Genomic DNA, 72,089 nt, shown 5'->3' on the forward strand with positions numbered 1-72,089 from the left:
GCAGTAAATCTGCTCACAAGCATGGGATATTTGAATTCTTTTTAGTTATATACAATATGTGTGTGAGTGTTTCTTTCTTATTTTAGATGATAGATTTGATCTTAAATAATGTTTTGCCTTGTGCCAATGTTAAAAGAAAAGCAAAAGAATATGCGTGCACACACACACATACACACACACATGATCTTCAAATGTGGGGTCTCACGAAGACAATGACAAGTGATCATGACCTTTGGCAATTTGCTGTACTTGAGAAGACTTGTCAAGCTGAGTGAAAACGTAGTTGTGACTAGTGTCAGTGACACGACATGTAAAAGCACCCATGCCAGTGACATGTGAAGACATCAGTGCTGATGACACGCAAAAGGCACCTACTACACTCTTGGAATGGTTGGTGTCAAGAAGAGCATCCAGCCATAAAAACCAAGCCAAAGTGAGACTGGATCTTGGTGCAGTTCTATAGCTTGCCAATTCCAGTTAAACCATCTAACCCATGCGAGTATGGAAAGTGGATGTTAAATGAAGAAGATTATAATGATACACACACACACACACACACACACACACACACTTATGTATGTATATGTATATAAATATACAGGGTTATTCAAAAAGAATGAAACGATTTCATTATGCAATATTTTTATAAGAAACAGCAATAGAGAACTCCAGCTAAGTCACAAGTATTTACTCACAATCAACTTTTATTTCCTGTCTTACAAGTGTTCAATGTGGCCACCATCTTCAGCACGGGTACCATCAATGCAATAAGAGAATTCCTCCTAGGCGCATATCTGCTTGGCCTGTGAGATCCCCAGACCTCACCATATGTGATTTTTTGTTGTGGGGACATGTAAAAGATCATGTTTATGTTCCACCACTACCCACTAACTTTGATGACCTTAAACATCGAATAGCAACAGCGATCAACTCAGTGGATCATGATATACTGATAGGCATCTGGGAGGAATTCACTTATCGCATTGGTGGTGCCCGTGCGGCAGGTGGTGGCCACATTGAACACTTGTAAGACAGGAAATAAAAGTTGATTGTGAGTAAATACTTGTGACTTAGCTGGAGTTTTCTATTGCTTTTCCTTATCAAAATATTGTAATGAAATCAGTTCATTCATTTTGAATAACCCTGTATATACCTCAAGGGTATGCTTTCCATCCCTCAACAGTATGCCCTGGTACTTGCCACCATCTCTCTCTTGCACTTTTTCTGTCTCCCACTCTCTCTCCCCTTCTGCTGCTCTTCCCTCAGGTTGGGCAACCATGTGTCTCCTTTACAGCACACCTGTTTCTGTCCTCATTTCTCTCTCTCTCTCTCTCTCTCTCTCTCTCTCTCTCTCTCTCTCTCTCTCGCTGGCCGGGTGACCATGTACCTCTCCAACAGCAAGACACCTGTTTCTATCTCTCTGTCTCACTATAACCCTTTATCAGCTGACACAAAATCCCCTCTTCCAATGCCCCCTTCCCCTCTCAAAGGATCTTTGTCTTGCAAGTTACTTGGTGACCCTGCCAGTGTTGGTGCCACTTAAAAAGCATCTAGTCCACACTGTAAAGTGGTTGGCATTTGGAAGGGCATCCAGCTGTAAAAACCATGCCAAACTGACCTCGCCTGTGCTTGTGCCACATAAAAAGCACTCAGTCTACTCTGGTGGGTGGATGGTGTTAGGAAGGGCGCCCAGCTGTGAAAACCCTGCCAAAACAGACACAGAAGTCTGATGCAAGCTCCTGCCTGGCCAGCTCCTCTCAAACCATCCAACGATGCCAGAACAGAAGGCAGATGTTATATATATATATATATATATATATATATATATATGTATGCACACACATACAGATATATATATTTATATATATAGCTCTTCTTTGTATTTTGTTTACAAAATTCTTTAAGTGAATGTGTGTGTTGAAACAAATTTTGTTGTGTCTAGGGAGACTGACTGTTTAACCAACAAGTTAAACAAATGATCAATTAATTAAACCAACTGATCAATAATAAAGGAGTGGAATTGAACCAGCGCATGTGCTATTAATATTGGTTTAATGACTTTCCCTAGACACAACAAAATATAAATATATATAGTGTTCTGTTACATTATCAGTAGGATCAATACAAAAATTATTCTATTTAAAAAGCATTTGCATTTAAATCCTCTGAATATTAGATAAGAGAGCGAGTCAGAAAGTAAATCAGTTTTTATTTGTATTACTTTCTGACTCACCCTTGTAAAAATGTGTGTGCATAGATACATGGAATATTTTATAAATATGCTTGTTCAAATATCATAATACCATGAAACTATTAGTAGTTCTTTTGGTTGAGCATTTAATTTTATATATATATATATATATATATATGTATGTATGTACTTATATATATTTTTATACCAAAATTAGGCAAAAATATTGTATCTGTTAACAAACGTAGCAAAATGCTCACAAGTGAGTTTTTGTATTTATATTGATTTAAATGAGAGCTCAAAACTGATCCATTGAAAATACTTTATTATAATAATGATAATGACCTATGACCATTTCGATGCAATATCCAGATTGATTCATGCATATTATAAAATATGGGATACTGCATCTCCTCAGGGCCTTATTATTAGTAGCAGGCAGACAATAAAAACAGATAACATTCATATACAACATTCATAGTTGACCTATGTTGACCTATGTTTTCATATTTTATAATATGCATGAATCAATCTGGATATTGCATCGAAATGATCATTGGTCATTATCATTATTATAATAAAGTATTTTCAATGGATCAGTTTTGAGCTCTCATTTAAATCGATATATATATATATATATATATATATATATATATATATAAACATGACAATATTGGGCTTAGTAAATTAATTTGATATCTAAAGGATCATAATAAACGATTTGATCTGGAATGGAATATTCTATCTAAACCATTTCCGTATGATAAAGGTAAATTTTTCTGTCTGCTTTGTAATGATGAAATGTATTTCATACTGATCTCAGAGAATCCTCTTGTAAACACATTTAAAGAATGTGTTTATCATTGCAAACATTGGCAAAAACATACCTTTATTTCCTAGAAGTGATTTCTTCCATTCTATAAAATTTGACCTTTAACTGTCTTCCTACATTTCACTTCCACTAAATATATCTACTTCCAAGACATTAAGCTGTATTCCTATTCACTTATCATTCTATATCTCCCCACTATTAGTTTTCTGCTAATTTCTTTCTTTCTCCTCCTTCTCTTTCTATAAACTGCCTTTGACGTTATATCTATTAATATTTTTTTTTAAATACTTGCTAACATTCCCTTCGACATATACGCAGTCATCACATTCTGTTAAAATGTCTTACTGATGTGTTTGGTTTCTTTCTTTCCCTGATGAGAAGATTGCATTGCTTTACATCATTTTATTCCTTCTGGAATAATACCACTGTTTTCTTTGAAACATATGTTGGAAGTAAAAAGATTTGATTGACACCTGCGTTTAACTCCATTTATTTATTTATCTATATTATAGAAAATCAATTCACCAAAACCTGAATTTCTACCTTTATAAGTAGGCTGTTACATCCTTGGTACTTGTATGAATTGTTACTACCCTGGTAACTATTTATTTTTTTTTTCCTTGTTATTTGTAAACATTGAAAAAATGCACATACATTTATATATATATATTTATATATATATATATATATATATATATATATATATATATATATATATATATATATATATATATATATACACGCATACATATATATATATATATTTATACACACAAACACACCCACACACATATAAATGTATACATACATTTCTCATTCTGTTCTACTGTGTGATATCTAGAGCAGTTGTCTTCTATAGTGCTAGATTAACCAAAAACCTTGTGAGTAGTTTTTGTAGAGGGGGTCTGACAGTAGCCCATTGTGTGTGTGTGTGTGTGTACATATGTCTTAAGCTGCCTATTAAGTTTGATGACACTGTTGTCTTCTTTGGTGAGCTGAAAGATAACTGTTCAGTCCAATTCTGAATCCACAAATTCTGCTTCAGGTAGGGCAAGGAAAATCTCTATGTTGTGTTGTTTGGTTTTGGGATCCATGCCAATGTTGTTGTTTTGCCATGTGCTGATAGCATCGATGATGCTCAAATACTTTGATTTCTTTCATTGCAAATGCTGTGCTAAGTCTTTCTGCTTTGGATGAGATCTCAAAGCTAGGAGAAAGGAATGTTGCAAACTTGAAGAATTTGCTTCAACTGATCTCTGTATCACTTTTTGGCAGGGGCATTATGAAGATGACCTCCAGCTTCAGAGGAGATCATGTTGTGATCTGTCCAACATTCAATGCAACACATTGCTCTGGTGTACTGAACATCTTTGACATGTCTTGGTCAAATGATAATATAGTCCAGTAAGTGCCAAGTGCTAGATCTTGAGTGTCTCCATAAAGTTTTATACTTAGCTTGTTGGAATAGAGAATTGGTGATGACCAGTCAATGATCTGAACAAAGTGTGAGTAATCAAAGACCATTTAAATTTTGTTTTCCAATGCAAAGCTTCCCTAAGACCATGACTAAGAATCCCGATCAACTTGGGTGTTGAAATCACCAAAGAGAATAGTGATGAAAAGATTGGAGTGATGAATAGATTGGAGTGATGAAAAGATTGGAGTGATGAATAGATTGGAGTGATGAATAGATTGGAGTGATGAAAAGATTGGAGTGATGAATAGATTGGAGTGATGAAAAGATTGGAGTGATGAATAGATTGGAGTGATGAATAGATTGGAGTGATGAAAAGATTGGAGTGATGAATAGATTGGAGTGATGAAAAGATTGGAGTGATGAATAGATTGGAGAGATGAAAAGATTGGAGTGATGAATAGATTGGAAAACACTGTCCAGTTTTTCATAAAATGCATCTTTACTCTTTGACTAAGTCAAGGGGTGGAGCATAGCAACTAATTACTGTTAACTAAAAATAATCACATGAATTTACTACATCTCAATAAATTGTTTTAAAACGGTTTTACCAATCATTTTTTAGTTGGGAAATGTTGAGTCACACAAAGTTGTTGCATTTGATGACAACAACCACAATGATGAAAAACATGAAAATATACTTCTGAGAAATGCATCTAGATGAACCTATGCCTGTAGAAAATATGTCCCCAACAGACAAGGCAAAACAAATAAAAAACACAGTCAAACAAACTAGCCTCGAATACATTAAGGAGAAATGGAAGCAAAGGCCACTGCATGGCAAATACTCGATTAGAATTAGAGACTCTGATGTAGATCAAGTCCTTACTCATCAGTGGCTGTCTGAAAGATTTCCGACCTGTGGGCTTATGCCATCACGTGTGGGACGAGTCCGCTTGTCGGCCGAGTCCGCCTGTCGGCCGAGTCTATTCTGCAACTTGCTACACCACCGTCCCTCAACAGGGAAGGCAAAGCAGTGTTCATCATAACTGGTGGCTATGGTGAAAGAACGTGTGTGGTGGACCCGAGCAAAAGGATTAGAGATGAAAACCTACCTCTCTGGCCAATCACTCATCAACTTTTTCAAGTATCACTTGAAAAGGAAAGTGAGAATAGAGAGGCAGGTTTTGTCTCATGAAAGTTTCATTAAAAGGTGGGTGAATGTAGCAAAGATGGTGCATGCGAGTGACGATACCTCTTTGAGCATGATCCTGTAAATCGGGTACCGTGGTCTTTTCCATAGGCTTTTCTCCCTATTTTACACTATTGACATTTTCTGTGATATACGATACCTTTTCTTTTTTTTTTTGCCCCTACCGATCCCTTTTGATCCGATTTTTTTTATTTTTATATTTTTAAAGAAAAGCTCTACAGTTGTATTTGTCCCTTCTGTGTGCAGCCCTGTGTGGCTAATAAAAGAAAGTTATCTAGCTATCTATCTATCTATATGTCTGTCTGACAATCTATGTATGTATGTATGTATCTATCTATCTATCTATCTATCAGCCTGTCTATCTACCTATATTTCTATCTATCCATCTCCATTGTCATAGAGCCTCACCCCCCCCCCCACCCCACCCCACCCCAAAAAAAAACAATGTTCTCTTCTAAACAAAACTCCCAAAAAACATCTGTTTTATATAAATGAACTAGCTGTTTGTACATTCACAAAATTTTACTTGAGAAACGAACAGTGTTAATGATAATGAAGAAATAAAAAGATTTTTTCCAAAGTTCTGACGACTTTTTTTCTCAGTATTCAATTTCTGTACATTACACCTAACACTGTATACATACACACACACACACACATATATATATATAAATCAGGGTTTGATTAAGACCCTTAGAAGCCCTAAGCACTTAAAAGATTTTGGTGCCCCCTGCACCATGTATATGTAATTTAAAGTATAAACAATAATAAACCATAAAATATATATATTTTTTCAAAATGAATCAAATCTAACAGTAAGAGAGAAAATAATGTTTATTTTTTTGTATACTTCCACTTTATTTAAGAGGGGATAGGGCAAAATGTGTAAGTGGTATAGAATGAGTAATTTGTGATTTCTTATTTTCTTCCTACCTGTTTGAAACCATTATATTGCAAGTACTGCATCAGCATTTTGTACTGTTGCATCAGCTGATATACATGTGTATACACACACACACACACACACACACACACACATACTTACATACATACAAGCACAGATGCATGCATATATACATACATGTGGCTGTGTGGTAAGAAGCTTACTTCCCAACCACATGGTTTTGGGTTCAGTCCCACTGCATAGCACCTTGGGCAAGTGTCTTCTACTATAGCCTTGGGCCGATCAAAGCCTTGCAAGTAGATTTGGTAGACGGAAACTAAAAGAAACCCATTGTATGTATGTGTGTGTGTGTGTATATATATATATTCATGTGTGTGTGTCTTTGTGTCTGTGTTTGTTCCCCCACCATCACTTGACAACCAATGTCGACATATTTATGTCCCTGTAACTTAGCGGTTTGGCAAAAGAGACCAGTAGAATAAGTACAAGGCTTACAAAAAGAATAAGTCTTGGGGTTGATTTCTTTGACTAAACCCCGTTAAGACAGTGATGCTCCAGCATGGCCACGGTCAAATGACTGAAACAAGTAAAAGAATAACAGAAAAGAAACTGATGTGGATTCTCCAGATTCAATCCATTAGTGGCACAGTGAAAACTTGTAAGACTTTCCAAAAATTTTAGATTTAAAGGTGAATAGATGCACACACTTGGGTATATGCATCGACAGTTCAACCCACACACCAACTCTACATATTTACAAACACCGGGCCTTGCCACTTTGTTAGCAACTAGCTTGGACGGACTCTCTTTAAGAACTTAATTAAAACTTAAAGAAAATTCATACATATGTGCGTGCGTGCATATACACACATGAGATACACACACCCCAAAAAAATGGAGTAAGGTAGAAACAAAGAGAGAATTAGTAAAAGGGAGAGCAACAAAGAAGAAAAAAACAAAGAGAGTAAGAGAGAAAAAGGGAGAAAAAACAGAGAGAGAGAGAGAGAAACAGAGAGAGAGAGAGAGAGAGAGAGAGAGAGAGCGGGTAAGTAATTGTCTGCTAACGAACTAATTCTCGTTCTCTCTCGTCCGACGGACATGTTGCCATTGACAGCAACTTCATAATCCTAGTTTTGTTATTGTTTCTTTTCCGAACGGGCCTCATTCTAATTCTTAAATCACAACAAATATGGGTAACAAACAAACCGCTCTGAATCATGATGATCTAGAAGCTTATCAGGTATAAATTTATATGTATAAATACATCGAACTAATTCTCAAATCTTTAATATAAGTCAGCTGCGTACACAGTGACATAATTTACGGAAATGATTCAACTTAAAATCGTTTTAAGCCACAATTTCATGTGTCAAATAAGATATTTTTATATTAATTTCGATGAGTTCATATTATATTATATATAGTTTACACTTCAGCGACTGTTTTCATGTTTATGATATTATCTATGATAGTATTTTCTCTAAATTAAGGTGTGAATAATGTCAGGACTATGAGACATTCCGGAAATTAATTTCAGCTTGTCATATTAAGCTAAAGAAATAAAAATAAATCATGTACGGAAGTGATTCTTCTTTTAATTGCGTATAAAATACTGTTGGTTTATTATTAACCTTTCCTGCTAATATTTTTATTGTTTGCTGAGGTCGCTGTCGTATATTTTGTTTAACAATCATCATTGTAATTTTTCTATTCTGTTTTTGAGTTTGTTGGTCAGTTCTAATCGAGCAGTCCCATAACATGCAGGTAGTCGACCGAACCAGTATGGTTGTCTATATGCTTGTGTGTGTATCTTTGGACCACCACCTTCAAGCCAAATTGACGGAACGATTTTTTTTTTAAACATACCTATGGATGTGTATTTGTGAACATAAATATTTATATTTATCTTCTGGGCATACATATATACAGATACACATACACAAACATGTATATGTGAATGAATTGTATGCTGCTATTGACTAAGGTAGAAAGAAAAAGTGAAGGTGAGGAGGATTTCGGGTTGTTTCTCTCCCTTCAGTGATCGCATGTTTGTTTATTTACTCTTTTACTCTTTTACTTGTTTCAGTCATTTGACTGCGGCCATGCTGGAGCACCGCCTTTAGTCGAGCAAATCGACCCCAGAACTTATTCTTTGTAAGCCTACTACTTATTCTATCGGTCTATTTTGCCGAACCGCTAAGTTACGGGGATGCAAACACACCACTATCGCTTATCAAGCGATGTTGGGGGGACAAACACATATACATGCATACGACGGGCTTCTTTCAGTTTCCGTCTACCAAATCCACTTGCAAGGCTTTGGTCGGCCCTAGGCTATAGTAGAAGACACTCGCTCAAGGTGCCACGCAGTGGGACTGAACCCGGAGTGGTTGGTAAGCAAGCTACTTACCACACAGCCACTCCTGCGCCTACACACATCTTTCTCTTTTTTCCTTTTTTTTCCCCCTTTGCTCAGTTTTCTGTACTGCTCGGATCCTCGGCTTCCCCAATCCAGTGGGTCATCGCCTCATCAGTATTGCAACTCCATCCCCCACCCATTTTCGAGATGTCAATCAATTTTTCGCCCCCACCCCAGGGGGCGCCGACATCCTCCTGGTCGAACGGTGCTTTCCACACCCCATTCCTACAGGAAGCTACCTGCAGCACATGTGCCACCACCGCTAATAGGTAGAAGAGAGGCATGAACTGTTCAGGATATGGCTGTTTAAATCATCTCTCTTGAGTCAGCCTGGCATGACAGGGCTTGAATGTGCACACAGTGTGGAGATGCAGCAGCTGCCTCAGCCATGTGGCAGCGACTATCCACCACATCCTCAGATCAGACTGCATGCCTACCTGATGTCTAACCCTCACTGGTCAACATCACCCGGCTTGGGAGGCTTCATTAGATCCCTCTTAAGGTCCTGAAAACAGCCTAGATGCTACTGGTTGATACCCTTGCATCCTTAATTGACAAAACCCTAGAATCTGGTTGACCTAGCGAATGGGATTGGCCGTTTTATTTTGCTCTGCTTGCTCTTGGTCTCTCCCACTGTCACCAATCGAGGTAGCCTGTCGACAATGGCCTTATTCAGGGCCAACATCTTGTTCTTTTGGAAGGCGCCCATACCTAATATGTGCAAATAAGCTGCACTCTGCTCATTCATGCACCTGCAGGCCCCCACCTCCAACACTGGCTCAAAGTGTTTACACAATTGGGTAAACACCAAACTTATCGAGGGCAATGTCTCAGCTGTTGTCAGAGTAGTCACCTCTGATGACACCATCCTCTAGCCTACTGAAGAGGTCCTGGCTGTCCCCCCAACTGAAATGTCCTGAGTCACCTGCAGACCTCAGACCCATACCCTCACCTGACTTTCAGGCACCTTATGTGGCCTCCAAGAAAGATATCCTCTCTGCTCTGAGGTCTTTCCCTGCCAGTAGCAGCAGAGGTGTTGACGGTCTCTGGCCCAGCCACCTCAAAGACTTGCTATCCCCACTTACTGCCAAAGCCAGGCACCACCTGCTGAGCACAATTACAACTCTCATTAACAGATTCATTCATGGTGACTCTTATCCTTGAGGCCTCTTCTTTTCAGCCCTCTTAATCACTCTCAGGAAGGAGGACGGGGGAAGGTATGAGGGAGTCACTCATGCCACTTGAATAATTGTCCTGACCTAACATCAGGTGCTTTCAAGCACCTCATTGTCAAGCTTGACATGAAAAATGCTTTCAACTGTTTGTATCGTGACCACTTGCTCAAGGCCTGCCTCAGCCATGCTCCATCTGCCTACCGACTGGCTTACCTGTCGTAGAGGGCCCAGAGCATGCTCCTCACCTCAAACCATCTTTGAATCGTGTTCAACATAGTGTTCTTTTAATTTTGAGGGTGGACAGCATTGCTTGGAGCATCACAGCTCCTTTCAACATCTGATACCTGGATGATGTAATGAAGGTGGGCCAGCAGAGAAGTGTCTGCCACAATCTCTGATCAGTGGTTCTCACTCCAACAAGAATTGGCCTTGAAATAAACTCTTCCAAATTGGAGGTCATGAACATCAACTATGATGTAGAGGGCTTTGCAGCCTCTGTCTCAGATGTATATTCACTACTTTACCAGGTACAGGTGACCTTGAAAGAGGACATCCTTATACTCAGTTCAACTATCCTGAGCTTTACCAGCTTGAAAGACTGATTAACAGACTGAATGTTAAGGAACTGCTTTGCCATGCCAAAGTTATTGTAAACCCTCCACTGTGCCCCTTGCTATAGTCACATATCCTCTCAGATCTCAATGCCTGTATCTAACAGGTCACTGAAGAGATATGCAACATTCAGTTTGACAACACTGGATGGCAACAGACCACCATACACCTACCATATATAGCAGCTTCAGCCTTCGATCTCCAGTCTCACTGTCCCTGTCAAGTTTTCTCTCATTGGTGACTTCTTGCCATATCCTTATCAACAGGGTTCTCCACAACATAACTGAACCTACTGTGATTATGGAGCATGAGCTGGCCTATGCACCATGGAGCCAGTTCAGCCTGTGCCTTGCTGGCGTCCATATCCCCTTCCTCTCTGTGGATATTCGGTCCTCTCAAAAGAAACGGGACATCATCCAATGTAGTATGACCTCCAAGAAGTTAGAGCACTGACTTGACCAACACCATCTGGCATGTTTCCACTCAGACTCCAAGCCTCACGGTGAAGCATGGCTTAGTGCAGTGCCATCACTTGTGACTGACACTCCACTTGATAGCAACTGTCTGTGCATTGGCATTTCTCTGAGGCTTGGCCTCCAGATCTGTGAGCCTCACAGATGCCACTGTGGATCCACTGTGAATTCTTCCAGCCTTCACCCATTGTCACGCTATCATAGTACTGGTCACCTTCCACACCATACTGTCTTTAACGAAATCATAAAGCATTACCTAGATACTACAGGTGTCCCTGCCAAGCTCGAGTCAGCAGGACTAGACCAAGGAGATGGTAAATGGCCTGATAGTATGAGAATTTCCCCATTTTGTGACAGTTGGTCCCTCATCTAGAATGCCACATGCTGTGACTCCTTCTTCAGCAGCAACTTGGTGTGTTCAGCTACTAACCCAGGCTTTGCTACTCATCAGGCTGAGAAAGTAAACTGTCAAAGTATCAGTCACTCTTTAACAGATTTATGGTTGAGCCTGTGGCAGTGCAGCCCTCTAGCATTCTCACCCCTACCCCCAACTATATCCCTGCTCACTGCCATCAGAGCAGAAATAGCTCTCTGCAAGTGCAAGCCCCATGAGTCAGAGTGGCTGTTCCAGCTCATCTCCTCCGCCATCATCAGGGACAATGCCTTCTCCATTTTGTCTGCTAGGTCCATGAATTAGTCTGAATTACAGGAAATCAAGAGAATATGAGAATTTTATAGCTTACTACATGAACAATAAACTTATACAATCTAAAAAAGAAAAAGAAAAACAATTACTTCAAAGCTTTGTTGATGTTCAAAGAAAAGACACATTTCCATTGTATGAAACACAGGAATATTAAAATATATCCTTATGAGACAAGGAACTTTGAAGGACAGCTATTACAGAACTTTGGCCAATCCTCTTCCCAAGCTGTCAAAAGACCATCGCAAACTTAACATCATAGTGAAACCAATACATACAGATATGGGTGCATATATCTATTTACTCATATGATTAAATCTATTTAAAGCAATAACCACCCTTCCTTTTTTTTTTTTCATATCTGATTACATGATGCAACATGTTTTAACTGTATTAAAAACGTATTCAGGTAATTTCAGAATACTGTGTTTTGACTAAATTGCTCTGTATTTCCTTTGTAAACAAATGAACAGATTTTGATTTTTGGTAACTCAAACTACTAAGAGCTTCTTAAGTATCTTGAAAAACTGAAAACTTATCTTTAATTCTTACTGTGCATGTTGCACACACAGAAATACCACCAATAAAATTCCCAGAAATCTGTAGAAACATTGATTATAACTTTTACAAGATATAGGTACAGCAAAAAAAAAAAAAAATTATTAGTGTTTCAGACAAATAACATTTACTAAACTATGTAAGTAGATATTTTCAATAAAGTATTATATTACTAAAAGAAAATGAGATGACAAAGCTATAAAAGATTATCTTATGAACTTCATTAGCTAACAGCTGTTTCTGCTATAAGATGCAGTGGACTCATTGTTGAGTGCTTGAGTAATACCTTATAGCTTCATTGGAGCCTCATGCAATCAACTATGAGCCCATTGCATCTTATTTCCGAAACAGTTGTAAGTTAATGAAGCTCGTAAGATAATCATTCATTCCTTTGTCATCTCATTTTCTTATCACTCTGTACTCGACTAATGCTTCATTCTGAAGAATATTGAGTTCTGTACCAGGTTATCAGTTTTGCAATGCCTAAGCAAAATATTAAAATGTATTATATGATTAAACTAAGATGAGATATTGTTACAGTGAAGAAATGTCTTCTGCAAAGAAAACCAAGAAAAAAACCCATGACTAATCAGCATTTGCAGTAATTTCCTCTTCGTGAGATTATGTAAGATATTTAGTCCATTTCAGAAGATTAGAATTGAAGAAAATTGTCAATACCAATAAGCTAGTCTTTTGAAATATCCCAAGAAATTGTTGAGGAATTACTTGAAATGAAATATATTATTAGGTGTTTGAGCTGGCAGAATCATTAGAGTGTCAGAAAATTTCTTTGCAATATTTCTTTCAGCTCTTGATGTTCTCATCATCATCATCATCATCGTTTAACGTCCGCTTTCCATGCTAGCATGGGTTGGACGATTTGACTGAGGACTGGTGAAACCGGATGGCAACACCAGGCTCCAGTCTGATTTGGCAGAGTTTCTACAGCTGGATGCCCTTCCTAACGCCAACCACTCAGAGAGTGTAGTGGGTGCTTTTACGTGTCACCCGCACGAAAACGGCCACGCTCGAAATGGTGTCTTTTATGTGCCACCCGCACAAGCCAGTCCAGGGGCACTGGCAACGATCTCGCTCGAAAATCCTACAGGAGCCAGTCAGGCGGTACTGGCAACGGCCACGCTCAAAATGGTGCATCTCATGTGCCACCCGCACAAGAACCAGTCCAGGGGCACTGGCAACGATCTTACTTGGCTTGCCGGGTCTTCTCACGCACAGCCCATTTCCAAAGGTCTCGGTCCGTAGTCATCGCCTCGGTGAGGCCCAATGTACGAAGGTCTTGCCTCACCACCTCAGCCCAGGTCTTCCTGGGCCTACCTCTTCCACGGGTTCCCTCAACTGTTAGGGTGTGGCACTTTTTCACGCAGCTATCCTCCTCCATTCTCACCACATGTCCATACCAGCGCAATCGTCTCTCTTGCACGCCACAACTGATGCTTCTAATGTTCAGCTTTTCTCTCAAGATACTTACACTCTGACGGGTATTCACATTGACATTACACATCCAACGGAGCATACTGGCTTCATTCCTTGCGAGCTTACGTATGTCCTCAGCAGTTACAGCCCATGTTTCACTGCCATGTAGCATGGTTGTTCGTACGCATGCGTCATACAGTCTGCCTTTTACTCTGAGTGAGAGTCCCTTTGTCGCCAGCAGGGGTAAGAGCTCTCTAAACTTTGCCCAGGCTATTCTTATTCTAGCAGCTACACTTTCAGCGCACCCACCCCCACTACTAACTTGGTCGCCCAGATAGCGGAAGCTATCGACTACCTCTAGTTTTTCACCCTGGAATGAGATAGAAGTTGTTTCCTGTTTGTTTGCAGTCTTTATTGCACCTGAACATCTGCCACAAACAAAAACTAACTTGCTAGTTAACCTGCCTTTGATGTTGCTGCACCTCTTATGTGTCCATAGCTTGCACCGGGTACATCTTATAGAGTTACTACCTACTCCTTTTCTACATACTGAGCAGGGCCATCTACCTGAAGGGGTTTGTGTTTTATCTACCTTCCTACTTATTAGGATTTTGGTTTTAGCTAGGTTGACTCTAAGGCCCTTCAATTCTAGACCTTGCTTCCACACCTGAAACTTCTCCTCTAGTTCTGATAGTGACTCCGCAATTAGGGCAAGGTCATCAGCATAGAGGAGCTCCCAGGGGCAACCTGTCTTGAACTCCTCTGTGATTGCCTGGAGGACTATGGTAAATAATAGGGGGCTGAGGACGGAACCTTGGTGGACCCCTACCTCTACCCGGAATTCATTGCTGTACTCATTTCCAACCCTCACCTTACTGGCCGCATCTCTGTACATGGCTCGCACAGCTCTCACTAGCCATTCTTCTATCCCAAGTTTCCTCATTGACCACCAGATAAGGGATCGGGGGACCCTGTCAAAGGCTTTCTCCATGTCAACGAAAGCCAGGTACAGAGGTTTATCCTTGGCTAGGTATTTCTCTTGCAACTGTCTCACTAGAAATAAGGCATCAGTAGTGCTTTTACCTGGCACGAACCCAAACTGCATCTCATCTAAATTGATTCGCTCCCTAATTAGTTGGGCTATGACCCTCTCTGTAACTTTCATAACCTGATCTAACAGCTTGCGTTCAAAATTCCACTGAGGTCAACTTTGCCTTTCATCCTTTTGAAGGGCAATAAAATAAGTACTAGTTGAGCATCTACTTTTCCTCTCCATTCAAAATGACTGACCTAGTGCCAAAATTAAGAAAAATTATTATAGTAGGCAGAAATGATAGAGCACTTCTCTGTATGTTCATTAATCTCATTTAATTTCAGTCTCCCATTTTTGTAATTGTTTTTTTTTTATCTTTAGTTTAAAGCTTATGATCCAATATGGCTTGTTCCAAAACAATTGTTAATGGAAATTGATTATATTCCCATGTTTTAGAATTGAGAAATACATTTTTCATTGTTGAGAATTTGACAGGGTTGAATCAGTTCTGGAACATTACAAAATATGTAAAATTTGTAAGTTATCATTTGCATTGTAGTTGACGGAATATTGAAATAATCTAGACACAAACATTAGAGAAGATACTAGAGGATATTAAATGCCAAATATATACTCTCTTGTGAAGGTGTGTGGCTCAGTAGTTAGAGAATCAGGCTTACTCACAATCATGAGGTTGTGAGTTTGATTCCCAGACTGGGCTGTGTGTTGTGTTCTAGAGCAAGACACTTTATTTCATGTTGCTCCAGTTCATTCAGCTGTAGAAATGAGTTGTGACATCACTGGTGCCAAGCTGTATCGGCCTTTGTCTTTCCCTTGGTATGTATAAACAACCTTGCCCAGACTTGTGTCTCAGAGGGGAACTTTCTAGGTGCATCCCATGTCCATTCATGACCAAAGGGGATCTTTACTCTATTGCTCTCTTAATAAATTTGATGGATGTATATAGCAGAGTAACCTAATTGCTAGTTCATCATCGTTTAATGTCCGCCTTCCATGCTAGCATGGGTTGGACGATTTGACTGAGGACTGGCGAACCAGATGGCTGCACCAGTCTCCAATCTGATTTGACAGTGTTTCTACAGCTGGATGCCCTTCCTAACGCCAACCACTCCGAGAGTGTAGTGGGTGCTTTTATGTGCCACTGGCACAAAGGCCAGTCAGGCAGTACCGGCAATGGCCACGCTCAAAATGGTGTATTTTACATGCCACCTGCACAGGAGCCAGTCCAGCGGCACTGGCAACGATCTCGCTCAAATTTATGTTTTTTAGTCAATTCTACATATCTTTACAGTTGATGTCATAAAAATTTAGAAATGTTGAGAATATGAAATAATTCTTTTATGGAACAGTGAAACTCAAAGCAACCTTCAACTTTTACTATCCAAAAGGTTTTTTGACCCAATAATTACACACTTTTGTTTGCAGCTTTACCTGCTTTGAGTTTCACCATTCCATAAAAGAATTATCATTATAGTTATTTTATTGAAATGATGAAGAGAGTATCAACTAATGTCTGGAAAACGAATAGTTCTACAAAATTCTTCAAGTAAAGAAAATCTTAGTAACGTTTGACATCATTTTTCAACAGCATGAAAAGTTAAATTATATTTCCTTTGCTGAAAAAAGGCTGATCACCTGCAAAACTATGAGGTCACTGTCACCATTTATCCTCAAGTTAATAAACACCACAAGTGTTTTTTTTTTTTTGCTTTTTTAATGTATACTTATAAAGTATAAACATTAATGTGTGTATGCATGTATCTTTTAAAAGAATAACGTGTTCATTACAACAACAAAAAAACCCAAAGAAACAAAATTATATTCTGATAACAAAGATTTATATTTATTAATTCTTGAAAATGCTTCTTATTTTAATTATTCTAGTGACTTCAATTTTGAATTCTGCATATGTGTAACTGATAAATTTGCTTTCAAAAACAATGTTTAATATGAATTGTTGAATTTTCGTTTAATGCTTGTTTACCTCATCTTCTAGGAACTGACATTTTTCACACGACAAGATATTTTAAAGTAAGTAACTGTTATTTGTTTCAAGAACATCAAATTGTATTATTACCTTTCATTTTGGTTTTAGAACAAAATAACTAATTAGGTTCTCTTTTACTCTTTTACTTGTTTCAGTCATTTTACTGTGGCCATGCTGGAGCACCGGCTTTAGTCGAGCAAATCGACCCCAGGACTTATTTTTTGTAAGCCTAGTACTTATTCTATCGGTCTCTTTTGCCGAACTGCTAAGTTACTGGGACGTAAACACACCAACATCGGTTGTCAAACGATGTTGGGGGGACAAACACAGACACACAAACATACACACACACAGACATATATATATATATATATATATATACAACGGGCTTCTTTCAGTTTTCATCTACCAAATCCACTCACAAGGCTTTGGTCGGCCCGAGGCTATAGTAGAAGACACTTGCCCAAGGTGCCACACAGTGGGACTGAACCCGGAACCATGTGGTTGATAAGCAAGCTACTTACCACACAGCCACTCCTGCGCCTTCGTATATTTTATAGTAGTTTAGATTATATTAGTTGAACTATATTCAAAATACTTGTTGGTCTATATACTTCAAATACTCTTTGGAATCATGATCATCATCATCATCCTTTAATGTTTGTTTTTCATGGTAGCATGGGTTGGACAGTTTGATCAGAGCTGGCAAGCCAGAGAGCTGCACCAGATTCCAATGTAATAATACTTAAGAAACCCTAAATGAATTATATCTCATGCACCTTAACAGTTGAAATTATATATATAAATAGTATTGATTTTTTTTTTATTAGATATTGAGACAACCTTTATAGAGTAAAATGACCACAAGCAGGATTCTAACTAAGAACACAGAACTGAGTTTAACTTCTAAGCATTTAAACTGGCATTTGAGGAAGTTTATTCCCTGTACATTCTTAGTGTTTATTGTACTAGCACATCTACCACATACAAAGACTACTTTCTCTGTTAACTTTCCTCTTATATGTCCATAGCTTACACGGGATACACCATGTGGAGTTTCTGCAACATCTTTCCTTCATGCATATCGAACAGGGCTATCTCCTTGAAGGGATTTGAGATTTGTCTGTTTTCCTGTTTATTAGGACTTTGGTCTTTGCTAAATTAACTCTAAAACCCTTAAATTCGCGACCTTGCTTCCACACCTGAAATTTCCTCCCTCGTTCAGGTATTGATTCAGCTATAAGAACAAGCTCAACAGTGTAGAGGAACTCCCACGGACAGCCAGTCTTAAATTCCTTTGTTATAGTCTGGAGGACTATGATGAACAAGAAGAGGCTGAGAACTAATCTTTGGTGAACTCTTACTTGTACCCTGAATTCTTTGCTATACTCAGCGCTGAACTTCACCTTACTGATAAAATCTTTGTACATGGCTTGTTCTGCTTTCACCAAACACTCATCTATCCCTAGCTTCCACATTGACCACCAGATGAGAAAATGGGGGACTCTGTCAAAGGTTTTCTCCAGATCTACAAAAGCTAAGTACAGAAGCTTGGCTAAATGCTTCTTCTGAAGTTGCCTTACCATCAGTAGTGCTTCTTCTTGGCACAAAACTGAACTGCATCTCTTCTAGGCTAACTCTCTTCCTAATTAGTTGAGCTATAATCCTCTCTTTAGTATTCATGACCTAGTCCAGCATTTTGATGCCTCTATACACACACACAAACACACACGCACACACACACACACACTCTTAGTTTCCATCTACTAATTCTATCTACAAGGTCTAATGCTGTGGTAGAAAGCCCTTGGCCACAGTGACATAGAACTCAAAACCACATGGTTACAAACCAAACTCCTTGAAACTCAGGCAGGCCTGCTCATATATGACTTCCTATGTAATAACCTAGAATCTGTATTACACTGTCTTTCTCAAAACTCATAATTTAACAGCAAACACAGTTTCTAACATTGGTACTACAAAGCCATAGATTTTGAGTGGGGGGTTGATATAGTTGATACCCCTGAAATATATTTTTGCAGCTCAGACGAGATTTTACTCCTTTTGGGGTGATGTTAAGTTGTTCATTTTATCACTGAAGCACACATACACACTCACAGACATGTAGATATAGATATTATTATTTTTTTTACTTGTTTCAGTCCTTGAATTGCAGCCATAGTGGAGCATCACCTTGAAGTGTTTAATCCATGAGATCAACCCTAGTACTTATTTTTAAGTCTGCGGAAATATGTGAGCACAACAGAATGCCCTTTCAGGATTGAATTCAACAACCACAAGTCTTCATTTAATAGCCAAGACTAGTGAAATATCACAAATCTGTAATATCATATATGGACATTGAAGGAAAATGCTGTGCATTATAACATCAAGTAGAGTGTTTTGGATAAGGGCAAACCTTTAACAGCAGTGGGAAATACAGACTCTGCTTGGCTGAGAAAAGAATCCCACTAAAGAACTTTCATTACATGGACATCTACCTAAACTGTAAAAGTGAGATATTTTGCTCCTACTCTCATGAGTGCAGATATGTTCTAGCATACTGGCTGACCACACTATGAATATAAACATTGGGGTTGTCTCCATCAATGTTTCTTCTCCTTACCACAATCTGAGGAATTAATGTAAGATTTACCGCAACCAACTTTGATATATACAAATGCATATATATGCTTGAACATGACAACACATGACTTTAAAATGAACTCTATCCCACTATCCCCCATCCCTATTCCCCAGCACTTCTACTCCACCCTTCTCACTCTCCAGCCTCAACACAACTCAACATACAAATATTTTCTATACCATAGTGACCCCTTTTGATTTCAATCCAAAGAGCATAGCTCGAATAAACTAAGTAGTTTTACTCCTTGCATTTTGACCTGGCTGATCTCTTCCACAAATTTTTGCTGTTTTCTTTTTAATGATAGCCATAGAACCTGTTAACCAGATGTGATATTTTCAGGTCTTCAGTGCAAAGAACCCATATCATACTATTCCTTCCAGTCATTTCTGATGATTGTTGAGGTTGTTTTCTCAATTTTCTGGCATGAAACCAATTGGTAAATTGTATATTATGAGACTATGATATTGTATCTTATTGATAATTATATACCTACTCTGTTATTATGAGTGCCTGTTATTTCTGACTCATGGATTTTTAGATAATTGTGTGTGTGTGTATGTGTATACGCAATGATACTTTGGCCCATGCAGAAACTGAAGATGCTGCTTAAAACTATTGCAACCTCTTCTATTGGTGATTAAAGCTACGGCAATATTGGGAACCTTCTGTGTCTTCAGCATGAATCACAAGGTCTTGTGTGTTTCACTCTTTGTGTGTGCATGTGTGTGTCTTTCTGCATGTGTGTGTCTTTCTGCATGTGTGTATATGGATATTTACAGAAAGTGAGAATTCCTGTTCTTCTATTTCCTCTGGTTATTTCCATCACTGCTATTTTCTCATAATTTAGATAAGAACAGTTTGTCAATTTCTTAACCTATTTTAGTTGGTACTATATTTGTTGACTTCATTCGTCATTGTCTCTTAATTGATTGCAGCAAACTAATCTTAATTATCAACTTTATTTAGTTAGGTAACTTAGTTTATGGATTTAGTTTATTATATTACAATCAGTTTTTAGTGGCAGCAAGCATATAGGATTGTTACCATGCTGGACGAAATGCTTATCTGCATTTTTTCTGGCTCTTTACATTCTCAGTTCAGATGCAACCAAGGTTAACTTTGCCTTTCATTCATTCAGGGTTGATAAAATAAGTTCTATCTGAGCGCTGGGGTCAAAAATGTAATTGACTTCCCCTCCCTCAAAATTGCTGGCCTTGTGCTAAAATTAATAAAAATTATATTATGATCAGTTTTGATATTTTCAAAAACTCTCTTTTCTCAATTTTTCAATCCTTGTTGTAAATACTCATAAGCTGTAACAGCATATGTTCTATGCTAACAAATATTAGCTCAATCACATTAACTATATATTGTTCTGTACTAAATTTCCCTAATATTTTATATGTAGTAGGGCAGCTCCAAATACATTGCAGATGTATTTCCTTTCAGATATTTTTCATGGCATTTTCAATTAACTTTGATATCTAATTATCAGCTAATAATAAAACAAAGAAACATTGATCTAATTTCCTTTGTTCTCATGTAGAAATACAGACTGTCTTGATGAACCAAGCTGCAACACTTCTTAAGCCTTCTGTTAAGATTCTTGACAGGTTGAGATAATAATTTTGCCTGCCACCTTTATCTAATATTCTACTGAGGTCACTTGGTATAAAAATATGCTGACTTTTACTGCATGTATTAACTGTATTTATGCTTTCCTATTACGTGCTTTGAGAAAAAACACGACCACAGATGTTCTTATTCTTTCCCCTAAATATGCAAATTAACTTTGAGAGCTGAATACTTAATTTCTTGATATTATCTCCTCCATTCTTTGGGAGTTACTAATAATTGCTGTTAGGTGATTGTTTCTTTCTCCAACTAGAAGAATATGTCAATTAATTAGAAATTTTTTGCATGCAAGGTTTCAGTACATCACCTTGAAGTTAATTATCTAAATTCTTGTTGTTAACCCATTTCAGTTATTTTCTTTTGCTCATTATTTGTCATTGTCAGTCATTGGACTGTGGCCATGCTGGGACACTGCCTTGAAGGGTTTTAGTCAAGTAAATCAACCCCATTTGTCAAGTGGTGGTGGGGAAACAGACACATTACACTGACATATATATATTTTTTATCTGTTTCAGTCATTAGACTCTGGCCATGTTGGGGCACCACTTTGAAGAACTTTTAGTCAAATGAATCGACCCCAGTACTTATTTGTCTTTTTAAGACTGGTACTTATTCTATCTGTCGCTTTTTGGCAAACCACTAAGTTACAGGGACATAAACAAACCAATGTCAGTTGTCAAGAAGTGATGGTGACAAACACAGACACAATAATGCACACACACATAAACACACACACACACACACACACACATATATATATATAAATACAGTGGGTTCTTTAAGTTTCTGCCTTCCAAATCCACTCACAAGGTTTTGACCTGGCTATAGTAGAAGATGCTTGCTCAAGGTGCCATGCAGTGGGACTAAACCCAGAACCGTGTGGTTTGGAAGCAAGGTTCTTACCACACAGCCATGCTTGCATCTACACACACACACATACACACAGGCCTCCACATAGTTTCCATCTACCAAATTCACATATAAGGCATTAGTCAGCCCAGTGTAGAAGACATTTGTACTAGGTGTTGCACAGTGGAGCTGAACTTGGTTCAAGACACTGGACTACTTATCTGCCAGTCATAAAATTAACATTGTTTTTTTGAACTGACTAATCAAATTATTTTAGTGTCAATCAACTTAGCTAAAAGCTGTTATATGGAATCTGCATGTATGCCAACAATGAATGATAGCATAAAAACTCTAAAACTATGGCATATATGAGTTAGAACACATGTTCATATCAATCATTTTCAAACCTTGTCATCTACCCTATTGTTTTGGATGTAAAAACAATTTACACTCATTTAACCTCTGATAGAGGTCATAACAGGAAATAAAGTGTGTAATGACAAATACATAAATTTGCTATGCTGAACTTTCTTTGCTTTTTTTTTTCTTTTCTTATTGTTTCCACTGAAACTGATTTATTTACTCATCTACTTCAACTGTACTCTACCTTTTCTTCCTCTATTCAACAATTAATACTCCATACACTCAAATAATTCCATACCCCTTATTGTCAAGTGTATCCCAGATTTTGAAAAAACCTTGCTTTAAAGATGTTTATGATGGAATAATGCTTTCCATTGCAGTGTGTATGACTGTTATAAGATGCTTGCTGAAGGTAGAGATATAGACAGAAATACAAGACTTGATCAAGAAACAATATGTCGGCTGCCAGAGTTAAAGGTATGTACTGTATGAAAAAAATATGAAAAGTGCTTGTCATGAATGTTCAGCCTCACAGATGAGATGATAAAGTATTGTCACAAATTAAAGTTAAGTTCCTGGTTAACAGAATCCACAACTTGGTCTCGATTCCAGTTGTAACTATTTTATTTAATTTACATTAGAGGGCATTTTCAAAAGAAATAAAAAAAGGAGTGAGAAAGAACAAAAGAAAGCTATTTTCCTTTCAGTATAAATCTAAGACTTCATGCTTTCATAGAATATCAATAACCAGGGGAAATGACTGAGACAATAGAGTGATGGATTAAATGATTTGCAGCATTTAAGTCACTCTAGGTTCTAAGTTCAAGTTCTACTAGTGCATCTTTGCCTTTCAGTATTCTGTGGTCAATAAAGTATGTATTTGTTAATTCGGTTGACTATAATCTCTCCCTGCAATAAAAATTATATATTGATTTAGTGCATAATGCTGGAGCATACAAGTTGACATAGTATATACTGTAAACATTCAAACATCATTGTTACCTTTCCAAATCATGCTGCATTTTTGGTCCCCTAAAGTTGTCTTGATGTATAAGATGAACCACCTTTTTCATCTGAAAATTTCAACTTGTTTGCCAGAAAATATGGTAATAAAGGAGCTGATTCTTATTTTTCCTGTTTGTGTAAGTTACACAAATTCTCATTTATTATTCCAGTGATTATGCACAGAAGTACATCATGCCAGTTGAGACGTGTTAAGTTTAACTTTCAAGTCACCTTATCTTATGCCAGTGAAGAATGAATGTCATGGATCTATATATATATATATATATATATGTATATATATATAATTTTCCAGTAAATTTTGTAAATGGAAAAAATCGACGGTGTTGAACTTCTCTCTTTTTAAATGTACAAATTTGAAACCTTGGAAATATAAACAATGAGAACGATCCTTAAGGAATCTAATCAATGATCCTTTGGGGTGATGTCTTATGCTATATTGGTAACGATTATGCTATATATATATATATGTATATTTTTTGTTTTCAGGTGAATCCATTTAAAGACAGAATTTGTAAAGTTTTCTCTTCCAGTGATGATGGCTCAATGACATTTGAAGACTTTTTAGATATGATGTCAGTATTTAGTGACAGTGCTCCAAAGAATGTCAAAGTTAATTATGCTTTTAAGATTTATGGCAAGTAAAGGTTTATTATTAATAATAGTTGCATTTTTTCATTTTTTAATGTTTTGTATGAATAATATTTGATATAGTGAAAATGCATTCAAGGAGAATATATATATATATGTATTCATGTCTGTGAGTACATAATATACATGCACATGCATGATTGTGTAGTTATGAGGTCACCATTGCAATCACATGATTTCAGGTTCAATCTCACTGCATGGCACCTTGGACAAGTATCTTTTACTCTATCCTCAGTAAAAACAATACCTTGTAAATTGAATTTGGCTGACAGAAGCTCTACAAAATCTGTTGTATATATATATATATATATATATATATATATATATATATATATATGTGTGTATGTGTTTGTGTGCATGTGTGTGTTTGTGTGCATGTGTGTGTTTGTGTGCTTGTGTATATGTGTGTTTGTGTACATGTGTGTCTTTGTGCGCTTGTGTGTATGTATGTGTATGGCTGTGTCTGTGTGAATGTTTACATTTTGTACCTCATATGAAAAAAAGATTGATGATGCTTATTGATAATTCCTTGTCAGTAAATCATTCTAGCTCTGCACATTCAAATACATGTGGAATAAAAACTTCCTTTCTTGAAAAACTGGCAAAGACACACAAGAGGAAGAGCATTTGGTTGTATAGCAGTGCCTCAGTAATGATATGTATTTATCTAATCTATGTTAGCATGGAAAAACAGATGGAAAATAAACATATGAGTATGTGTGTATACATATATATACAGAGAGATACATAGATATAATGCTGAGATTTGTAACCATTTTTTTTCTTTTTGTGTATGTGTGTGTAAAGTATTTATTTTATACATGCATGCATACATACATATATGAAAGTGTTTGGCCTATGGTAAGGTGTTGCACTCACAATTGCATGGTCATAGTTTCAATTCCCAAACTGGTGATGCATTGTGTTCTAGAATAAAGCACTTTATTTCACATTGCTCCAGTCCACTCAGCTGTAAATGTATAAACCTGTGGTGGACTGAAGTTCTGTCAAGATGGAATGTTTGCTTACCTGCCTACCTGCCCAGCCAGAGGAGTGGCATCATTCAAAAGCTACAGCAGAGTAGGGTAGCACATGGTGACCGATGAATTGTAACAACATCTGATAGTCTCATCAATACCATGAATGCAGTGATATTGTAACATACAAACATACATACATACATTCATGTGTATACACACACACACACACACATACACATGCAAATATATATATATATCCATACATGCACACATACATCATCATCGTCATTTAATGTCTCCTTTCATGCTGGCATATGCAATTTCTGTACATATCCAGATATATTGGAATATCTATTTGTAATTTTGTGTACAAGTTAAGTGCCTGCATTCGCAATATGATAATTGTTATCTCAATTAATTTTATTTTGCTTAAATATTTGCAGATTTCAGTAATAATAACATGATAACAAGTCAAGACTTAAAGGAAGTTGTTCAGCGTATAACAATGCCTGATGAATCAAGTGATAAGCTAGTGGATGAGGACTTACAGTTGCTTATAGATAATGTAAATATACAAACACAGCCTTTTTTCCTTATTATTGCTTAATTAATGTAATATAACTTATCACCTTAAAGCAACAAGCAGGCAGAACCATTCGCATGGTGGACAGGATGCTTAGCAGCATTTCGTCTGTCCTTACATTGGGTTCAAATTCTGCCAGGATCAACTTTGCCCTTCATCCTTTTGGGGGCAATAAATTAAGTATCATTTGAGCACTAGGATCAGTGTAATCACCTTATCCCCTTCCCTGAAATTGGTGAGAACAGAGAAAATTATTCCCAGACTGAAGTCATGACCCATGAACCAGGTGATTGTGTTAAATTGTGGGATTCATTTTTTTGATGTGTCTGTGTGGTAAGAAGTTTGCTTCCCAACCATATGGTTTCAGGTTCTATCCCACTGCATAGCACTTTGAACAAATATCTTCACCTAATAGCTCCAGGTCGACCAAAGCTTTGTGGGTAAATTTAGTAGATGAAAACTGAAAGAAACCCATTGTGTGTGTGTTACTGTCTCCTTGCCCTGACATCACTTGATAGTTGTAAGCAAATGTCAGTGTAATGCAAGTGGTGTCTTTTCATTTCCCGTCTTCCAAGATATATCTGGCCGTGATGAAATATTTCCTTACATGGAAACAGATGATGGTCAGTGACAGAACAGGATCCAGCCACAGAAAACCTGCCTCAACAAATTCTGGCCTAAAGCATTGCTGACTTGTGGAGCCATGTCGATCAGCTGTTGTTGCATGTAAGATGGATCAATTGTGAAGACTGCCTCACTACTCTCAATAACAAAGCCAAGCAAATAGTTTCCTCTGTCTTGTGTCTATGGTGGAAGAGATTGTTTGAAAGCATTGAGGAGAAACACCTTCCACTTTGGTCAAGTTCTTGTTGCCTTTTTTCAAATTCCACTTGGAAAGGAAAGTGTAAATAGAGAGAGAAGTATTCTCCTCCAGCAAATGTGTCAAAAGGTGGGCAAATGTGACAAAAATAGTTTGAATGTATAGAGCTACTCTAATTGTGCACTTATAGATAAGAGAACAGCAGTTGAGGGAGGACACATGGCCTTGGTGGTCAGAGTAATCTTGGACATGTGGGGTTCCTTGACTCTCTAATATCATGTGAACTGTATCATTGATATATTCATGTATATATATATATATATATATATATATATATATATATATATATATAGTATATTATCTATACCTTTCATCGCATTTTTCTTTTTTCTCTTTTTCCACCTTGCCTGATTTCATGAAAATCCATTGTAACCTGTCTTTGTAATGTTATCTTCAGCTGACGCCCTTGTAACAAATAAAAGAAATCATTACTATTATTGAAGATAATAATTATTTCTAATATAGGCCACAAATTTGGTGGGTGAGGGTTAGTCAAATTGCACCCCTACCCCTTTACTTGATTAGTACTTTATTTCATTGACCTTGGATGAATCAAAGTCAGAGTTGACTTCCACTGGATTTGAACTTAGATATAATGAACCATAACTAAATACTGTAAGGTGTTTTGTCTGACACTCTAATAATTCTGTACATTTTCTACGCTATGAAGGTCGACTGAAAAGTTCATAGGCTGACCAAATGAGGTTTATTTTACAACATAGTCCCCCTTGGAGTCCACACACTTCTTCCATCAGTGTTGCAGTGCTTGGATCCCATTGTTAAAGAAGCTTTTGTCCTGTTAGTCAATAAAGTCATTAACAGGAGATATGACATCATCATCAATGCAATACTGGTTCCCCACCAAATGTTTTTTTCATGCTAGAGAACAGGCGATAGTTGAATGGAGCCAAATCAGGAGAATAGGGAGAGTGATCAACCAGTTCAAAGCCACGATGACACACAGCAGCCATTGAAATCAAGGACTTGTGTGCTGGAGCATTGTCCTGATGAAACAAGGCCCCTTTCATAAGTTTTTGTAACTGTCTAGAGCAAGTTGGCTTAGTACTCTCCATTGATGGTATGACCCTTTTGAAGTTAGTCAATAACCACAGTACTTTTTGCATCCTAAAAACTGAGGCCACCACCTTCCCTGCAGATGAAATGACATTGGCCTTCTTTGGAGCAGGTGAGGAGAGATGTTTCCACTGCATGGATTGTTTTTTTTTTTCTGGCTCAAAGCGAATAAGCCAACACTCATCTTGGGTTAGGAAACATTCAAGGAAACCAGTTGGATATGCCACAAACAAGATTGATTTTTCTATGATGTGTTCAGCCTGATACTCTTTTGATCAGGTATCAGAAGACATGGCACCCACCAAGCAGAAACTTGCTCCATGCCAAGTTCTTTGTGAAGAATATTCTCAACTGTCATGAGATATGCTAATAACATTGGACTATTTGATTTATAGCAGTCGTCAGTCATCCCTCACTGTATGGTGGACACAGTCTCAATGTTTTCCTCAATGGTGGCAGTTGCAGGACGTCCAGATCTTGGGTCATCTTCCAGACTCTCCCTTCCACTTCTAAAATTCAACTGCCCACTTTTGCACTGTTGATAAAGTTTGAGAGTCATCCCCTAATGTAGCAATCATGTTAGCATGAAAGTCCTTGGAGGCTAAACTCTTTTTCTGCAGGTACTTGATAACGCCACAGTATCAAATTTTGTCCATTTTCAAGAGAAGTCGCTATTAGTTACTTTTGAAGTCTTCTTTGAACAGTCAGATATTAGTTTAACTTGAAAGAAACAATACAGTAACTAATAAGAACACATGAAATTACAACATGTAAGATTTCACAGCTCTAGCACCACTCCTTCATTGTCAGCCTATGAAATATTCAGCCCACTCTTGTAGTTGTTGTGTGTTACCTATTTCTCCCCCACCCCCACCCCTTGTTTTGATATTCTGGTAATCCATTCTGCACTCTCTCCTTGTTAAAAAGATATTTAATTTTTGCTGGCTTATTTACCCAGCTATAAATAGATGCCATTGGGAAGATAATATTAATGAGAGTCTTGTAAGTGTGCAACACTGGCTTGAAATTCTCTGTAGACTTCTGAATTATTACCATTGATAAGGAAGACACACACACATATATATATATATATATATATATATATATATAAGTGAATAAAACTAGCAAAGGCATGGCTGTGTGGTAAGAAATTTGCTTCCCAACTACATGATTCTGGATTCAGTTGCACTGTGTGGCACCTTGGATAAATGTCTTCTATATCCCTGGGCCAACCTAAGTCTTTTGTGTGGATTTAGTAGACAGAAACTGAAAGAGGATCATCATATATGTACATGCGTGTGTGTGTGTGTTTGTTCTGATATTACATGAGAGTTGCAAATGCATGTCACTGTCATACCAGCAGTATCATTCATTTCCAATATACTGCAAGAACATATCTGGCCATGGGTAAATATTACCTTGCTTAGAAACAGATGAGGGTTGGTAACAGGAAGGGCTTCCAGCTATAGAAAATCTAATTCCATAAACTCCATCCAACCCATGCAAACATGGAAGAGTGGACATTAAGATGATGATATATATATATATATATATATGAAAATATGAAAATTTAAAAGTTTAAAAACCTTATAATATATATATATATATATATATATATATATATATATATATATATATATATATATATATATATATATAAATTTAATGAATGGAGTAAAACGCATATTTTAACTGCATACTTTTATTTCCAAAATATGTTTCGAAGATTACAAATTATACCATCCATAGGAATCGGTGATGTTAAAAATGTAATCTTCTCTTCAGGGAAATGCATTCGAACCAGCTTAAACGTAAGACATTTTAACCGAATATGAGAACTATAGTTGGAGAAGGTTATAATGTAATTTATTTGAAAAAGCCATTGGAGATTAGGATGCTACCAGATAGTACGTTGGACAAGAAGGCAAGAAAAAAAGGAAAGAAAAAAAGAAAAAAAGAAAGAAAATTCAGAGTGTAAAATTGGGAGATAATAAGATGATATAAATCCAATAAAAATTGGAGAGGAATGTTATGTAAAAAAGGGGATGGTAAAGGGGGGTTAATCTTGTATTTCTACAAAAATACTGAGATGAATGTATATAATCATATATACTCATGTATACGCGCATATATACACATACGTACAAACACACACACACACACACACACATATATATATATACACACACATATATATATATATATATATATATATATATATACACACATATATATATATATATATATATATATACATATATAAACATATACATATACATACATGCATACATACATGCACAAGCACACACATATATATATGCATACCCCCCCACACACACACATATATGTATATATACAAACATAAACATATACATACATAAACATACATACATCCAACCCAGCATATATACGCACATGTTCATATATTTTTATTAATAATAACAACAGATATATACAAAAATCTACACAAACACATATAGTTTCATACATAAACATGAATGTACACAAACACACTGAGATACATATGTACATACGAACACTCATACACATACATTCGCACACACATATATTTATGTATGTGTTGTTACATGTATTTACATAGAAACGCATACGCAATAGTATACACTCCTTAGTACGTATATACATACGGTAGATGTGTGAAAGCAGGGGGATATTTATTTTGTCCAAGTTATTTATTAATTAGGAGAAAATAAATACATATAATAATATATATATATATATATATATATATATATAAATCCACACAAAAGACTCATGTATATATATATATGTATATATGAGAAAATGTTAGGGATAATATAACCAAGCTGACTTAGAAAGATGATCAGATTGAATAATTTTGTGAAACAGTAATTATTAAAATAATAGATAAGAGAAAAAACAAAACAATGAATTAATAAAGACTTATGTCAGTTTTAATAATATTGCGAATGAATACTTTCAAATCACAAGATACTGTTAATTCTTATATGCCATCAGTTTAATTCAATGTATTTTCATTACATAATTATACAAAAGGAGGCTACTTGGCAGAATCGTTAGAGCATCAGACAAAATGCTTAGCAATATTTCTTCCAGCTCTTTACATTTTGAGTTCAAATCCCACCAAAGTCAACTATATGTCTTTAATGCTTTCAGGGTCGATAAAGTACAGTGTCATTCAAGCACTGGGGTTGATGATACCAGTTAGTCCTCTCCTCTCAAGATTTTGGGTTTTGTGCCTAAACTGGAAACTATTATGTAATGATGCAATGCAAAACGAATATACAGTATTATTTCTCTGAAATAAATTATAGTTATATCTTTTACTTGTCAAAGTTAGCCTGTCTATACCATTTCATTTTTCTCTGCAGATTATGGAAGAAGCAGACTTAGATAATGATGACTGTTTGTCCTTCCAAGAATTTGAACATGTCCTCTCAAAGTCACCAGATTTTGCATCGTATGTTTATACTAACATCTTTCTTTTTATGATTACCATTTGATATATCAGTTGTTGCTTTAAACAGCCTACATGTGAAATTTTATTGCAGACACACTGCAGCCCATGGTTTTTGAATATTTTTAACATGATCATTGGCATTTTCCATACCTGATGATCTATTCTTTTGGATTCAATGTTTGAATTCTAACCAATCTCACATATTCACCATATTCAAGTACATTGTCATGAATGTTTTTTTTCTGTAGGCAGTATTCCTGATAATACCTGTGTCTGGTAGATCTCAGAGGTATTTAGACAAACAGAACCTATTTAGTTTTTGAAAATCATTCCTGATTACAAAATGTTTAAGAATGAACTCTACTTCAAAGTAACTAAAAGTGAAAACAAGAGCTTGTCTCACTTCATAATAAAGTTGCTGTTTAACCCCAGGTCAACTTTGTTGAAACAGTCCTATGATTAAAAACAGTGATGGAAGCAGGTATTAGGAACATTAAGAACTTGGTCTACCCTAAGGTTCAAGAAGCTGAGGTTGGGAAAGTCAGGCTAGACACTAAAAAACCTCCCATCTCTGTGAGCTGAAAAGCAGGGCAACACTATTCCCATGCATACCCTGTCATTTCCAGCACTGATGAAAGTGTATTCCACACATGACCATCTTGTCTTTTAAAAATATGTGGGGCTATATTTTTGAATGCATCTTTTCCATATTTAATACAGTGGAATGGTTTGAAAAAAACTTTTGCCTCTTATTTCTAGCAAGTTGAGCAATCACAATAATAAAGTAAGTAGAGGCTTGAGGATTATTTGACTTGTTAAAATACGTGTTCTAATAAGAAGTTTCAGACAAAAGAAAAATAGTTGAAATAGAAAAGGAAAATATTTGTGATGGATCAAAAAGGTCATGTGGTTCTGGGTTGAAGTTTGAACAGCTCCACGGCTGACCAGTTTCTGTCAAACCATCCAACCCATGCCAACATGGAAAATAGACATTAAATGCAGGCATGCAACTAAAACGATCATAATGTGTGTGTACATCCAGCTGTAGAAATCATGCCAAAGCAGACGTAAAACTTGGCAGAGCCCTCTGACTCATCTGTTCTTGCCAAACTGTCTAACCCATGCCAGCATGGAAAAAGGGATGTTAAATGAAGAAGATGGTGCTAAAAATCATCTTTATGTCATACTTAACATAAATGCATTGTTGAAGGGCAATTTTCTGCAGTATTCTTCCAGAGATGGCATGTCTTATAGACATGCTTTGTTTAAAATCACAATATATTTTGGAAGGACAAAAATTATTCCAGCAGTGACCAGATACAGTTCAGTCTCATTGAGTCTTCTTAATGATATATACTCAAAGCCAGCAACATGCTTCATGGAGATTTTTCACCTCGAATATGTAGGAAAATAGTGAATGAACATTCAGTGTTATTGCAAATAGCCACCCAGCTGAATAAAAATCCATTGTATGCAAAAGAAGCAGTATTAAATTATAATAGTCATCTATATGTTATACTTAATGTAAATACATCATTGAAAGGCAATTTATTGTGGTATTTGTCCATTGAAAACATCTCATGTGGACGTGCTATGTTTAAAAACAAAATATGTCAGAAGGAAATGAAAATTGTCTCAGAGGCAGCTAGTGAGAACACCAGATGCATTTCAGCCCTGATGGGCCTTGTCAATGGTACATGCTCACATGTGACTGCAAAGCACACTTCATAACCACACATTTCCTCATATATATTTAATCACCATCATTCTTTTAACATCCACAATTCCATGCTTGCATGGATCAGACAAAATCATTGAAGCAGATTTTCTAGGACTAGATGGTCTTCCTATTATCACCCTCACCTGTTTTCATGTCAGGTAATATTTCTCCTAGTCCTTTGAACACAGACAGTATAATAGCTCAGTGCTAGACATGATTTTGTTTTTACAGAAGACTACAAGTGAACAACACTACTTGTCTGACACTGACATTCATTTACAACTAGCACCTGATCTCAAAATAAGGAAACACAAACAACACACTCACACACACATATATACTTATGGTGGATTTCTTGGATCTATTCCATCTCAATCACAGATTTTTTAATTAATTTTTCTTAACTAAACAGTTTGAAACTTCAAATACTGGTATTTTGAAACTACATATACGTCAATAACAAAAAAGCTAGCTGTGGACTTGTTGCTCTATGGTGTTGATTCTTCGAACAGAGTGGTGACATTTAGTAGAGATGACCTAGAAGTTGTTCCTCTTTGATTACTATCGCAAACAGCAGTAGCTTTCTTCAACTGAATACACATTGTTGATTGGTTGAAAATACTCAAATATAACAACTTTAACATGAAATAACTTCTAAAATAGGAAATCTTGTCAAAGACGTTCAGAGTAAACCATGTTCTATGTGAGAAATTCTACCAGTATTCGAAGTTTCAAACTGTTTAGTTAAAAAAAAATTAATTTAAAAAATCTGTGATTGAGATGGAATAGATCCAATTTTTTTCAGTTTGCTTCTACCAAATCCACTCACAAAGCTTAGGTTGGCCCAGAGCTATGAAAAACATTTTCTCAAAGTGACTGCATAGTAGGACCAAACCTAAAACCACATGCCTGTTGTTAGAGTGTCAGACAGAATGCCTTCTGCTCTATGTCAGTATGTGTGTAAATATATGTATGGATGTAGACACATTATATATTTGCTCTGCAAATAACTGAGTGCTCTTCTTTAGTCCCTGACATGTTCTCCAAATAAAATAAAATGCATTTGATTGGACTCAAAGTTTTAATAAAACTTATATGTGTATATCTGTTATGAATGTATTTCTGTGAAAGAACATAAGCAAGGAAAATGATAAACCAGGTGTTTCAAATGAAAATCTGTTGAAGTTATCATTCTTGCTATTATAAATACAATCAACCAGTGATTGTCCTGTAAGAAACCTGTAACCTATAATACTTTTGTTTCTAAAAATACAATGTGAAGAAAGAAAATTTTCTCTATTTTTCAATTTAGCTATCTGTTATGTATGGTTTTTGTTTTTATGTTTGAAAATTAATTCATTTTTTCTTACTTTTTATTTTCCAGATCATTCTGTATCCATTTGTGATTTTCTTCATTTGTCAATGAAGTTCTTCTTTGACTGGAACACAGGAATATTTTTCACTTAAATAATACCAATATTTTTTTAATAACAACTAAAATATATATACTGTTGATTGACTGAATTCAAGATAGTAGTTCACAAATTCTTGAAAATTGATTAATAAGGCAAACCTGCTATTCTCCATACTCTAACCTAAAACAGATACCTCATATGCTTTTTGTTTTCTTTGACTGAATTATTTGTCTATATTTAAATATATAACAGATATTGGTTGAAGGAAAAAATTTAAATATTCATATACATACACACACTCATATACACTTTGATATATATATATATATATATATATATATATATATATTTCCTTTCCTGAGCGTCCAATAATACTATCCATATCACGTCCTCACTTTGTTGTTTTTTTTTGTTTTTTTGTTATTGTTTTTTTGAACTATATATATATATAGCCTTACATTTTACTAATCAGTTATTATTTGAATTTGTGTAAAGGCTTTGGTTTTATTTTGTTTGTTGAAAAATAATGAAATCAGTATTATCTTCATGCTTGATATTTCACTCCATATTGTTTACATTGTTGATCATTGGCCTTCACATGAAACCACAGTTGTTTCAGAGTTTGTTGTTTTATGTTTTGTCCAATGAGGTCAGTTTGTTCATGGAACCTTTTACAAATAGTGCATTGAAATTTTTGTTCTTTACTTTTGGTTATGACTTGATTTACTTTTTTCTTCCTTTTTCTTTCTCTCTCTCTCTTTTTTTTTTTTTTTTTGCCTTGTATTGTATATTTCCTTACTTGGTTGATAATTTGTACAAAGAGAAAAGAAAATGGCCAGTATTCTTAACTGATATTGTTGAGAACCTCAAATGTGTTAGTGTGACTATTCAATATCCTTATTTAACATTCATCCCTCACAATAAACTAAGTAGTATGTCGAAGAGTACTTAATTAAAATACATGTTTCAAAACAGATTTACAAACCAGTAGCAGGAAAATTTTTTTTAAATAAATTTTTTATATTGTTTGAAACCAAAATATTCCAAAATACTTTGTGAATACCACCGAAAATTCAACAAATTTGTGAAACATTTTAAAGAAATTTCTCTACAGTTTTTGAAGATCTGTTCTCCATAAGATCATTGATGATGGAAGTACATTTATTTTCCTCTTAATGTGCTGTATATTACATTTCAAAATTAAAAATCTGACAATTTTGTTGGATTTTTAAGGCTTACACATTCATGTAACATTACCTACTTTTTGAGCTTGAAGTATTACTCCCACCATGGAGGCACAATGACCCAGTGGTTAGGGCAGCGGACTTGTGGTCATAGAATTGTGGTTTCGATTCCCAGACCGGGTGTTGTGAGCGTTTACTGAGCGAAAATACCTAAAGCTCTACGAGGCTCTGGCAGAGGGTGGTGGCAAACCCTGCTGTATTCTTTCGCCACAACTTTCTCTCACTCTTTTTTCCTGTTTCTGTTGTACCTCTATTTCAAAGGGCCGACCTTGTCACACTCTATGTCACGCTGAATCTCCCCGAGAACTACATTAAGGATACACATGTCTGTGGAGTGTTCAGCCACTTGCACGTTAATTTCATGAGCAGGCTGTTCCATTGATTGGATCAACTGGAACCCTTGTCATCATACAGAGTGCCACGATTACTCCCAATACATCATTGAAACCTAACGTTTCACTGTTCTTCGTACTTATTAAAGCATGTCTACTCACATGTGAAACATCAGAAGTATTGATGAAGAGCATGTAGTTTTCAGTCTAGATAAGACTAGCTTGTTCAATCCACATAAAAAGCTAAGATAGGCATGTACCATAATTTATCTTTGCTGTTTTTTGAAATTGTTGTTGCAATTTCAAAAATTTAGGCAAATAAATTAATGTGAAAACAATTAACACGTTGACTGCCACATGTACCACCAGTGATTCATCACAGACTTCACACAACCAACATATCCACCACCAGTGATTCATTTTCATAATTTGAGAAAGTATTTCATTCTGTATCTTTGGCATGGTTTCAAGGACATTTAAATAACATGAGAGCTAAATATTAAAGTTTAATCATGAAATATTGTCAAAATGCAAAAACAATTGTTCTTGTAATTAAACAGTATGCATTGTGATTGGAAATACGTGGTGTCACTGGTAAGTTCCAGTAACAGGCCATGGGAGTTAACATGTTAAATCATTGTTCCATAAAAATATTTTTTTACATACAAAACCAAAAATTTTTTAAGTATCATTAAAGATAGTATATTTTAAATCTATAAAATTCAAGTACATTGTAACATTACTTGTAAGAATTAAAACTAACAAAACATATTTATGCTTTCTTTCACTTGAGTTTCTTGTTGAACGTATAATATCAATCTGATTTTTTCGTTTTCAAATTATAGATGTGTGATTTCAGTTGTTATTTTGATATGAAAATTCATTCTGAAGATGTTTTTTTTTTTTTTTGGTTCTTATTTTTATACAAAGACTCAAACGAATTGTTTTATACTTTATAAAATATCTGATAAATGTTTCCAGTCAATTCTATTGTATTGTTGTTTTCTGTAAAACTATTTTGACTGTGTCACTTTGAAAACTATATATTCCAAACAAGAATCTAGCTGGACAGTTATATTGAGCTGATGAAGGGAAATAACCCAGGAATCACAATACACAGATATTGTTTTGTGCCAAGTGGGGATGCTAAACTCCCTTGTTCGAAAATATAAGGACACAGATAGTGTGTCATATAGCCAGCTGAAGACGTTGTTTCGTGGGGCTAAATAGCAGTAGCATTTGTTTTAACCAGGACTGCCAGGTTATGTTGGCAAATAATCTTTACTCTAGAGTATTGTTACTGAATGTCTCTCATTGAGAGATTTACAAATAGTAATTTTCTATTTTACTTTAATTTCCTTGAGAGCATGTCTTGAACCAGATTCATTTCATTCTCATCATTAATGTTCTTGAAAACGATATGAATGTCACAAAATCCCATTTTCCATCCCTAGAATATTTCAGACCATGTCTCTAATAAAAATAACCTTCATTATTGTGTATGAACAGTAACATACTACCCACTCTCTGTTTCATTTCATTCAAGACTTAATATAAATATCAGACATCATAAATTAATGCTTATAATGTCTCACATCTAAACATCATACAAATTACACTGTGTCCCTTTTTTGGGGTGGGGGGCAGTAACTGTTATATCCTATTTGCTTCTATCTAGAAATTAAAGGAAATTACTATTATTCCCTTCAAATTTTGCTTTTGTGACCTGAACACTAACATTTTGAAACTGACCTATTTTCCATTACATTTCTGGCAGATTCAGTGCTGCTGAAGCAGAAATATCGATATAGCAAATATTCTGCTCAATACCACAAATTTGCTTGTCAGTTGCTTGACCTTAACCACTTGAGCATGTCTCTTAGTGGTTGACAATATGTGAATCTCTGATCATGAGCAGGAGTAGTGGAGGAGCATCATAGCCATGTGTTGAGAGGGATTCTTTGGGGTTTGAATAAATGTAAGAAAAGCAAAGTTTGAAGGAAATATTAGCCATTTTTCATACTTTCTAGGGGGCAAGCAAAAAGGAAATAACAGTTGCTACCCAAGGACAAAAATTGTGTTACAGTGTTATCGATCTTTGAACAGTCATCCCAGTGATTCTTTTCAAAAGCAATAAACTTTTTTTTGAAATGATATTCAATACTGATTACAAATTTTGGCACAAGTCCAGTAATATCAGGGGAGGAAGCTAGTCAATTATGTCAACCCCAGTATTTGACTGGTACTTATTTTATCAACTCCAGAAGGATGAAAAGCAAAGTTAACCTCCATTGTATCATTTCAATGGAAAGTACATTAAAAACGTGTTGCAAATTCGCTTTACATCTCTTCATTACCCTTGTGCATGTCATAGACAATTACTATTATTTCCTTAATAAATTAAACCTTCTGCCTATTAAAGATCAAATAAAAAGCTAATATATATATCCTACAAAGGGAATTTGTATTTAACCCTTTAACATTTAAACCGGTCATATCTAGCCCAAATATGCTACCTGTTTTATTGTTCAAACTGGACTGATCAAAGCTTTCACACCTACCCTACAATGTCATTCTAAAAATAAACAGTCACATCATCAAAATCTCAAAGCTACATGATAATGCATGATTAATCCAAAACAATCTGATTAAACAAAGCATAACCTGAATGCTAAAGGGTTAATATTGGAAATCTGTATTTTATATATGAGGGGGTGCAGAAAAGTTTCTGGCTTTAAGAGTATCACAAAAGGCCTGATTCTTTTACAGGGCTTAGAAAAACTGAAGGACCACTGCAATGAGTGTGTGAATCTGAGAGGAGAATATATTGAACAAAATCATTATTAACTGACCTTCCTGTATTTTCTTTTACTCAAAGCCAGGAACTTTTCAGCACCCCCTCGTATAGGTTATTCTTTTACTTGTTTCAGTCATTTGACTGTGGCCATGTTGAAGCACTGTCTTGAAGGGCTTTAGTCGAACAATCGACCCCAGGACTTATTTTTCAAGCCTTAGTAGTTATTCTGTTGGTCTCTTTTACTGAACCACTGAGTTATGGAGATGTAAACACATCAGTACCAGTTGTCAAGTAGTGGTGGAGGGACAAACACAGATACACACACACATATATATATAAAGCAAATTCAACGACTGGCACCCATGCCAACCTCTCCTTCATTGGACATTAAACTCTGCTTGCGAAGACCTGTTGGGGCAAGTGAAATCGAAATCGTAATTGAACCATATTCGATGATTGGCACCTGTGCCAGTAGAGCACTAACAGCACTGTGCGAGCGTGATCATTGCCAGAGCAGCTGCCTGGCTTCCGTGCTAGTGGCATGTAAATAGCACCATTTGAGCGTGATCATTGCCAGCATCGCCTCACTGGCACTTGTGCCAGAGGCATGTTAGAAAATCATTCGAACGAGGTCATTGCCAGTGCTGCTGGACTGGCTCCTGTGCAGGTGGTACGTAAAAAAAACTCCGTTTTGAGCATGGCCGTTGCCAGTACCACGTGACTGGCCCTCATGCCGGTGGCACGTAAAAGCACCCACTACACTCTCAGAGTGGTTGGCGTTAGGAAGAGCATCCAGCTGTAGAAATTCTGCCAGATCAGATTGGAGCCTGGTGCAGCCATCCAGTTCACCAGTCCTCAGTCAAATCATCCAACCCATGCTAGCATGGAAGGCGGACATTAAACGATGATGATATATATATATATATATATATATATATATATATATATAAGGGCCTTAGAGTCAACCTAGCTAAAACCAAAATCCTAATAAGTAGGAAGGTAGATAAAACACAAACCCCTTCAGGTAGATGGCCCTGCTCAGTATGTAGAAAAGGAGTAGGTAGTAACTATAAGATGTACCCGGTGCAAGCTATGGACACATAAGAGGTGCAGCAACATCAAAGGCAGGTTAACTAGCAAGTTAGTTTTTGTTTGTGGCAGATGTTCAGGTGCAATAAAGACTGTAAACAAACAGGAAACAACTTCTATCTCATTCCAGGGTGAAAAACTAGAGGTAGTCGATAGCTTCCGCTATCTGGGCGACCAAGTTAGTAGTGGGGGTGGGTGCACTGAAAGTGTAGCTGCTAGAATAAGAATAGCCTGGGCAAAGGGACTCTCACTCAGAGTAAAAGGCAGACTGTATGACGCATGCGTACAAACAACCATGCTACATGGCAGTGAAACATGGGCTGTAACTGCTGAGGACATACGTAAGCTCGCAAGGAATGAAGCCAGTATGCTCCGTTGGATGTGTAATGTCAATGTGAATACCCGTCAGAGTGTAAGTATCTTGAGAGAAAAGCTGAACATTAGAAGCATCAGTTGTGGCGTGCAAGAGAGACGATTGTGCTGGTATGGACATGTGGTGAGAATGGATGAGGATAGCTGCGTGAAAAAGTGCCACACCCTAACAGTTGAGGGAACCCGTGGAAGAGGTAGGCCCAGGAAGACCTGGGCTGAGGTGGTGAGGCAAGACCTTCGTACATTGGGCCTCACCGAGGTGATGACTACTGACCGAGACCTTTGGAAATGTGCTGTGCGTGAGAAGACCCGGCAAGCCAAGTAAGATCGTTGCCAGTGCCCCTGGACTGGTTCTTGTGCGGGTGGCACATGAGATGCACCATTTTGAGCGTGGCCGTTGCCAGTACCGCCTGACTGGCTCCCGTAGGATTTTCGAGTGAGATCGTTGCCAGTGCCCCTGGACTGGCTTGTGCCGGTGGCACATAAAAGACACCATTTCGAGCGTGGCCGTTTTCATGCGGGTGACACGTAAAAGCACCCACTACACTCTCTGAGTGGTTGGCGTTAGGAAGGGCATCCAGCTGTAGAAACTCTGCCAAATCAAACTGGAGCCTGGTGTTGCCATCCGGTTTCACCAGTCCTCAGTCAAATCGTCCAACCCATGCTAGCATGGAAGGCGGACGTTAAACGATGATGATGATGATGATGACAACAGGTTTATTTCAGTTTCCATCTAACAAATCCATTCACAAGGCTTTGGTTGGGCTGAGGCTATAGTAGAAGACACTTTCCCAAGGTGCCACACAGTGGGACTGAACCCAGAATCATGTGGTTGGAAAGCAAGCTTCTTACCATGCATCTATGACTGTGCCATAAAAGGTTTAAAAGTTTTTTGAAGAAAAATAACAATACTTTCGTATGTCAAGTTTAGTGAACTTATTATTAGTGAATAGTATTCATCTAGAAGTATTTTTCACTCTTGTGGTCAAAGAATTTGTCCTGGGTAATGTTAAAGGAATAGATATTCAAAGGATTAATTTGAGGTTATAATCTTAAATTGTTCTACAGTTCCAGAGAGAAATCAATATTTAACTTGGCAGATTCTGTATCAGATTCTTCATCTGTCAGTAAATTGACTACAGACCACTCCCCAAAATGTATGGCCTTGTGCCTATCTTAAATATTTCTATTATTTAGGTCAAAGAAGTGCAGTGATCCCAGCCTTTCAGCCTTTCCCAGTTTGATGAAGATGATGTGACAGTGACATGACTAATAGAGAAACAAGGGGAGTGGCTACTCCCCCAATCCCTGCCGAGTACATTTTGCAAAATTAATACTTTTTCAACAATTTTATTTTAACTCTTTATTTCACCTGTGCAATAAAAGTCAAATCTCTTTTTATTTTGTTTATGTTAATCACATGGCCTTGGAAGAACTTTCTGCAGCCATTACTTTATTTGACCAATCTTCCAGTTTCTGAACTGTCTGCTCAATCTCCTGTGATGTGTTGGTGGCTGCTAACATCCGAAGAATCAAAACACACCCCGACTTCTCATAACTTCTCGACACTGAACGATCCTGTGGAGTTTCATCTTTTTCACATCACATCTATATCAGTAGTTGTAAGTTTCATACATAATGACATTGTTACTGAAACCTAGGAACCTTATTCATCAAAACAACTTTTTCTGATTTTTAGATTCGGTGGTTTGTTTTGTAACTCGGGCAATGCATCCGGTTTTCCATATGCATTTATGTACACTGGGTGCTGGTATCTGAAAATAAAAATGAATTGTAAGCAATATGATAGTAGTTTATCCAGATGTGCTTGATAATTCTTGTTAGTATAAGATAAAACTAAGAAACTGGCTTCACTGATTTTTTCTCCCCCCCCCCCCCACTCTTCTTTCCTCATAATTTTTTCCGTTTCTCTTTTTCTCTCCCTCCCCCCTTTCCATTTTAATTCTAAGCTTTCCCACAATGCCTTTCTGTCTTTCCATGATTCTATTTTTACTGCCTCAGCTGTCTTTTGTAGCTTTGATCTTGAATCTGTTACCTGTCATCTCACTCTCTGTGATACCTCCTTTGTTCCAGGGCTAATGTCTAACATGCTACTATTTTATTTTCTCTTAGCATGAAACTAGAGTCATCTCAAGCACACCAAATAAATAGTCAATAAGAAAAAGCACATTGGTATATGCAAAGGTGACATCAAGAAAAGATTTTATAATAATGAGGCATCATTAAGGCATACATACAAAAAATTTCCACAAAATTAACAAACCACTTCTGGAAACTGAGATACAATGATATAGCTTACAACATCAAGTGAAGTATCCTCTAGAGCTCAAAGCTTTACTTGAAGGAGCAAAGCAACCATTGTATAACAGAAAAAATACACATTCTGCTAAAACTGAAGAGCCACAACAATTTAAATTCCAGACCTGAGATTTTTACTAGATGTATCCATCAAGACAAGATTATCTTATCCTATGTCAGGGTGATTATACAACTATTTTCCAGGTCAACTTTCCATTTGCACACAAAACTGACACAATACACTCATTGATTACCAATAATTTTGGGTGTATCAACAAACTACCACCGCCAAATGTTTCTAATACACTTAAATATCCAACCAACCACAAAAACACCTGCGCCAACAATAAATGTAATCACTTAGATAAATTCAACACTACATAGAATGCTTACACAACTTTTCCTCTATTTAAGGTTTTAAAATGAACTAATTGCTGACGCTGTAAGGCACACAACTTACATTTTAAAGTATTGAGTTACTACCAGTTACAGGCAAAATGGACATTCACTTTCAAGTACTTGTCTATTATCAAATTATGTACTACAAGTAGCCATTTTGTGGACAAACCTGAAAATTGCTGGTAACAGCTTGATTTAAATTAAGTCGCATATCTTTGTTACATAGAAAGGTCTGTACATGTGTGCATATGCATGTGCACATGTGTGAATGTATGTATGTTAACAAGGCAAAGACCAAGACATTGACAGTAAGAGGGATCTCAAAATCTCAGTACCAGACAGAATAGGCCATGCTCAGTTTCATTATCATTATCATCATCATCATCATCATTTCATATCCATTGTCCATGCTGACATTGGTTGGACAGTTTGACATGGATCTGGCAAGCTGAGGAGCTGCACCAGACTCCAGTCTGATTTGGCATGGCTTCCATGGCTGGATACCCTTGCTAATGTCAACCGCTTACAGAGTGTGCTGGGAGCTTTTATGTGACACCACACAGGCACTTTTACGTGGTACCAAATGGGTGCCTTTATGTGGCATCACATGGGTGCTTTTATATGTACTCAGAAGAAATCAATGAATAAATGAAATCCACAGTAGGATATCAGGCCGATCAATATAGACCCAAAACTTTACATGGGATACGTGAGCAAGTTAACAGAAGTTAACCTAATGAATAATAGCTATCAGCATTTTGTCTAATTAATGATGCCACTAAACATTTTGTCTGGCATGCAGGGTCAGTGCAGTTGTTACAATAAAAAATAAGTAAAAGATCAGGAGGTTATTAACAACAAAGGGATTTTCTCTCTATACGAAAGACATACCATGTATACTGGTAACAACTATCTATCAAATATATAGTTAAACACAATAATATTTAATATTTTCTTTTTTGTTCTATATGCTTTTATTAGGAAGTATAATTTTCAAATGCCCATATTACCATAAATGTTTCTTAGTTTTTGCAATCTCTATATATATCTTTGAATAATAGATGAAAAAGAAGAATGGTTGCTTTGAGGCTCTCTTTAATTTTTGGTTGATTCTCAATAACTAGATTTTCTAACAAGAGACATTCAGTTTTGACTTGCTGTAGGTTGTTCTAGTTTATTAAATTTCAAATCATTTTTGACTTTCAGGGTTGATTCCATGATAATTTTTTTGCTTTTATGATTATTTTGTAAAAAATAGTTGAGGCTAGTTGTTGTGCTGAGTAGCATTTATGGTCAAATTTTATTTTGTAATTAATATGTTGCAACAACTCACAGAAACTCAAACACATATGTGCACATATACATTCATTGTCATTGTTTAACATCAATGCTGGCATGCATTGAGGATCCGGTGAGTGTGAGAATTGTATCAAGCTCTTGTGTCTGCTTTGGCATGGTCTCTCTGGTTGAATGCACTTCCTAACATCAACCGCTTTACAGTGTGCTCTTGGTGCTTTTTTGTGACACTGGCACTAGCAACGTCATCAAGTAGCTTGCAAATCAAGACCCCTTGACTGAGTGGGAATGGAGTATTGAGAGTGGGTAGCTTTATGCCAGGTAATAAGAGACTACAACTGAAGGACAGGAACAGTTGTCATACAGTGGAGGAGATACATGGGTATCATAGCTGGAAAGAGTGAAGGAGAAAAGATGAGGTATCAGGGCATATCTTCTAGGTACAAAAAGGTAAGTTTAAGGGAGATGTGGAACAGCAGATCAGATATGGTGAGTGGGTAAGCAAGTTTTTGAGTTGTGAAAGTGACAGATGGCTAGCAATAGAGATAAAAGGGAATGCGTGAATTGCAAACATGGAGATGTGGTCAAGGGTTGATATCAGTTTTGTTAGGGAAGGAGGAAGAAATGGAAGTAAGACAGGGAGGTGATAGGTGACAGCAGAGATGAATTTTTTAAAAGGTTTAATAAAAATTAACAACTAATTAATCAATAATGTATTCACCCTTGTTGTTTACAACTTCTTCCCCACGTTCAACAAAATTTTCAATACCTCATTGGTAGAAATCATCCGATTTCAACACGAAAAATTGATCCAACAAAGCTCTCAATTCTGCATCAGTATTGAATGAAACTTAACGCATAGCATTTGAAAGAGATCAAAAGAGGTGGAAATCTGTTGGTGCCAAATCAGGAGAGTATGGCGGGTGTGGCAACACTTCCCAGCCATGCATTTGAATGGCTTCCTTGGTCATATTGGCAATATGAGGGTAGGCGTTGTCATGCAGCAGAAGAACTCCATGCTGCCGATTAGGTCTTTTCTCTTGAATAGCCGTGTTGAGTCATTCCATCTGTTGAACATACAGTTCTGCATTGACCATTTGGTTCCGTTCAAGCAATTTGTAATGAATAATCCCTTCCCAGTCCCACCATATGCACAACATTGTTTTACGTGGACGAAGATCTTGTTTTACGTGCGATGTCACTTGTTTACTGGGGCTGAGCCATTCCTTACGTTGCTTTATATTGATGTACAGGCACCATTTTTCGTCACCAGTAACAATTCGGTAAAGAAATTCTTGCTCGTGTCCATGAGTTGAGCGGTGATGAGAAAGCAAACCAGCAGAGATTGTGGCTCGTTGATTTTTGTTGTTGTCACTTAAAGCATGCGGAACCCATGCTCCATACTTCTGAACCTTTCCTATCGAGTGAAGATGCTTCTCTATAGCTGTGTGGGAGCATTCTATTTTCTCTGCCAGTTCCCTTGTTGTTTGACGAGAATTTTCGTGCAAAAGTTGGTTTAATCGCTCTTCCTCAAACTCAACTGGACAGCCAGAATGAGGTGCATCTTTGAGGTCAGAATTTCCATTTTTGAACTTGGCATACCAATCACAAGCAGTTCTTTCAACTATGGCACCCTCTCCATACACAGCACAAATGTTGCGAGCAGCTTTTGTGGCCTTAGAACCTTGATTAAAAGCAAAAAGAAGAAGGTGTCGAAAATGCTCATTTTTCTTAACTTGACATTTCATTTTAATGATCTGAAAATAAACAAAAATTAACTAGAAAAAAAAACAAAAATAGATTCCAAAATGATTCAAAAATAGAATTCTTGAAAAAATAGATTCCAAAATTTAAAAACGTAATAAATTCCAAATTTTAAAAAAACGGCAGGAACTTAGTTGCCAACCCAATATTTATATATTGGGTGTATCATAATGAAACAGCTCTTGGATTCAATTAAAAATATGAATTATAAGTGAAATTTATGATATGTTGCTTTAGAGATTATATTAGCTGATTATGCATATGTATGCAAGTCGGTCCCTCTTGGATTTGCTGCATGCATGTGCATACATGCAGACATGTGCACACACACACAGAATAGGCTTCTTTTATCTTCTGTTTACCAAATCCAGCCATAGGGCTTTGGTTGTCCCTGGGTTATTGTAGAAGACATTTGCCTATATATACTCATATGAAGTTGTTCCTAGAGAGAATAACTTACAGACATGACCTCTTCTGAAAAACTTTTTCAATTGGTGTGGGAAGCTGGAAATACTGAACAGGATAGTTAGTTCCACTTTTATCATTGTAGTAATTCCTGTGAACTTGAGCAGACTGCAAAGAGAAAATAGTGTAACTTAGTTCTAATGATACTGAGCTGCAGTAAAAACTACTTGATAAGAACTATGTGTAGTCTGTACTGTATAGCTAAAAGCAATATTTAAGCTTGAGAATCCATTGACAGGCATATATACTGATCAAACACATAATCTCATTTTGCTGTGTTATAACATAATGGAATGTTAGAAAGTGATGGAACAAAATTTGTAATCAGCTTTGTTAATAAAGTTGACACTTGTGTTCCACCTATTTGTATTTCTGAGGTATGTATGTGTGCATGCATGCATGTTTGCATGTGTGTGTATGTGTAGATATAGATTTATACAGATAAATATACACACACATAAATCTATAATTTCTATTTGTCTCTGTCTTTCTCTCTCTCTCTCTCTCTCTCTCTCTCTCTCTCTCTCTCTCTATATATATATATATATATATATATATATATATATATATATATATATATTATATATATATATATATATATATAGTTTTAGGGGAAAGAACCAAGGTTCATGAAATCATCGATGAAAATCCACTGTCACATATAGAAAAATTAATAAGTAAAAGCACAATAAATAAGTATAATATAATACAAAGTAAATATATATATATATATATATATATATATATATATATATATATATATATATATATATATATATATAAATGAAACATTCAAACACTGAGATTTGAAGTTAGATGTCACTACTGTTCATATCATCTGTGGCTAAATTCTAAATCTGATGATATCACCAGTAGTGGCATGGGTGGAACGCAGTTATAATAGCTTTAAAGAGCTATGAATTATAAATTTGCACGAAGCATAATGATGCTTAATGAGCATCTACCTGCTAGAAATAAGAGCTAAGTCTTAAAATAATCCACCGTAGCGCACCAATATAACAGAGAAAAACAGTATGCGAGGAGAACAGAAAGAATTAAAACATTTAACAGCACAAATAAAAATATTATGCAATTAGGGATATCCACAAACCAGGTTTCGGCTTTTGGGTATTTAACCCTGAGCCTTGTCAGTGTGGACTACCAGTTTAAATCCGTGACTGTTCATGTTAGTCTCTGACTGTGCAACTGGTTTCATTTTGCGCCAAAAACAGAGCACATGGTGCATAAAAATTTATAAATGAAACATTCAAACACTGAGATTTGAAGTTAGATGTCACTACTGTTCATATCATATATATATATATATATATATATGTACATATACAGTAATCCCTCAACTATTGTGGGTGTTACATTCCCAAAGCTCCCACAGAAATAATTAAAATCTAAAAAAATATTAAAACCTGTGATATACTGAGAAGTCCATGATATAAATTTACATATATTAGCCTGAAAAATCTGCAATGTACTGAGCAGGTGACAGGTGAACCACAATGTACTGAGCGTGTGATAGGTGAACTGCGATATGGCAAGAGATTACTGTATATATATATAATTTAAATAATTTGGGAAAACGAATTTCCAAATCAATCAGGTACAACCCTTCAGCAATAATGTATAATTTACAAGTTTCAATTCTTAATATTGCAAAGTATAATTTTTATTTTTTATTTTTTAATGTTTTATTTATTGCTTAATTTAACGCTTATTTTTTAAAGGGATGTAAAATTAGATTAACAATACTTTGAAAAAAAACCTGACGATGTGTTGGAATAATTGTAAATCTGATGATTGCATATATATATTTATATCTGCCAATTGGAAATATGCTGTGCATGAGAAGACCCAGCAAGCCAAGTGAGACTTAAATCTAAGGCCCAGCCAGTTCACTTATGTGTACCTTCCTTCCTTCATTGGACACTAAACTCCACTTGCGAAGACCTGTTGAGGCAAGTGAAATCGAAATCGAGTTAAATTTGATGACTGGCACCCATGCCAATGTCGTCTCCCTCATTGGACACGAAACACAGCTTGCGAAAACTTATTGGGGCAAGCGAAAGCGAAATTGTGATGGCATCTGTGCCCGCGGCATGTGTAAGGACTTTCGAGCGAGATTGTTGCCAGTGCCCCTGGACTGGCTCTTGTGCAGGTGGCACATAAAATACACCATTTTGAGCGTGGCTGTTGCCAGTACCGCCTGACTGGCCTTCGTGCCGGTGGCACGTAAAGGCACCCACTACACTCTCGGAGTGGTTGGCGTTAGGAAGGGCATCCAGCTGGAGAAACTCTGCAAAATCAAATTGGAGCCTGGTGTAGCCATCTGGTTTCACCAGTCCTCAGTCAAATCGTCCAACCCATGCTAGCATGGAAAGCGGACGTTAAACGACGATGATGATGATGATGATGACATTTGTGTGTATGTATATATACTGTAATCTTCCAATACTGAAACACATAAATTTAAGTGTTAACTTAAGTAGGTGATAATTAAGGAAGTATATTATATACCCTGCTGATATACTGGTTATATCCTTTAAAGTATTATTTCATGCTGTGCAAATGGATCCCATGAGTTTACTTTCAAATATACTCATTAGGTTATTTTTTTGTACTATCTGAAATAGAATACCTGCATATCTATTAATCCCAAAAAACTAAATTATATATATATATATATATATATATATATATATATATATATATATATATATATATATAGAGAGAGAGAGAGAGAGAGAGAGAGAGAGAGAGAGAGATGTATGTATGCATGCAATTCTGCATGCCTGTATGTCTCTGCAGATGTATATGTTTATCAAGGACTGGGTTCATTAGTCACCTGTAGAGCCACAGGTGCAAAGTATAAATTTGTCTGAGTACACAATGTTCTTAACAGTCAGTGTTGGTTTTTCTCAGTCATATGAGTGGACAGCTATCAGCATTATGCATATATGTATAGTTAATTACTCATTTCAGAAATAGAGACCTATTCAGAATAAACAGACCTAATCAGCATAAACTGAAAACTTTTGTTGTTACAGAAGCATATGAAACGAGCTTGTGCTGAAAAGGGATGTTCAAATTTTTGATGGATCAATACCTGTTTTGAGGTGTGCACTGGTTGTGGCCAGTTTGGTTAAGGAAGGCTTAGTAAGAATTAATGAATCACAAACTGAGAATTGAGAGAATTACTGATCACAGAAAAATTGACAAAATAGTTTCAAATTTTGGCACAAAACCAGCAATTTCGGGGAAGGTTAAATCAATGACATATATATATATATATATATATATATATATACGACAGGCTTCTTTCCGTTTCTGTCTACCAAATCCACTCACAAGGCTTTGGTTGGCCCAAAGCTATAGTAGAAAACACTTGCCCGAGGTGCCATGCAGTGGGACTGAAACCATGTGGTTGGTATGCAAGCTACTTGCCACACAGCCATTCCTGCATCCATAAGTATATGTGTATGTATTTATATATGTTCATGTATATATATGTATGTGTATATGTGTGTGTATGTGTGTATGTATGTGTGTATATATATATATATATATGTTTATCTTTGTGTGTGTGTGTGTGTGTGTGTGTGTGTGTGTGTGTGTGGCTCTAATTGACAATTAGTGTATGTTTATTTACATCCCTGTCACTTAGTGATTCAGCAAAAGAGACTGATAGAATAAGTACCAAACTTTAAAAGAAGAAGTAGTTGGGCTAATTTGTTTAACTAAGCCCGTTAAGGTGATAACCTGGCACAGTCACAGCCCAATAACTAAAACATCCAAAAGTAAATGATAGAAGAATATATTTTACCTGATAAAATTTTTCTAAAGCATCTCTGCTGCTTAAATCAGAGTTGAGCATTCGGTATTTTGGAGAAACTATGCAGCTGTCCCAACAACGGGCTCTCTTGTTGATTGCAAGCTCAGGGTTAAATGTATTGTACGTCGGATGGTGTCCACCCGAACTGTAGTTAGACTTGGAACTTCTTAGTACATTAGACCGATAATCTTGAAAATATTTGGATGTAATATTTCCGTAAGTCTGAGCAAAGTCAAATTTAATTGTAGGACAGTGGCCACAGTAGCTACAACAGAAAGGAAGAAAGTCAATAAGTTTTTAAAGATGATTGCTACTGACAAATATAATTGAATTTTTATTGATTTTGTGTTACAGTCATATTAAAGAGAAACGGAAATTAGAGTGTTCTTCATGCTTTTCTCAAAGATATACAAGTAACATAGCAAAAGATGTCGACAATTAGTGATTGAAACAGAGTCCAGACATGGCTCACCATAGTTTTCTTTTACTTATTGGTGATAGTTACACTAATCAGCTCTATTCAGATACTATAATAAGCTTGGGTTTTGGTTTATAAATTTTTACTGAACAGTGAAATATCTTCTGCAAATTTAAATTAATGCTAATCTAACAAATTATGGTCTGCACCATGCTAAATGCCAGGAATTAAATACAGATCATCTTCAATCTGCTTGAGCGTATTTTCCCTTTATGGGCAGTTTTCCTTCAATGTCATTAGTGACATTGCAAAGGCTAAGAATCAAAAATACTCTGACCGAAAGAGAAATTATAGTAAATGCACTTATGTAGGCACAAGTGTGGCTGTGTGGTAAGAAGCTTGCTTCCCAACCACATGGCTCTGGGTTTAGTCTCACTGCAAGGAACCTTGGGCAAGTGTATTCTACTAAAGCCTTGGGTTGATCAAAGCCTTGTGAGTGGATTTGGTAGACTGAAACTTAATGAAGCCCATCGTCTGTGTGTGTGTGTGTGTGTGCGTGCGTGCGTGCGTGTGTGTGTGTGTCTTTGTGTTTGTCTTACTACCATTGCTTGATATCTGGTGTTGGTATGTTTACGTCTCTGTAACTTGGTGGTTCCGCAAAAGAAAGTATAGAGTAAGTACCAGGCTTAAGAAAATAAAGTACTGGGGTCATTTCATTTAACTACAATTCTCCAAGGCAGTGCCCCAGCATGGCCACAATCTAATGACTGAAACAAGTAAAAAATAAAAGATGCCGTAGAACAGTTAACAGTTTTAGATGTGAGTAGTCATGTAGCTCTTCTACAGTAAGAACCTGTTTTGCTTTGGCCATTTCTCTCATACTTTTATCTATCTTTTACCTCTCAATTCCTAACAAAAAATTGTCCTTTTCCCCAGGGTAGTAATCTTGCAAACTGCATGTTGGCTTTCCTAGTGCCGGTGGCACAAAAAGAAAACAAAAAAAAAAACACCTACTACACATTGTAAAGTAGTCGGTGTTAGGAAGGGCGTCTGGCTATAGAAACCATGCTAAAGAAGACACTGGAGAATAATACAGTCTTTGGGTTCATTGGATCCTGCCAAACTATCCATGAAATGGAACTTGGACATTAAATGATGATGAGGATGATGGTGATGATGATGATGATGATGATGATGATGATGATGATGATGATGAAACTTACTGTTACAATAGACAATGGTTAAACATTTCTAAAAAATGTAAACAAATTATTGGGAGGTAAAAAACGACAAAATGACACCAGGGGAATAGAAAATTAATAGTTTAGTACATGCAAATATAAGGCTCCAAGCTGGTAGAATCCTTAACATGATGGGCAAGATGCTTAGTGGTATTTTGTCCATCCATATGTTCTGAGTTCAAAATTCTGCCATGGTCAACGTCATCTTTTTGGGGTTGATAAAATAAGTACCAGTTGAGTACTGGGGTCAATGTCATTGACTTAACTTCTCTTGGATATGAATATAGAAACTGCATCCTACCAAGTCATACTGAGCTACTATGGCCAGAATAGGCTCTTCAAACCAGTATGATCTCAAGTTCAAATTCACAACCTCCATATCAGACTGTGGTTGGTGGAGAGAACATGCTGAGGTCTCTATCCTGCAGTGGACTGATCATAGGCATTCCAATCCAAAATCTGCATACATAATCATTGTAGAATCTTGCAGAACTGAATAAGATGTCCAATTGTTCATAGATACTTGTCTATGAATTTAAAGCAGGATGGAGTATTGTATAACAACTTTGATATTTACCATTTAATGAAAATCAGTTCGAGATAAAACAGCAAGGATGATTGAAACATTTAGCATTTCTTTTTCTATTCTTCAGAATCTTTGGGGAACTGAATGCAACAGCGCAAGCTTGATAATTAAAATATTACACCGTTACAGTGGTGAGCTGTCTCTATCACAGCTACTTATATTCAACAAAATGGACTGATCCAGCTATAGTTAATCACTTTTTCTACAGATGCAGCACAAAACTGCATCACTGATAGAAGACAAATTGTTGATCAATTGTTAGTGGTCTGACATTCTATTAAATTGTCATGCAGCACCACTATCACTACTGCTGCTGCTGTTGCCTCTGCCACCACTGTAGCAACCACCACCATCAATGTCATCATCATCATTTCAGTTTTTTAAAGATTGTTTATAATCTTTTAAATAATCCCAGATTCCTTTCTTGTTTAGATCAGAGTTTTTCATATCATTGTGTAATGTTATCATATAATTTCTTATTTGTAAGGAGTGGCTGTGTGGTAAGTAGCTTGCTTACCAACCACATGGTTCCGGGTTCAGTCCCACTGTGTGGCACCTTGGGCAAGTGTCTTCTACTATAGCCTTGGGCTGACCAAAGCCTTGTGAGTGGATTTGGTAGACGGAAACTGGAAGAAACCCGTTGTATATATGTATGTATATATATATATATATATATATATATATATATATATATATATATATATATGTATGTATGTGTATATGTTTGTGTGTGTGTGTTTGTCCCCCCAACATCGCTTGACAACCGATGGTGGTGTGTTTACGTCCCCGTAACTTAGCAGTTCGGCAAAAAGAGACCGATAGAATAAGTACTAGGCTTACAAAGAATAAGTGCTGGAGTCGATTTGCTCATCTAAAGGCGGTGCCCCAGCATAGCCGCAGTCAAATGATTGAAACAAGTAAAAGAGTAAAGGAGTGAATAGTTATAACATATAATGTTGTCTGGCCCTTTTCAATCTTCACAGCCCCTACACTAAGGACACCCGTGATGCCAGTGACACCTGCAAAGTATGTGTGGTGGTGGTGGGGAGTAGAATAAAATTAAGATGGTTTTAAAATTTCAAGCTTGTCTAACTCCATAGCAAAGAAAGAATTATATGAAGATGGACTCTCTTCCATCTTCTCATTAATAAAGATGGTAGCCAAATGCAAAAAGGTTTTCCTAATATTTTGCAGTCTGATATTTCAGGTTAAAAACCATTTGTGTGGATGACTTGAGAATTGGCAGTCAAATTAGACATGATAATAATGATGATGGCGGCGGCGACGGTGGTGGTGGTGGTGATGATGATGATGATGATGATGATGATCCTTTCTACTATAGGCACAAGGCCTGAAATTTTGGGGGACAAGTTGAATACATCAACCCCAGTGTTTCACTGGTACTTCTTTTATCGACCCAGAAAGAATGAAAGCCAATGTCAACCTTGGTGGAATCTGAACTCAGACTAAGCATTTTGTTTGGCATGCTAACGATTCTGCCAGCTTGCCACCCTAATAATAATAATAATAATAATAACAATAATAATAATAATAATAATAACAATAATAATAATAATAATAACAATAATAATAATAATAATAACAATAATAATAATAACAATAATAATAATAATAATAACAATAATAATAATAATAACAATAATAATAATAATAATAATAACAATAATAATAATAATAATAATAACAATAATAATAATAATAATAATAATAATAATAACAATAATAATAATAATAATAATAACAATAATAATAATAATAATAATAATAATAATAACAATAATAATAATAATAATAATAACAATAATAATAATAATAATAACAATAATAATAATAATAATAATAACAATAATAATAATAATAATAACAATAATAATAATAATAACAATAATAATAATAATAATAATAACAATAATAATAATAATAATAATAACAATAATAATAATAATAATAACAATAATAATAATAATAACAACAACAATAATAATCCTTTCTACTATAGGCACAAGGCCTGTAATTTGAGTGGGGAGGGCTAGTCGATTACATTGACCCCAGTGCTCAGCTGGTTCTTATTTTATCGATCCCAGAAGTATGAATGGTAAAGTCAACCTCGGTGGAATTTGAACTCAGAATGTAAAGATGGATGAAATGACACTCAGTATTTTGCCTGGCATGCTAACGATTCTGCCAACTCACCACCTTAATAGTAATAATAATAATAATAATAATAATAATAATAATAAACAACCTTTATTCAGGGACCTTTTAAGCGGAATGAGCTACTTGACCTGAAGAAAATTCTAACTGGGCCCCACCTGCAAGGTCATGCACTGTTTATCTTGATATGAGATCACCATGTTGCACACATATGGTTGTGATGCATGTGCCTGGTGTACCCTTATCAGATGGGTAGTCATGATGGGTATGCTGGGTTTCGTATATTTTATCCCAGTGTCACTTTGATCGCATCCACTGCTCTCTCACTCAATAATAATAATAATGATTATGATAATAATAATAATGAGCAAATATAAAGATCTTGAAATAGAAATTAGCAAAATGTGGAATCTGAAGACAAAAACAATACCTATTGTCATAGGTGCCCTGGGAATGACAGCGAAACGGGCTGATTACTACCTAGCTCAGATACCAGGAAACCCCAAAATGGCTGAAGTTCAAAAGATAGTGCTCATGGGAACTGCCCATATCCTACGTAAAATACTGTCTACGTGATCTCAAATTTTAAAACAAACACATAATTTTCTTATGGTTTCTTAAACATTCTCTAGAACAACATTATGTACAAATCCAAATATATGGTACCCTAGGCATAACACCTACATGAACTTCTAACTTGTTGTCTCTTGAGGTCTCTGGGTGAGACTTGGATCCAACTTGTACAAATGCAAAACAAAAGTCAAACATAAAATGATAATAATAATAATAATAATCCTTTCTACTAAAGGTACAAGACCTGAAATTTGCAAGAAGGGGGGGCTAGTTGGTTACATTGACCCAGTGTTTCACTTAGTCTATTGACCCTGAAAGGATGAAAGGCAAAGTCGACCTCAACGGAATTTGAGCTCAGAAGATAGCGACAGGTGAAATACGGCTAAGCATTTCGCCTGGTAGGCTAAGGATTCTGCCAGCTTGTCACCTTAATAATAATAATAATAATAATAATAATAATAATAATAATAATAATAATAGTCCTTTCTACTATAGGCACAAGGCCTGAAATTTTAGGGGAGGGGGCTAGTCGATTACATTGTTCCTAGTACTCAACTGGTACTTATTTTATCAACCCCAAAATGATGAAAGGCAAAGTCAACCTAGACGGAATTTGAATTTGAATAATAACCACCATTGTCGCTGTTGTTATAGTTATCTTCATCATTTACTTAAACAGTTTTTACTCAGTCGTCTGCTAGCGATGTTCCACCCTTTACCCAGCCCTCAATTTTGAAGACTAACTAAAGTAAACTTAATCCATTCTACATCATAATGATTAGTAATAGACTTAACTCTGTTGATTTTCTGAAACACAATAATAGACCGAAATCTGGTCTTTGACGGACACTAGCACAATAATTTGTGATGTATTTGTGGTACCAGGAATGGTCAAGAATATATCTTGATAATAATGATAAAGAGGTTGTTAGTGAAATCAATTGCTAATTTAATCACTTATTGATTAAAAACAGTAAAATGTCTTTCGATTTACCCTGGCATAAAGTGCGGTGCCACATAGTCTGTCTTGGTAGTCGTTATTAGAGTTCCAGCAGCTCTTGACATTTCAATGGCATCAAGCGAAACCGACTAAAAATACGTTAATCGTTAGAGAGATCCAAGCCAACCGCTGTCCTTGGGAAAAATTTTCTTGCCAGGATGAACATAAATCGAAAGGTGAAATGAGTTCTAGTTTTCAATCGAAAACTGATTTTAGTTGTGTTTGTTATTTTTTGTTATTGTTGTTATTCATAATAGGATTGTTTACATGAAACTAAGCAAATCTGGTTACTATTGGTTACTAGACTCACATCGACAGTTTCCGATTTTACCGGAATCAACGCTTCCTACCTCTCTATTGAGGAGAGCAAATATGGCTGCATAGAGCTGTCGAATCCAACTGTGTTGGCAGCGTTTATGTTATTGTTGTTGTTGTCGTCGTCGCTGCAACTGATTTAACTATTTCACATTTTCCCTTTCGGTTTTACTATCTTAATCGGTGAGTTGACGTTGTACACTTTCATTTTGTAATATTGTTATCATTTACGTATTTATCATTTACTATATATATATATATATATATATATATATATATATTTACTATATATATATGTATATATATGTATGTATATCATCCGCGACATTAAGATGGCTGGTGCTCTTTCCTTAATTCCAAACTGACCATCGTAGCGTATACATTAGTTTGATAACGTCTTATATTTAATCACTATGAAAAAAGTTTGTGGAAATCGCGAAGCCTACACTAATATCAATGGTAATGAGGTATATTTATTACGAGTACTAACCATATGAGAGATTTCTCCTCATCACAGATTGTTCTGTTTATCGGAACGGATAATATGTTTCCTTTTGGGAACCTATTTTTTTTCGAGACAACTGAATAGAATGTCAGGTTATCATCATTCTAAAAGCTGTATGTTGTAATGAACATACTGAAGCATTATCACCGGTGCTGTTTCTGCTGATGTTGAACTTGTGTGTTTATTGCCACTAGCTTTGAATGAACATTATGAACTTGTTCCGCGATAGAACTGTCTCCCTGCCTTCATTTTGTGGATAGTTCTTCGGCTTTCATTGACACAATTAAAAGTTTATTCTCTTATATGTGTTCGACCTCTCTTTGTTATATACATATATATATATGTGTATATATATATATTTATATATATAACGCACATGCACGCACGTACATATGAATGGGATATATATATATATATAGGATTTACTCTCTCTCTCTCTCTCTCTCTATATATATATATATATATGTAAGAATCTGGCAGGGTGTGTATGTGTGTGTGTATCATATACTGGGCCTTAGTGTTTGTACAGTTTTCATTTTCCTAAATGATTCATTATTATTCTTGTCTCTGAGCTATGTCGATCCTTTCTGGTCATGGTCATTTCGCTCAAAATACAGTGACAAAAGAAATCAAAATTAACAAAATAAGTCAGTATTTTGTTCATTTAACACATTATAAATATACTCGAACCTTATGTTTTACTATCTGTCTTCAGAATTCAGTAATATTCTTTTAAATTAGAATTTACGACTAAGTTTTCAAAATGTGTTGTTATACAGTGAATATACTGTCGTTCCGTTCTTGCTAACAAGTAGCACCCCTTTCGTGTAAAGAGTTCCACCCAACATTTAATGTTTGATTTGAAATCAATGTAGAAGCATTTAAGTTCAAAATTACTGTCATCATTTTGGCATGTTTCTGTTGTCTTATTCTCTAGTAATATTGTCTTAGTGTATCTTTTCTTTTTGATAGTGTCGAGGGTGGAGGCCTAGATTCAGTTTAGAAAGAAAGGGATGATTTTAATATTTTGGAATTTTAAAAATTATTTTACATTTTACCTCCTAAGTAAAAAAAAAATTGCTCATTAACTGATAACATAAAATTGGGTGTCATCCTCCCAGCTTGTTGCATATTTTAAAAATATGTAATTTTGTTTGGATTTTTCTCTTCTTTTACACTATCTTTGTTCATATCATTTCCACGTTTCCATACTATTATGAATATAATTGAAATATTTTGTCGTTTTCCCTTCTTTACATACCCACCACTCTCTTATTTTAAACTTTTTCTTTTATTCAGCTATATATTTGTATGGGTCTAAATGTTTCTAGAACTGATGATTTAAGGGTGAAATGCCCTTTCGAGCAACAATCATTTTAACTTAAGGGAGACTGGCGCATATTTTTTCCATGTGTGATTAATTGCCTTGCAAATTTGTGGCTAACACCCACAGCCAATTCTATTTTGTTACATTTACATTTTAGTTCATCACACTGCTCTTATTTTCACTTGATCTCTTCATATATTCATTCATATTGTTGAACTCTTCTTGATCATCTGATCTTTCTGGCTCTCAATTTTCTTCCCTCAAGAGATCAGAAACATGCTTATTTCCATGATTTTCAATAAGTTACCATGAAAGTATTTCATATTTAACTTTTGTTATATGATTAGTTGTGTTTATTACATCATTACCAATTCTATTCTGTGTCGAAATTCAATTTATGTTTGGACATATATACATACGCACATACATACATACATACATACATACATATGTGTGTGTGTGTATTTCTGTGTGTATGTGTCACTTATAAGGATATTTGTGTATTTTCAGATTGTCTGAGCATTTGTTCCAGTTTTTTTTTTCTTTAGATTTAGGCCCTCCAATTACTGAAAGTTAAAAGGATCCCCTGCATTTTTACTAGTTTTCCATATAACTGACCATGTTATGTATCTTTTGACAAGTGATGCTACAGTTATAAACTTATTTCAAGAATAAACTTTGAAATTTTTTTATTTAACATCTGTATATTTGGATTCCAAAACATGTTAATAGTGAGGAGTCTAATAGTCTAAGGGCCATTCTAGAGAATTTCAATATTTTCCATCAGAGTAGTCTGAAATAAAATTGTTGTTTAGTGGTGATGCTCTCAGTTCATAAAATGGTTAGTATTTCCCATAGATATCTCTGGTAGAAGACTAAATTTATGTACTGTTTTAATTGTGCATGGCTGTATTGTAAAGAACTTTGCTTTCTAACCACACAATTTCAATCCCACTGTGTGGAACTTGGGTAAATGTCTTTTACTATAGCTCTGGACTGACCAAAACCATGTGAATGATTTTGGTGGACAGAAACTTAAAGAAGTCAGATATATATATATATATATATATATATATATATATATATATATATATATATATATATATATATATATATATGTATATACATACATGTGTGTGTTTGTGTCGCCTTGTCTTGACTAGGTGTCCTTTATTTCCAATCTTCCATGAATGTATGTCTGAACATGCAAAATTTTACTTTGCTTGGAAACAAGTGAGGGTTGGCAACAAAGAAGAGCATTTGACTGTAGAAAATCAGCCTCAACAAATTCTATCTGACAAATGCAAGCATGGAAAAGTGGACATTAAAAATACTGACAAGGATGGTATTTCAATTTTCTCTAGTCAAGCTGAATGGTTACTTGAGATATATGAAAATATGTATGAACAAGCATAGAAGTGTGAAATAGTCTCACATTTTTATCCTCTTTCATATATGTACTCTTTATATTTACACTGGAGAAGTGAAATAGTCGGGCTGTTTGTTCATACACCATGTATTTAAATCTGCTACAGGCATTTTGTTGTGTTTCTTGATATAGTATTTTATTCTACATTTCCTTAGCTAACTTAGTTACTGAGAATACATATTTAATTATCTAGACATGTTACTTGTAACAAACCAGTTATCCTTTTGAAGGGGAAAACATAGTTCTTATTTCCTTCAGCCTATAGAACTACAGCAAAACACTCATCCTTAGAAGATGCTTTACATATATGTTTTTTTTTTTCTCATTGTATCTCTTTTTCTCATTTTCAAATGCAATCAGGCATTGACTTTTCAGTCTTGGGTTAATTAACAATAATTTTGATTCAGATTTAAGTTAACTAACAATACTTTCAATTTAATTTCCTGGAAATATTTTGGTATGTAGAATATATTAGGTTCATGCAATCTAAATCATGATCTTTAAGATAATCTCCCAAATATTCTGTAGTACAAGATAAATTTCTCCAAGAATTCTCTAAATAGCAGCTGATCCTCTAAAAACTTATTTTTCTCCAAATTTCTAAAGACGAACTTCTGTTAAGATTATAATTTTTCAAACTATTATCTTCAACTTTAACCATTTAGCATTTAAACTGGCCATGTCAAGCCCAAATATTCTATCTGTTTCTTTTCTTTTTTGTTAAAACTGGTCAGATCCAGCCTTTCCCACCTATCCAACAATTTCATTCTAAAAATAATCACATCATCAAAATCTCAAAGAAATGAGATAATGCATGATAAATTCAAAAGAATGACAATAAATAAGCATTACATTTTACAGAATAACCTGAGTACTAAAAGGTTAAAGGTGAAACATTTTATCACAAGGTCAGTAGTCTGAAGAATTATAATCTCATTAATATTTCAGATAGCCATTATCTTTGACATCTTTTCTACACCAGCTGCTTCATGATGTCCCAAAATTTTTTTTTCTGTTTTAACACTTCACAATCTGCTACAAGGAGTTACATATAAAAACAAAATTTGATTCAAATGAGTTTCTTATTCATATTAGATCTTGATTTCTTATGTCTGTTTAGTTGTAACTTTTTAGAGGCAAGTTATTTAATAATGGGAATATTTTGGTCTGGATGCTGGTGCCATGTAAAAAGCACTGGTGCTGGTGTCATGTAAAAAGCACTGGTGCCATGTAAAAAGCACTTGGTACCATGTAAAAATGATGATGTTGATGGTCATACTACTGTACCTATTTTGAAAGTTCTGTATTTTAGTATATGGGTACAAAAAAAGTGTTGCTTTTTAGATCTAATGATTAAAATTTTTTGATATTACAGAATCCTCACAAGGTATTACTAGTTCTTAGTGTACCCTTTGTAAAATAACTTACCATGCAGTTTAAAATACTTTTTAAATAAACCTAGTATATATGTATGTGTGTGGTGTTGATTACTCACTTTCTTATGTGTGTGTGTTTTAAGAAGGGCATCCAGACAAATGAAAGTAAGTAGCACTTAACACACTTGGTAGGAGTTACACGCATTATTTAGTAACAGTTTGATTTGGTTTCATGCAACTTAATGTTTCATAGATTCATCAAACAAACCTAGCTCCTCAAGCTCATATTATATATTGGTACCTGTGCTGGTGGCACATAAAAAGCACCTCTTGAGCATTGAGCCTAACAGAGGCAAAGTGGTTGATGTCAGTGGAACATGAAAAGCTCCTTTCGAGTGATGGGCCTCACGGAGGCAATAACTGAGACCTTTGGCATTGTCATGCTTGAGAAGACCCAAGTAAAATCACAGTTATGGCAGATACCAGTGTCACGTAAATGGCACCTGTGCTGTTGGCATGTAAAAGCACCCATTACACTCTCAGAGTGGTTGACATTAGGAAGGGCATCCAGCCATAGAAACCATGCCAGCATGGACAACAGATGCTAAATGATGATAATGATACATTTTTCTCTCTTTTTGTTTTTTACTTGTTTCAGTCATTTGACTGCAGCCATGAAGGGGTTTTAGTCAAACAAAAAGTCTGGTACTTATTCTATCAGTCTCTTTTGCTGAACCGCTAAATTATGGGGACATAAGCACACCAATGCCAGTTGTCAAGCGGTAGTGACGGGACAAACAAAGACACACACACACACACACACACACACACACACACACACACAGATGTAATATATATATATACACACACACACACACAATGAGTTTCTTTCAGTTTCCATCTACCAAATCTACTCACAAGGCTTTGGTCAGCCTGTGGCTATAGTAGGAGTGGGACTGAACCTGGAACCTTGTGGTTGGGAAACAAGCTTCTTACCATACAGCCATATATATATATATATATATATATATATATATATATATATATATATATATTGTTTCTAATGTATTTTAGCATTGCTGAAGTATTCTTATATTAAGTCAATATCTTGAAAAGTTATTTAAAATTAACACTATCTATTGGGCTACTCATGCACTATAAATATAGTATTTTGCATTTCTGAAAATGTTTCTTTCCCTTGGTGTATAAGTAACATTTTTATTTTATTTCATAAACTCTTAGATACAATTTTTGAACTCAACTTCAAATTATCTAATCTATTCTTAATAAAATCAGTAAAAATCCTCTCTACATTGCTCAGAATGTTTTTTTTCTTTTTATTTTGCTTTTTTGATTCTCAAAAAGCAAGACAATCATTTATTGTAGTTTGCTTTGGTAATAATGTCCTGCAGTCGGTAAATTGAGGTGATTTGATTATAGAGTTCTCTAAACTAGTTTAGAGACTTAGACATTTTGGCCTTTAGTTATATTTATATCAACTCAGCTGTTTATCATTTTAGGTCTGTATCCAAGTATTTGTAGTACGTTTCAGAGATTTGTTTTTTAAATAGATCATATTAAACAGTAAGTTTGCGAGACCTTTATAAGCATTCCTTTAGCTACCTCAGTGTAACAAACCTAAAGTCACTCGGCAATGTTAACAACAGTTACACCTTACTGTTTTAAAATAGATTAGAACACATTGGACAGTGTAGTCTGAGATAAGCAAACCTACAAAAATACAGGTTGGTCATAGCTGGAATGCATTTGATTATAGATCTGTTCATTCAGGGCTGACTGGGGACTGAGCAACAATGAGCATGATTTACTCTCATTCTTTTTATCTCTCCAGCTCATATTAAATATTGTTTAAATTTCACTCTAGTACTTCCAGCTCAAACACACTTCCCTAATTATTGGGTCATCCCGTAAATAATGCGGTTTTTTTCAATTACATGAACTAAAAGTCAGAGGCAACAGGATAAACTACCTGCATCAACTTGCTATAAAAGCAGGTAGTAATTTACCTTGTCCTCATACTTAGTACAAGTTTTGAAGAGTGCAGTTCGATTTTAACAGTTATTTTTTCAAAGCTATAATGGAAGTGACAAAAGAGCATATTTGGCTTTATTATTTCAGTAAAGGCAACAACGCAACAGAAAGTGCAAGGAATATTAATGCAATATATAGGGAGCGGACAATAAGTGTAAGCCAGTGTCAGTTCCAGAATTTCTGAGCTGGAAACTACAGCCTAGAAAATGAGCCTCATCCTGGAAGATCTGTAGAGCTTGATGAGGACATCCTGCAAACCCTAATGGAACAAAATCCCATCATAACTGTTGAAGAACTGGAAGAGAAGCTTGGGTTTGGTCAACCATTCATTGACACCTGTGTGTCGTTAGAAAAGTCAGCAAATTGGGTTAATGGGTTCCTCACAAACTTTTCAAGTCTAATTGCGTGCAGAGTGAAAGTGTGTTCTTTGCTATCATGGACTAAATAGTGAGTGGTGATGAGAAATGGGTTCTCCATAAAAATGTCTAGCACTGAAGACAGTGGGTAGGGAAAGGCGAAACACTGGCACCCCAGGCTAAAGAAGGTCTTCACCCACATAGGGTGTTGCTATCTGTTTGGTGGGATATGAAAGGTTAATCCACTTTGAACTTTTAAACCCAAACCAAACGATAACAAAGGAGATCTACTGCGAGCAGCTGGAGTGGCTTAAGTCAGCACTAGAAGAAAAATGGCTGTCTTTGGTTTCAAGACAAAAAGTGTTCTTCCATTAGGATAATGCTTGGCCACATACAGCGAGGATGACATTCCAAAGGCTGGAGCAGTTTCAGTGGGAAACGATGCCCCACCCACAATATTCGCCAGACATTGCCCCATCTGATTATCATTTATTCCACAGTCTTCAAAATCATTTGGACAGAAAAAATATGAATTCTGTAGACAAGGTCAGAACAGTACGGGAGGAGTATTTTTCGTCACAAACAAGTGAATTTTGGAAGAGGAGCCTTGCAAGTCTACTAGATAGATGAAAGAGCATTGTAGAAAATGAAGGAGAGTATATTTTAGATTAAAAAAGAATTTTGTTTATTTTAATTTTGAAAAATAAAAGAAGTATAAAAAAACCCCACATTCTTCCAGTTTTAGGAATATAGTTTAATTGTTTTATTCTGTAGGTATAAGACTATTTTATTTGCAGGGTATGTATTACTGTAGTGATCACTATAGCATAGCAAGCTAATACTATAACCTTGGTCTAATTCTTGAACAAGTTATTTAACTCACTTCATTAGTACCCTTGGAATAGACCTGAATGTCACAAGTGTCATTTCCTCATCCCGGAAGTCGATAAGGCTGATCGTCCTTTGTGGATATCTCTAATTATGAAAAGTCACTTGATTCTATTCTGGAATAACTAATGCTTAACCATCTTCTATTGATGCTTTTTTCTTTTCCATTCCTGTTTCTGAAAATGAACAAGTAAGATGACTTCTGTAAGATTTGAATTAAAACCTATGAGATATTGTGTGCATCTTGTCTGGTTTTCTATTATGTGTACCAAATTAGTCAGCTATTTGAGAAACCAAGCACTAATTTATATATCTTATCTGTGTCAAGAAGGTCTCCATTGGTTATGATGTTATCTTCTTTACTTTAATACAACTGTTTGTTATCTCTTCTTTTTTTTTCTAATGGCACTCTATCTTAATGCTAAGATTGTCAGATTCTAAGATTAACCCTTTTAATACTAATCTGCCTAAGACTGCCCTTGGTTCTGTGATAGAAACTTCCTGATTTAACCCTTTAGCATTCAGATTACTCTGTCAAATGTAATACATATTTATTTTCATTGTTTTTGAATTAATTATGCATTATCTTGTAGTTTAGAAATTTCAATGATAAGAATGTTTAGTTTTAGAATGACATTATGGGGTTAGTGTGAGAAACTGGCCAGTTTCAACTTAAGACAAGTGAAATATTTTGGTTAACTAAAACCAGTTTGAATGCTAAAGGGTTAAAGTGGTCCTAATTAAATTTTCTATCAAAATTTCATGTTAATTTATGTTCCAAATATCAGGTGAATAGTCCTTTCTACTCTAGGTACAAGACCTGAACTTTTGCAGGGCGGGGACTCATTGATTACATCGACCCCAGTGCACAGCAGGTGCATATTTTATCAACCCCCAAAACAATGAAAGGCAAAGTTAATCTTAGTGGTGTTTGAACTCAGAACATAAAGAACTAGAAAAAATGCTGCAAAGTATTTTGTCCAGCATGTTAATGATTCTGCTAGCTCATTGCTGCATTATTAACTTACCACCAGGATAATAATGCAAAGTTAGTTTACTAAATTCTTCTTTATTTTCAAAATTTATTGACAATGAAGGCACTGTATTTCAACTGAGATATGGTAACAAACGGCACCAGATAGACCAGATAACTTATCCTTTTATAGTTTGTCATCAAACTGCAACTATGTTGGGGTACCAACTTGAATGGTTTAGTTAAACAAATTGCTCCTAATATTTATTTATTTTTTATAAGTCTGGTACTTTATGTCTCTTTTGTTGAACCTCTAATTTACTTAAACAAGGAGATGTAAACAAACCAACACTTGGTGTGAAGGGGGAATGGGGTATAAAAAGACACACACACATATATATTCATATATGACCTAGTGGTTAGGGTGTTGTGCTCATGATCGCAAGATTATGGTCTCAGTTCCTAGACCGGGTGGTGTGTTCTTGAGCAAAACATTTCATCTCATGTTGCTCTGCAATCACTTTGACATCTGACATGTGGTACACTATGCACCTGTTGAAGTAGCATCGATTTGATAGAGGGAGTGAGCTAATGTATAGCACATACACTTGATCACTATAGACAAATCATTTGTGCAGATTGTTCAGCAAAAGCTGAACACACACATCTTCAATGAGAGACTTCATCGTGTATATATATATATATATATATATATATATATACGATGAAGTCTCTCATTGAAGATGCGTATATGACTACTAAACTCCATTTGCGAAGACCTGTTGAGGCAAGTGAAATCGAAACCGAACTAAATTCAACGACTGGCACCCATGCCGACGTCGTCTCCTTCATTGGACACGAAACTCGGCTTGCGAAGACCTGTTGGGGCAAGCGAAAGCGAAATCGTGATGGCACCTGTGCCCAGCGTCGCCTTCCTGGCACTTGTGCCGGTGGTACGTGTAAAGACATTCGAGCGAGATCGTTGTCAGTGCCGCTGGACTGGCTCCTGTGCAGGTGGCATGTAAAATACACCATTTTGAGCGTGGCCATTGCCAGTACCGCCTGACTGGCCTTCGTGCCGGTGGCACGTAAAAGCACCCACTACACTCTCGGAGCGGTTGGCGTTAGGAAGGGCATTCGGCTGTAGAAACTCTGCCAAATCAGATTGGAGCCTGGTATAGCCATCTGGTTTCACCAGTCCTCAGTCAAATCGTCCAACCCATGCTAGCATAGAAGGTGGACGTTAAACAATGATGATGATGATGATGATGACTAGAGTCTGACACAGCTTTCCAGCTCTGATCAAACCGTCCAACCCATGGATGACGGATGTTAAATGATGATATATATATATATATGTATATGTTCTCTTTTATTATTTTACTTGTTTCAGTCATTTGACTGTGGCCATGCTGGAGCACTGCCTTAAAGGGTTGTAGTCAAAGAAATCAACCTGAGGACTTATTCTTTGTAAGCCTAGTACTTATTCTATCAGTCTCTTTTGCTAAACTGCTAAGTTATGGGGACAAACACACACACACACATACATGGAACCATGTGATTGGGAAGTAAGCTTCTTACCACACACCCATAACATACACACTCACACATATGACAGCATTCTACACAGTTTTTAGCTACCAGATTCACTCATAAGGCATTGGTTGGCCTTGAGACACTTGCCCAAAGTGCCATGCAATGAGACTGAACTCAAAGCCACAGGATTGCAAAGCAAGCTTCTTACACAATCATGCCTATTTTAGAATAATTTTCATTTTAGTACTGCTATGCCTATTTGTTTTTGTATGTGTTTATCTGACCCTTTTATTTTGTTGATTTAAAAATACAAAAATAAGAAGTATATTTCACAATATTTTACTGGTACTAATCACTTAGCAGTAAAACTGTTGACAGCTGTAATTTACAATGGCTCATATCCAAATAGCACTAAAGAAAGGAAAAACATTTTTGTTATTTACTTTACTATTCTCAACTGAAGGCAATTATCACAGCGGTTGTTAATTAAGTTTACACATATTACTACTAAACTGACTTGTTTAAGGTATACATACATTCAGTATTTCTTCTATTGAGAGAACTATTTGCTGTCTTATGCCATTTGTCTATGGAACGTCTGGAATGTTAGTGTAGCAGAAGTAAGCAAATGCTCTATTAGCGTTAAAGAATTAGCTTCAATAATATCTTACAGCTGAAACTCTAACTTTGCTAATTTGTCCATTGCTACATTAAAGAAACTGCAGCTATATATATATATATATATATATATATATATATATATATATATATATATATATATGCTCTATCTAAAAATATCTTAAAGTTTGCTTTTTAACTGACAATGAAAATCTCTTTGTGTTTGATTTATTATATAATAGGTGTTATTTTATCTTATTGTTTGGATCTGTTTTGAAAGTATTTGCTCGTTGGTGAAAAATCAAGCTTTTGCAAATATTGGCAATGTTTTCCTCATGTAAGATAACATCTGTTGGATACACTATGAATGATTGATAAGATAAACAGAAGCTTGTTTATTAATGTTTGTTGGTATAGCAATAGAATGTAACTTAGAAATTCATTGGTAAAGTTTTGGGATTTTCTCTTGTGAAGAATTTTATTGAAACAGAAGAATTTTGATTCCTATTCAATTAATGCTCTAAGTCTTTGTGATAAATTACTAAAAATCTTTCTTTTAGCTTTTAATGCATTTCAATTAGAGAAAGAAAACTTAAATTTTCAATTTGTAATACTAGATTGCTTCAGCTTTGAATGAATTTCTTTTTTGTGCAGTCGTATAATAGTAGACTGATATAATGATGCATTCAACTAATTCATTTAATGGTAATAGAGATTCATTCTATTTAGTTGTTTTAAAATTGTTGCAGGATTTGCATTGTAAACAATGCTGCTTTCTTCTTTGTTATTGTTTTGCTATCAGTTTTTCAACAATCGCATAGGTTGAACAGATCTGCAATGCAGCATGGGTTTGATGGATCTACCCTACCATGCATTTCCTCTGTGTAGCTTTGTGTACTTAGACCTTATCTTACTACTTTCTCTCATATCTTCTTTGCTCTAACTCTCACATGAATACTCTCATGCATCAGCGAGGTTTCTTTTTCTGTATCTTTGTTGAGTTACTAGTTACCATGTACTTCCTCTGTTTTTTTTTTCCACCTCTTCTTTGAATACACATTCACCATACAACATGATTCTTATTTCCATTATAAATAAAATTTGATATTTCTTATCCCTTATGTCTATCACTGCATGACTACTATCATACACATGTGGCTTGTTAGATTAATCATATACTCAAATTTCTATGCATATGTGTTTTCACTGGCTCATAATAACCAGAAGTAGAACTCATCTGGTTAGGACATAAAGATATCTAATACTGCTAACCATCAAACCATAAATAAATTTTCATTAAATTCTCATATTTCCCTTGAATTTCCCTTATAGTTTCAGTCTTCAGTGTAGTTTATGTTCACTGGGGGAAAAGTATAACTTCTTTGAAGAAATTAGTAAGTTTTATTCATTTCAAATAATTACACAATCTCTCTTACACTCCATATTTTAGATAATTTCCTATTTCTAATGCTTTTCAAGTTCTCAAAATTCTGTTTAAGTGAGTTATCTAATATTACCAATCCAAATTTCATGGATTATCATTTCCAGACAAGAGGTGCTATGCTTATTCATGGCAAGATTTAATGGATATAAACTCTCTCAGGTATATTTAACCCTTTCTTATTTTTCTTTTATCATCAACAGTCTTTGTGTTTTATTATTCAAAGCACTGTTGTCCTATTCACCTCCTCTTAAGCTGTGCTAGATTTTGTGAAAGCTTCTTCTACATTATTCTCAATTTTAAATTACAAGTAAAGAAACTAAATACTTAATTTACCTTTTTAAGCCCACTTATTGTTAATTATTCTTCTTAGCAATTTCCTCTTAACTAATTATGTAATTTGATCCCTTAAGGCTTTGTTTCAAGAAATGACAAGTTAATTTCCAGAAATCAAGACCCTGTCGAAATATTGTTTTACAGATTACAAACCCACCAAAAACTGCCCCTGGTTCTCTGATAGAAACTTCTTATTTTAAAAAGATGTAAATTAAAACCTACCAAAATTTCTAGCTGGTATATGTTCCAAATACCAGTTGAACACTGACAAAGTAATCTATCTAAATTCTTCATAATTTTCAATATTAAAATAAACATAGTGTATTTCAACAGAAATATGGCAGCAAAAGGCTTAAGTTCTGTGTTGACTAAATCTTGTAGTGATTTGAGAAATCTGTTCTTATCTTCAAAAGTTCCTTTTCTTCTAGGTACATCCAGAAAACATAAAAGTATATATGGTTAACAAAATAAAAAAATGTGAGAATGCCATAAGAGTATTTACAGATCCTTATTTTACTATTTTCTGTAACATGTCTATCTCTACACCCATAAATAATATGCCAATGTTCTTATAGAAATGGTTGTATATTATTCCAGCTGTACCATTTACAAATGGGATATAGATACATTTCTTAACTGTCATATTTTATTTCAACATTTAGGTCAAAATTATAATATGTGGATAGAAATATATATATAATAAAAAGAAATTATTATTAATCATAGTTTTTCCTAAAATAAGCACAAGGTTTGAAATTTTTGGTGACTATATCAATCCTAGTTCCTAAACTGGTCCTTTATTTTATAAACCTCAAAAAAAAAAAAAAATGAAAGGCAAGGTTGACCTCAGTGGGATTTGAACTTGGAACTCTTTATATTCTGAGTTTAACCTTTTAGCGGTTAAACTGGCCATATCTGTCTGTTTTATGTTCAAGGGTTAAATCATGTCAAGGTCAATTTTACCTTTCAACTCATTAAGAGACAATAAAATAAAGTACCTATCAGGTACTAGATTTGATAGTATCAGCTAACCCCTTCCCTTCAAAATTAGAAATTATTATTAAAAATGGTGGGCTGGTAGAACCATTATTAGCACACAGATAAAAATGCTTTACAGCATTTCTTTTTGCTCTTAATATTCTCAGTTCAAATCTTGCCAAAGTCAACTTTGTTTTCATAATGTTGGGATTGATAAAATAAAGTACCAGTCAAGAACTGGGATCAGTACAATAGACTAACTTCCTCTCCTTAAACTTGCTAGCCTTTTGCCAAAATTTAAAACAATTATTATTATTATTATTATTAAGATGGCAAGCTGGCAGAATCATTAGCATGCTGAGCGAAATGCTTAGCGATATTTCGTCTACTACTACGTTGTGAGTTCAAATTCTGCCAAGGTCGACTTTGCTTTTCATCTTTTTGGAGTCAATGAATTAAGTACCGGTTGAGTACTGGGGTCAATATAATCGCCTCTCCCCCTCTCCACAAAATCCAGGCCTTGTGCCTATAGTAGAAAGGATTATTATTATTATTACCTCTGCCTGAGCGAAGGCAGAGGTATTGCTTACAGTCGTGTTTGTTTGTTTGTCCATGGACAAGATATCTCAAGAACTACTGGATGGATTTGAATGAAACTTGCAGGGATGCTTGGTCTGATGACTGGCACAGGACTTGTGCCTTGAAGAGGAACTTTCTAGGTGCAATCTCATGGTCATTCATGACTGAAGGGGGCCTTTATTCTTGTCAAAAATGATCATGTTTTTTTCTGCTTCCTTTCAGTAGTTTTTCATCTTTTTGCTTCACAACTAGCTCCATTTTACTATTGTGTTACATTTTTGTTTTCCTTAATTTTTCTCATTCTTCCTTCTTGAGCTTTGTTTCTGTTTGTTGCATTTTTTGTGTTTTGTATTACTTCTTTATTCCAAGTCACTTTGAGCATTGACTTCTTGTGAAAATCTTAGCCTTCTCTCTGCAGTTTAAAGCTGCATTCTTTCTCTGACTTTGTTTGACTTCCAGTTACTTACTCTTTTACTCTTTTCAGTCATTTGACTGCGGCCATGCTGAAGCACCGCCTTTAGTCGAGCAAATCGACCCCAGGACTTATTTTTTGGAAGCCTAGTACTTATTTTATCGGTCTATTTTGCCGAACCGCTAAGTTACAGGAACGTAAACACACCACCGTTGGTTGTCAAGCGATGTTGGAGGAACAAACATACACACACACATACATATATATATACATATATACGACGGGCTTCTTTCAGTTTCCGTCTACCAAATCCACTCACAAGGCTTTGGTTGGCCCAAGGCTATAGCAGAAGACACTTGCCCAAGGTGCCACGCAGTGGGACTGAACCCGGAACCATGTGGTTGGTAAGCAAGCTACTTACCACACAGCCACTCCTGTGCCTTGTTTGGAAAGTTATTTCACTTTCTAATTCACTTACTCTCTCTCTCTCCCCTTCACTATTCTAGATGACTCACTTGTAGATTTCATTACATCTTTTCTTGTCTGTAGATGTATCTCTCTTTTGCCCTCTTAATGGAAACTTGCATGCACTTCTCCCCTTCATTTCCTAACCTATTCAGTTCACAAAAGACTCCCTCTATTTTATTATTCTAATTCTCCTTGTAGATCTTTATCTTCTTACTTTTGCTCTCTTCCTCTTTTGCCATTTTTTCTATCCATTCCTGTATTTCACTCTCTACTCTCTACTGGTGGCTGACTGCTGGCTATTTTCTAACACCCCTCCCACCCGCGCTTATCAATC

The 72,089-nt window shown here is 35.7% G+C and overlaps 3 protein-coding genes across 7 annotated transcripts in view; 2 read left to right on the forward strand and 1 right to left on the reverse strand.

The window, feature by feature from the left end:
- The first annotated feature begins 7,603 nt into the window (after window positions 1–7,603).
- Window positions 7,604–36,599, forward strand: LOC106871644 (calcium and integrin-binding protein 1). Of its 2 annotated transcripts, XM_089366617.1 has the most exons (7): window positions 7,604–7,794; window positions 16,979–17,013; window positions 22,844–22,940; window positions 23,976–24,123; window positions 25,561–25,682; window positions 31,029–31,117; window positions 34,222–36,599. In XM_089366617.1, the coding sequence occupies exons 1-7, from the start codon at window positions 7,744–7,746 to the stop codon at window positions 34,241–34,243; spliced, it is 564 nt and encodes a 187-aa protein (XP_089222743.1). In that variant the 5' UTR covers window positions 7,604–7,743; the 3' UTR covers window positions 34,244–36,599. The 2 variants fall into 2 exon arrangements, with proteins under 2 accessions (XP_089222743.1, XP_089222744.1); XM_089366618.1 differs by lacking the exons at window positions 7,604–7,794; window positions 16,979–17,013 and adding an exon at window positions 19,491–19,614 and having other exon boundaries at window positions 34,222–34,314.
- A 5,013-nt stretch (window positions 36,600–41,612) lies between these two features.
- LOC106871642 (ciliary microtubule inner protein 2C) lies at window positions 41,613–56,575 on the reverse strand. The gene is made up of 4 exons (XM_014918215.3): window positions 56,161–56,575; window positions 50,165–50,438; window positions 46,325–46,437; window positions 41,613–41,861 (listed from the first exon to the last, which is right to left on the reverse strand). The coding sequence occupies exons 1-4, from the start codon at window positions 56,229–56,231 to the stop codon at window positions 41,753–41,755; spliced, it is 567 nt and encodes a 188-aa protein (XP_014773701.1). The 5' UTR covers window positions 56,232–56,575; the 3' UTR covers window positions 41,613–41,752.
- The window catches only part of LOC106873095 (protein O-linked-mannose beta-1,2-N-acetylglucosaminyltransferase 1), a 162,579-nt gene continuing 147,012 nt past the window's right edge, over window positions 56,523–72,089 (forward strand). For 2 of the 4 annotated variants that reach the window (XR_016245193.1, XM_089366612.1), the window contains exon 1: window positions 56,523–56,664. The gene's annotated coding sequence lies outside the window, so the exon portion shown is untranslated. Of the gene's footprint in view, window positions 56,665–68,752; window positions 69,145–72,089 lie in introns of those variants that run through there. The other 2 variants (XM_089366614.1, XR_016245195.1) reach the window with 2 other exon arrangements.

The sequence above is a fragment of the Octopus bimaculoides genome, chromosome 19 (assembly GCF_046866305.1).
Source record: "Octopus bimaculoides isolate indiv1 chromosome 19, ASM4686630v1, whole genome shotgun sequence".
Lineage (NCBI taxonomy): Eukaryota > Metazoa > Mollusca > Cephalopoda > Octopoda > Octopodidae > Octopus > Octopus bimaculoides.

What these genes read in the sequence shown, in the direction of transcription:
- LOC106871644 (XM_089366617.1), top strand. Translation starts at nt 7,744, where the DNA reads ATGGGTAACAAACAAACCGCTCTGAATCATGATGATCTAGAAGCTTAT. An exon ending in ATGATCTAGAAGCTTATCAG is followed by an intron (nt 7,795 to 16,978) that starts GTATAAATTTAT and finishes CTCATCTTCTAG; the next exon opens with GAACTGACATTTTTCACACG. An exon ending in ACACGACAAGATATTTTAAA is followed by an intron (nt 17,014 to 22,843) that starts GTAAGTAACTGT and finishes TTTCCATTGCAG; the next exon opens with TGTGTATGACTGTTATAAGA.
- LOC106871642 (XM_014918215.3), bottom strand. Translation starts at nt 56,231, where the DNA reads ATGTCAAGAGCTGCTGGAACTCTAATAACGACTACCAAGACAGACTAT. An exon ending in GCACCGCACTTTATGCCAGG is followed by an intron (nt 50,439 to 56,160) that starts GTAAATCGAAAG and finishes TTTCTGTTGTAG; the next exon opens with CTACTGTGGCCACTGTCCTA. An exon ending in TTTCAGAAGAGGTCATGTCT is followed by an intron (nt 41,862 to 46,324) that starts GTAAGTTATTCT and finishes TTTTATTTTCAG; the next exon opens with ATACCAGCACCCAGTGTACA.